This window comes from Carcharodon carcharias, chromosome 29, assembly GCF_017639515.1.
Source record: "Carcharodon carcharias isolate sCarCar2 chromosome 29, sCarCar2.pri, whole genome shotgun sequence".
Taxonomy (NCBI): Eukaryota; Metazoa; Chordata; class Chondrichthyes; order Lamniformes; family Lamnidae; genus Carcharodon; species Carcharodon carcharias.
Window position 1 is genome coordinate 1,023,016 of NC_054495.1, and position 71,169 is coordinate 1,094,184.

The 71,169-nt window shown below is 49.7% G+C and overlaps 1 protein-coding gene across 5 annotated transcripts; it reads right to left on the reverse strand.

Moving 5' to 3' along the window:
• Positions 1 to 284: 284 nt before the first annotated feature.
• On the reverse strand, positions 285 to 44,080 carry ethe1 (ETHE1 persulfide dioxygenase). Of its 5 annotated transcripts, none has more exons than XM_041176780.1 (9): positions 43,957 to 44,080; positions 33,913 to 34,056; positions 17,752 to 17,965; positions 15,130 to 15,274; positions 8,027 to 8,175; positions 6,747 to 6,876; positions 5,249 to 5,338; positions 1,404 to 1,520; positions 285 to 619 (listed from the first exon to the last, which is right to left on the reverse strand). In XM_041176780.1, the coding sequence occupies exons 3-9, from the start codon at positions 17,932 to 17,934 to the stop codon at positions 555 to 557; spliced, it is 879 nt and encodes a 292-aa protein (XP_041032714.1). In that variant the 5' UTR covers positions 17,935 to 17,965; positions 33,913 to 34,056; positions 43,957 to 44,080; the 3' UTR covers positions 285 to 554. The 5 variants fall into 5 exon arrangements, with proteins under 5 accessions (XP_041032714.1, XP_041032711.1, XP_041032716.1 ...); XM_041176777.1 differs by lacking the exon at positions 33,913 to 34,056 and adding an exon at positions 28,638 to 29,006 and having other exon boundaries at positions 17,752 to 18,009; positions 43,957 to 44,058; XM_041176782.1 differs by lacking the exon at positions 43,957 to 44,080 and adding an exon at positions 28,638 to 29,006 and having other exon boundaries at positions 17,752 to 18,009; positions 33,913 to 33,967.
• Positions 44,081 to 71,169: the final 27,089 nt, after the last annotated feature.

Here is a 71,169-nt window from a genome sequence, read left to right on the forward strand (position 1 = left end):
GTCGGAGGGTCAGTACTGAGGGGGTGCTCATTGTCGAATGGTCAGTACTGAGGGAGTGCCACACTGTCGGAGGGTCAGTACTGAGGGAGTGCTGCACTGTCAGTGGGTCAGTACAATGTAGTGGGAGCTTTACTCTGTATCTAACCCCGTGCTGTTCCTGTCCTGGGAGTGTTTGATGGGGACAGTGTAGAGGGTGCTTTACTCTGTGTCTAACCCCGTGCTGTACCTGTCCTGGGAGTGTTTGATGGGGACAGTGTAGAGGGAGCTTTACTCTCTATAAAATCTGTGATCTGAGAGGACTTTATTTTAAAAAGGGAAACAATCATGTCAAATATAATCTGGTGTCACTCTCGGTGATTGAAGTAAATGAATCTGATCTGATCAAGATTCAGCCTGAATTTCAGGGGAGAAACATTTCTCATCAGAATTGCAATAAGCTCTTGAATAATCTGAATTTCCACCTCTTCCGCCATTGTCTTTCCTGGCAGCTCATCCTCATTGGCTGAACGTGATTGGTCACTGAGCTCGTGCAGGTCAGAGACTCATTCAAACTCCTAGGGCCCAGAGGCAACCTGGTCATCCTGGATTCCACATCGGAGATTGGCAGGAACAGCAATATCTGTCCAGACATAAGCAAAGATTAATCTGTGGGACCAGCAAAATCCTCTGCATCTCAGTGTACTTTGGCCAAGTCAGTACTGAGGGAGTGCTGCACTGTCAGAGGGTCAGTACTGAGGGAGTGCTGCACTGTTGGAGGCTCAGTACTGAGGGAGTGCTGCACTGGCAGAGGGTCAGTACTGAGGGAGTGCTGCATTATCAGAGGGTCAGTACTGAGGGAGTGCTGCACTGTCGGAGGGTCAGTACTGAGGGAGTGCTGCACTGTCAGAGGGCTAGTATTGAGGGATCACTGCACTGTCAGAGGGTCAGTACTGAGGGAGTGCTGCACTGTCAGAGGGTCAGTACTGAGGGAGTGCTGCACTGTCAGAGGGTCAGTACATAGGAAGCGGTGAACTGTCTAAATTGGCGTCTTACAGATGAGACATTAAACCGAGGCCCTGTCTTCCCTCCCACGTGGGTGTAAAAGACCCCACAGTGACTATCTGGAAGAAGAGCAGGTGGGGGAGTTCTCCCCGGTGTCCTGGGGCCAACATTTATCCCTCACCCAACATCACTAAAAAACACAGATGCTGTGGGTGATTGTCACAATGTTGTTTGTGGGATCTTGCTGTGCACAAATCTGGCTGCCAAATTTCCTACATTACATTGGTGACCACACTTCAAAGAAAGCGCTTCATTTGGGATGTCCTGAGGTGGTGAAAGGCGCTAGAGAAATGCAAGTTCTCTCTTGCGGCCTTCACACTTGTTTGTCTCGGGAGAGCAGAGGAGGTGGTAGGGCCTCTCACCGATCTGAGCAGGTTTTGGGAGGTTCAGATTGTTCATCAGTTCAATGAAATCCGCCAGCGGTTTGGTAAAACGTGGGTTGAGTCTTCTCTCCTCATCCACAGTCGTCACCGTCCGACCTGTCAGGCAAGCATCACAGTCAAACTACTGCTGAAGTGATAAGTGTCTTTCTTTCAGGAACAGGACGAGGCCCATTCAGCCCCCTCGAGCCTGTCACTCAGGAACAGGAGGAGGCACGTTCAGCCCCCTCGAGCCTGTCACTCAGGAACAGGAGGATGCACATTCAGCCCCCTAGAGCCTGTTACACAGGAACAGGAGGAGGCCCATTCAGCCCCCTCGAGCCTGTTACACAGGAACAGGAGGAGGCCCATTCAGACCCTCTCGAGCCTGTTAAACAGGAACAGGAGGAGGCCCATTCAGACCCTCTCGAGCTTGTTACACAGGAACAGGAGGAGGCCCATTCAGACCCTCTCAAGCCTGTTACACAGGAACAGGAGGAGCCCATTCAGCCTCTCGAGCCTGTTATACAGGAACAGGAGAAGGCCCATTCAGCCCCACTGAGCCTGTTACACAGGAACAGGAGGAGGCCCATTCAGACCCTCTCGAGCCTGTTACACAGGAACAGGAGGATGCACGTTCAGCCCCTTCGAGCCTGTTACACAGGAACAGGAGGATGCACGTTCAGCCCCCTCGAGCCTGCTCCACCATTCTGTCAGATCGCATCTGATCTGTATCTTAACTCCATCTATCTGCCTTAGTTCTGTAACCCTTAAACCCCTTACCGATCAAAAACCTATCAATCTGAGCTTTGAAGTTTTCAATTGACCCCTCCCAGTCTCGACAGCTTTTTCTGGCTGGGGGGGGGCGAGAGTTCTAGATTTCCACACCCCTTTGTGTGAAGAAGTGCTTCCTGACATCACCCCCTGAACGGCCTGGCTCCAATTTTAAGGCTCTGCCCCATCGTTCTGGACTCTTCCCCCCACCCCCAGAGAGGAAACAGTTTCTCTCTCTCGACCCTGTCGAATCCGTTAATCATCTTAAACCCCTCAGATTGGATTGCCCTTTAACCTTCTGCACTCAAGGGGCTAAAGGCCTAGTCTGCGTAACTGCCCTCGGAGTTTACCCCTTTCAGCCCCGGGATCATTCTGGTGAATCTGCTCTGCACCCGCTTCCGGGGACACTCTACCCTTCCTGAGGTGCGGGGCCCAGAGCTGTGTAATTGAGCAAGAGAAAAGGGGAGGTCGTGAGTAGGACCAGTAGTCCAGTGAGAGTCAACACCTTCAGGAGGGGAATGTGTACGGACATGAATTATGGAGAATTCCCCCAAGACAGTCATCTCAGTTCCTGAAACTGTACCGAGAAGCCAATAGGCTTGGGATGAAAAATCCCAAGGCTCGATGCCAATTCCTTATGGATTGGAATTCCCCACTCCACACACACACACAAACACGCACACACACACACTCTCTGAAATCCTTCCGACAGCCCCCATTAACTCCCTCCTGCTCTCGTTTCCAGCGTTAATCTCTTTGCTCAACTGTCTTCTCCCCCAAAAGGGGAGGTGACTGTCGCTGGGGGTGGGCCTTCAAGGTCGCTGCCTGCACCCCCATCCCCACCCCACCCCCTCCCCACCCTGGCAGTATACCCACCTTCCCTCAGCCTCAACAGGAGGTGGTGGCCGAGTGGTGTTGTCACTAGGCCAGTAACCCAGAAACCCAGGGTAATGGTCTGGGCAGTAACTGGGGACCCGGGATTCAAATCCCACCCCGGCAGTCGGGAGATTTATTAAAAATCTGGAATTAGAAAAGGAATCCAACAGCCATTGTCATAAAAACCCAGCCCGTTCACTGATGCCCCTTAGGGAGGGGAAATCTGCCCTCCTTACCTGTTCTGGCCTACACGTGACTCCAAACCCACAGCAATGTGGTTGACACTTAAATGACCCCAGAACAAGGGCAATTAGGGATGGGCAATAAATACTGGCCTAGCCAGCGATGCCCACGTGCCATGAACAAGGGTGGGAGAGTGGGAGTCATTGTCCAGACTGACCACCCAGCACTGGGAAACCATGAATTTCCATTATAAACGTGGACACAGGGATTTAAAACAGGAAAATGATGATGGAAAAGTGTGAGGCCAATGCGCCAACCAGAATTGGGAATATACAGAGGAACTGTGATCAGAAATAAGCGTCTTAATATATTATGAGCCACAGCAGTGGGATGCCCACATCAGGCATGACAGCTTTTAGTGGGTGAGCTGGTATCGGGCACGTTTGGGGGCACCTCCTTTGAGGGTCCTCTATTGGAAGCATCCTGCCCCAAAGTTAACACCACCGCCCCCCCCTTAATCATTCACCATGACCTCTCAAAACCACACCCTATGACCCCCTCAACTCCCCCCCCTCGCTGACCTGTCAGCTAGACCATGCCAATACCCTGGACATACCTGAAGTCCAGCCTCCATTAGCTCCGCTTCTGTGGGGACCGGGTGTAGCCCCAGCAGTGGCCACCGCCCAAACCTGGCACTGCTGGGACGATAGAGCTCTGGACCAATCGGAAGGGCCGACAGTTCTCTAAGGCAGGACTTCCTTCTGAGTGAGGGTTGGGCGACCCATCTCCAGCCACCTCAAGCTTCATGGAACATGACATGGCTGCGGTACAGCCCGGACACGTCAATCAGCCAGGACCCCAAAATATCCTACCCTATGTTTGTAGGGTAACTGAAACTTCAGGTTTCCAGGGAAACTGAAACTGGTTGAAAACAGATAAAAGACCCAGAGCCATCCAAGCTCAGGTGATCTGGAGATGCGATGCTGGCAGGCTGAAGAAAATGAAGGCTAGATCCAAGAGCTGGCAGTGGGCAACTGAAGGGGGTTGACACGGCTGGTTCTGTTCCTTAAAGTGCGTAACTGACCAGATCTGGCCAAACAGTGCACAAGGGTGTCAACTGAAGGCTTGGATAAAGGTAATACTGGTGGGCATCCCAAACCATCAGCACTGCCAGGAGCAGATCCGAGGAGGTGGAAAGTGAAAGTCACCAAAGGACCATGGGCTGCTCTCTCATCAGAGAGAGAGATGACAGGTGATGAGTTTAACCCAGGGGTAACCCAGCCTCTGGCGAGTGGCAAGGTTGAGGAGGCAGGGCCTTCATGGTGACCTCAGCTGGTACAGGAATTGAACCCACGCTGTCGGGGGGTCACTCTGCAACACAAACCAGCCGTCCAGCCAACTGAGCTAGCCGCTGTAATGCACGATAGTGTGAAGATTTGTATCAGGGTTGACTGGGAGCTGCTATTGGAGGAGAGACTAAGTCTCTGAAGGAAAGGAGCTGGAACTCTACCCGAGGAAGATCAGAACTTGAAAGGGCTTTGTGGCTGAAATTGATGCTCGATACGCTGAGTGGTTTGTCCGGGAAATCTGTAAGATCTACCGTTGTTATTTCCGATAGGTAATGTGTAATTTATGAGTTCACTCGTGCTCAGTTAATGTCGATTTTGGTTTCACTGTTGAAGGTTACAATTATTCAAGTGGAATCTTGTGCCTTGGTTTTTTTAGGCAGGGTTGGTCGGTAAATTTGGTTCTCTTGGTTTGTTGGTCTCCATGGCGATCACATCAAACTTAATTCCTGACCCTGCAACCCCCATCTCTCCCCCCACCGCAACCCCCACCCATCCCCCCTCCCCGGTCTTACCCCTCAGGAAGACAATAAAAATAATCTTACTTTTCACACCTTCTCGATGTGGAGAGTGTTAGCCATTAAACTTTACACGAAGAATATGGTATCGTTTCCCCTACACCTTGTCGATGGCTGTTCCGGAAAGGACTGGAAGTTTTCTTTCACTAACCTGTATAATCGTGAGCCGGGTACAGGAGGCAATCTCCGGGCAGGGTGAGGATTTTTCCATGGACAGAGCTGTACAGAGTTTTGGGACAACCTGGAAAGACATTGCACGAGAGAATTGGGAACGAGTTGGAAAAGGGACGAGGGAAACTGCGCTCCTGCGCACAGCAAGAGCCCGCAACGGCAAATGTGATCGTGACACAAATGGTGAGTTTTCTTTTTTTTAGTGAAGTTTTGTTGAGGGGTAAAGGTTGGTCAGAGGGCACCAGGGAAAACTGCACAGTCCCCACCCCGCACGGAGGATAGTGCTCTCACCTTGGAATCAGAAAGCTCTGGGTTCGAGTTGACACTCCAGACACATGAACACAAAAATCAGGATGGACACACCCAGTGTAGTACTGAAGGAGTGCTGCACTGTCGGAGGGTCAGTACTGAGGGAGTGCTGCACTGTCGGAGGGTCAGTACTGAAGGAGTGCTGCACTGTCGGAGGGTCAGTACTGAGGGGGGTGCTGCACTGTCGGAGGGTCAGTACTGAGGGAGTGCTGCACTGTCGGAGGGTCAGTACTGAGGGAGTGCTGCACTGTCGGAGGGTCAGTACTGAGGGAGTGCTGCACTGTCGGAGAGTCAGTACTGAGGGAGTGCTGCACTGTCAGAGGGTCACTACTGAGGGGGGTGCTGCACTGTCAGAGGGTCACTACTGAGGGGGGTGCTGCACTGTCGGAGGGTCAGTACTGAGGGAGTGCTGCACTGTCATAGGGTCAGTACTGAGGGGGGTGCTGCACTGTTGGAGGGTCAGTACTGAGAGAGTGCTGCACTGTCAGACGGTCAGTAGTGAGGGAGTGCTGCACTGACAGAGGGTCAGTACTGAGGGAGTGCTGCACTGTCGGAGGGTCAGCACTGAGGGAGTGCTGCACTGTCGGAGGGTCAGTACTGAGGGAGTGCTGCACTGTCAGAGGGTCAGTACTGAAGATGGGCTGCACTGTCAAAGGGTAAGTATTGAGGGAGTGCTGCACTGTCGGAGGGTCAGTACTGAGGGAGTGCTGCACTGTCAGAGGGTCACTACTGAAGGAGTGCAGCATTGTCGGAGGGTCAGCACTGAGGGAGTGCTGCACTGTCGGAGGGTCAGCACTGAGGGAGTGCTGCACTGTCGGAGGGTCAGCACTGACAGAGTGCTATTAAGCATGCCACACCTTCGATCAGATACTAAACTGAGGCTCCATCTACCCTCTCAGATGGATGTAAAAGATCACACAGCCACTGTTTGGAAGAAGAGCCGGGGGAAGGATCTAATACATGTCTTTAAAATGATGAAAGGGTTTCGATGGGGTAGACGTAGAGAAGATGTTTCCACTTGTTGGGGGGAGATCAGAACTAGGGGCCATCGATATAAGATCATCACTAATAAATCCAATGGGGAATTCAGGAGAAACCTCTTTACCCAGAGAGTGGGGAGAATGTTTACCTCAGAAGGTTGAAACCTGGGATGAGATGGAGGGGTTTACCTTGTTGAAAGTCTGTACGCCCACAGCCTCTGATGAGGAGAGCGTCTCCTGTGAACGCCATGGATCTGTCATTCAGGATGTAGGTTAAGCATCCATCAGTGTGTCCTGGGGTAGAAACAGCCTCCAGAGACTAGACAGGGTAAGGAAAAGCAACAGAAAACCCAAGACATTCATATGACTCACTGCAGGCTAAAGCATTCCCAATCCCATCCTTCAACAATCACAGAATTCCAACTTTCCTGTTTCTCCACACCATGCACAATCCCAAGTCTCCATGTCCAATGGTTAGACCACACTTGAAGCACTGGGCACAGTTCTGGTCTCCATGTCCCTTGGCCAGACCACACTTGGAGCACTGTGCACAGTTCTGGTCTCCATGTCCCTTGGTTAGACCACACTTGGAGCACTGGGCACAGTTCTGGTCTCCATATCCCTTGGTTAGACCACACCTGGAGCACTCTGCACAGTTCTGGTCTTCAAATTTTGTAAAGGATATTGAGGCACTGGAGAACAAAGGTTCACAAGGATGATATCAGATCTGGGCCGTTATAACTATTGGGAAAGACTGAACAGGCTGGGGCTCTTTTCTCTAGAAAAGAGAAGGCTGAGGAGTAACCTGATCGAGGTCTTTAAAATGATGAAAGGGTTTCGATAGGGTAGACGTAGAGATGTTTCCACTTTTTGGGGGAAGACCAGGACTAGGGACCATCGATATAAGATCGTCACTAATAAATCCAATGGGGAATTCAGGAGAAACCTCTTTACCCAGAGAGTGGGGAGAATGTGGGACTCGCTCCCACAGGGAGTGATCGAGGTGAATAGTGTCGATGTATTTAAGGGGGAAGCTGGATAAACACATGAGGGAGAAAGGAATAGAAGGATATGGGGATGGGGTGAGATGGAGAGGGGGTGGGAGGAGGCTCGTGCGGAGCAGAAACCCCAGCACAGAGCAGAAGGGAAAATGGCCCATTTCTGTGCTCAAGTACTCTATACCTTGGTGACCCCTGACTACCCCCATCCCCCCGACTCGCCCCATCCAGACTGGCCCCAAAACCCAACTCTGTCCCATTCCCTGACCAACCCTCTGACTCCCAACCACCCCAACACCCGACTACCCCCACCCTGACCCCTGACTACCTCAAATCCCGACCAGCACCCCCCAACTAGCTCCCGATTCCTGACTACACCACCCCCCAACATCCCAACATCCCAACTCGCCCCCCCCCTGAACCCAGACTAAACCCCAGCACCCAACGACCCCCTTACCACACCCAACTTACAAAGTTGCCAAAGTTGATGGTGTCACCTTCCTGAATGTAAATATCAGCCAGGGCTCCACTGTCCTTCGCTATAACACTCCGGCATCCAGTTATCATCCTCTTCAGGAGGCCTGTGCCAGTCACATGATCTGCGTGGCAGTGTGTATTGGCTGTGTACAGTCCAATAAGATTAAAAGCATGAATCTTTTCCCAATTTCCAGCATTGGATCAGACAAGTGGCGAATGGCATAAAGTTCCTGCATTTCTGTAACCCCTTTCACCACCTCAGATGCCCCGAAGCACTTCAGTAAGGTACGTTTGTTTGAGGTGTGGTCACTCTCAGGAACGCAGCTGCCAATTCATGCACAGCAAGCTCCCACAAACAAGAATTGTGACAATGACCCAGATCATCTGGCTTTAGTGATGTTGGTTGAGGGGTAAATATTGGCCCCGGAACATGGGAGAAAACTCCCCCCTGCTCTTCTTCCAAATAAGGACCGTGGGATCTTTTACACCCACCCCCGAGAGGGCAGTCGGAGGGGGGGTGGTCTCAGTTGAACATATATATCATATGGGGGAGATAAAGGTCCAAGTATATGCTTAACATATGAGGAATGTTTGAGGACTCTGGGTTTATACTCGATGGAGTTTAGAAGGATGAGGGGGAATCTGATTGAAACTCACAGAATACTGAAAGGCCTGGATAGAGTGGACGTGGGAAAGATGTTTCCATTAGTAGGAGAGACTAGGACCCAAGGGCACAGCCTCAGAGTAAAGGGAAGACCTTTTAGAACAGAGATGAGGAGAAACTTCTTTAGCCAGAGAGTGGTGAATCTATGGAATTCATTGCCACATTGTGGAGGCCAGGTCATGAGTGTATTTAAGACCGAGATAGATAGGTTCAGGATTGGTAAGGGGATCAAAGGTGATGGGGAGAAGGCGGGAGAATGAGGTTGAGAAACTTATCAGCCATGATTGAATGGCGGAGCAGACTCGATGGGCTGAATGGCCTAATTTCTGCTCCTATGTCTTATGGTCTTATGGTCAAAAACCAAGCCCTGTGGAACTCCATGATAAAACCTTCCTCCAGTCTGGAAAAACACCCATTAACCTATACTCTCTGTTCACTGTCCCTCAGCCAATTTCGTCTCCATGTCGCTCCTGTCCCTTTTATTCCATGAGCTATAACTTTGTTCGCAAGGCTTTTGTGTGGCACTGTATCAAGTGCCTTTTGGAAGTCCATGTACACCACATCATCATTACCCTCATCGACTTTCTTATTAGCCCCACAAAAAACTCCAAAAAAGTTAGTTAAAATCTTCCCTTAAGAAATCCCACGTTTGTCACATGACTATTAAATTTATCCCAAATTATGGCTTCTAGCATCTTCCCCGCCACCAACGTTAAACTGACTGGCCTGTAGTTGCTGGGCTTATTTTTACGCCCTTGTTCTGAGCCTTGTTTGCGATCCTCCTGTCCTCTGGCACCACCCCTGAGTCTAAGGACGATTGGGAAATTAACATAGAAGCAAAATACCGCAGACGCTGGAAATCTGAAATAAAACAGGAAATGCTGGCAAAACTCAGCAGGTCTGACAGCTTCTGCGGAGAGGAAATCAGGGTTAATGTTTTGAGTCCGTATGACTCTTCTTCAGAGCTAAAGAGAAGTGGAAACGTGATGGATTTTATTCTGTTTAAGAGGTTTCTGGGGCAGGTGGAGCAAAATAGAAGATCAGGGATAGGTGGGAGCTCAGGTGAGATTGACAAAGATGTCACGGACACAAGGCAAAGGGAGTGTTAATGGGAGTGTTAAAGACTAAAGAAAGTGCCGATAGTGGCATAAAGGTAAGATAGCAGGTGTTAATAGCAGAACAAGAATCAGCACTCGGTGAAAGCACAACATAGAAACTAGAGCCAGATGGCCCTTTGGGGGGGGGGGGGGGTGGGGAGAGGGGGAGGGGGGTTGGGGAAAAGGGATAAAATTATCAGGTGGATATTTGTGGGATCTTGCTGTGCACAGAAATACAAGGTTCCCTCGCCCCTCTTCCAGCTCGTTCCCGGTTCCCACTGGGGAATGCCTTTCCAGATTGTCCTAAAACTCTGTACGATTCTGCCCACAATGCCCGGAGGGTGCCAGCTCTACACCAGCTCACGATGGGGATTCGGGTCTGTGAAAGAAACTCTCCGGCCTTTTCAATGGGATGCATCGGTAAAGCGCAGGGAGGGGACTGGCGGAGTTGCGGGGCGGGGTGGTGTAATAGTTGTTCGGGGCAATGAGTAAGGGGCTGAGTCTTTTGTGGAGGGGGCCGAATTTCGGACCCAGTCCACTTGGAGGAGCGTGCGACGTAACCAGCTCTGGGATCCTTCTGTGCAGGGCAGGAGCGTCGGGGGCAATGAAGCCAGGGCGAGTTTAAATATCTCAAAGCCACCTTGACAAAGCCAGGAGAGAAGGGGAGTGTGGAAGGAAAGAGGGTATGATGGTTCGGGGTGGGGGTGAGGGTCGGGGGTGGGTGCTGTGTGGAGGTAGTCGGTGGGGTGGGGGAGGTAGCAGATGACTGGGAAGTAGTCAGGGATCGGGAGTGTTGGGGGGGTAGATGGGGGTTGGGGGTAATCAGGAGGCGAGGTGGGTGTTTGGGAGCCGGGGGCTAATCCTGGGTTGGGGGTGCTAGTCAGAAGGTAAGGGGGTCGTTGGGTGCTGGGGTTTAGTCTGGTTTCAGGGGGGGGCGAGTTGGGATGTTGGGATGTTGGGGGGTGGTGTAGTCAGGAATCGGGAGCTAGTTGGGGGTGCTAGTCGGGATTTGGGGTAGTCAGGGGTCGGGTTGGGGGTAGTCGGGTGTTGGGTGACTAGTCGTGGGGGTGGGGGTGGTTGGGAGTCAGAGGGTTGGTCAGGGAATGGGACAGAGTTGGGTTTTGGGGCCAGTCTGGATGGGGCAAGTCGGGGGGATGGGGTAGTCAGGGGTCAGGAAGTACTCGGAGGTCGGAGGCTAGTCAGGAGGTGAGGGTTAGTTGGGGTCGGGGGGGGCTGCTAGTAGGAAGTTGGGGGTGTGGGGTATAGTCGGGTGGTCAGGTCAGGTCAGGTCGGGTGATCGGCTGTGGGGTAGTCAGGGGTCAAGAGGCATAGTTGGGGGGCTAGTTGAGGAATGGTGGGGGGGTGGTAGCCAGGGTTTGGGGGATGGGGCTATTTCGATAGTCAAGGGGCATGAGGTGGTTGCAGGGGTGGGGGGTGCAGGAATTAGTCATATGGTTGGGGGGGGGCATGGTGGGGGCGTAGTCAGGATGTCCAGTGGGAGGCGGAGTTGAGGGAGGTGGGAGGTAGTTGGGTTGTCAATGTGGGGGCTGGGTGGTCGGGGGGGGGGTGTAGTCAGAGGGTGCAGTGGGAAGTCTGGGGGTGGGGCATTATTGGGTGGTCAGTGCGAGTGATTGGGTTGTCAGGGGCATTAGTCAGGGGGTCAGGGGCATTAGTCAGGGGGTCAGGGGGGTCAGTCAGGTGTTCGGGGGGTCAGTCAGGTGGTCAGGGGGTCAGTCAGGTGGTCAGGGGGATTAGTCAGGGGGTCAGGAGGTTAGTCAGGTGGTCGGGGGAGTCGGACAGGGGGTCAGTCAGGTGGTCGGGGGTATTAGTCAGGGGGTCAGCGGGTTTAATCAGGTGGTCGGGGGGTTTAGTCAGGAGGTCAGGGGGTTAGTCGGGTGGTCAGGGGGGTCAGTCAGGTTGTCGGGGGTCAGTCAGGTTGTCAGGCAGGTTAGTCAGGGGGTCAGTCAGGGGTACAGGGGGGTTAGTCAGGGGGTCAGTCAGGGGATCAGCGGGTTTAGTCAGGTGGTCGGGGGGTTTAGTCAGGGGGTCGGGGGGTTAGTCAGGTGGTCAGGGGGGTCAGTTAGGTTGTTGGGGGTCAGTCAGGTTGTCAGGCGAGTTCGTCAGGGGGTCAGTCAGGGGTTCAGGGGGGTTAGTCAGGTGGTCGGGGGGTTTAGTCAGGGGGTCGGGGACATTAGCTTGGGGTCCAGTGGGCAGTTGGGAGTCAGTACCATAGGTACCGAGGAGCGAGAAGTGGTTTTAATTCTTCCAGCTTTTCCTGGGTGACTATTCTGCCAGGAGAGTCGGAACCATCCGAAGTCTCCGAATTAAATTGGAGTTTCGGAGGGTTCCTGTTGCAGGGTGACTGCCCAACGGGCGGTGAAACGTCCCGGGCAAGTCTCTCGTGTGGAGGTGTCCAAGGGGATCGCCAGTCCGTCTCCCAGAATCCCTCGGGGGGAGGGGGGGTGTGGCCAGCCCGTCTCCCAGAATCCCCTTGGGGGGTGGGGGGGAGGGGGTGTGTGGCCAGCATGTCTCCCAGGATCCCTCAGGGGTGGGGGAGGGGGGTGTGGCCAGCCCGTCTCCCAGGATCCCTCAGGGGTGCGGGAGGGGGTGTGTGGCCAGCCCGTCTCCCAGAATCCCTCGGGGGGGGGGAGGGGATGTGTGGCCAGCCCGTCTCCCAGGATCCCTCGGGGTGGGAGGGTGTGGCCAGCCCATCTCCCAGGATCCCTCAGGGGAGGGGGAGGGGCTGTGTGGCCAGCCCATCTCCCAGAATCCCTCGGAGTGTGAGGGAGGGAGTGTGGCCAGCCCGTCTCCCAGGATCCCTCGGGGGGGGAGGGTGTGTGTGGCCAGCCTGTCTCCCAGGATCCCTCGGGGTGGGGGGTGTGTGTGGCCAGCCCGTCTCCCAGGATCCCTCGGGGGTGGGGGGTGTGTGTCCAGCTGGAGAATGGAGGATCTGGATGAAGCACTGCGTCCAGAGGTGACAGGAAGCCAAAATGAAGATTGAAAGATGAGATTTTTGCATTCGAGGCATACAGGAATTAATAACTTAAAAAAAACCCCTGTTTCTGATCACAGTTCCTCTCTGTAAATCCCAGTTTCCGCTTGTCACAGTTTCCCCACATTCTGCCCTCACTTTTCTTCCTGTTTTAAAGTCCTCTGTCTAAATTAACGATGGCAGATCACTCGTGGTTCCTCAGGGCCAGGTAGACAGTCTCGAAGGTCTTCCCCACCACCCCACCACACCCCACCCCACCCCATCCCACCCCAACCCCCTGAGGTCCATGGCTGTGCACCAGGGAACATGGGTATACTGATAGTGGGGTGCGGGCATGGAGCATGAATCCCTGCCCCCAACTGCAGTCCCTCCCACTTCGAGGGAAGAAAGAGATTAACGCTGGAAACGAGAGCAGGAGGGAGTTAATGGGGGCTGTCGGAAGGATTTCAGAGTGTGTGTGTGTGTGTGTGTGTGTGTGTGTGTGTGTGTGTGTGTGTGTGTGTGTGTGTGTGTGTGTGTGTGTGTGTGTGTGTGTGTGTGTGTGTGTGTGTGTGTGGAGTGGGGAATTCCAATCTATAAGGAATTGGCATCGAGCCTCGGGATGTTTCATCCCAAACCTATTGGCTTCTCGGTACAGTTTCAGGAACTGAGATGACTGTCTTAGGGGAATTCTCCATAATTCATGTCCGTATACATTCCTCTCCTGAAGGTGTTGACTCTCACTGGGCTACTGGTCCTATCCACGACCTCCCCTTTTCTCTTGCTCAATTACACAGCTCTGGGCCCCGCACCTCAGGAAGAGTAGAGTGTCCCCGAAAGTGGGTGCAGAGCAGATTCACCAGAATGATCCTGGGGCTGAAAGGGGTAAACTCCGAGGGCAGTTACGCAGACTAGGCCTTTAGCTCCTCGAGTGCAGAAGGTTAAGAGGCGATCCAGTCTGAGGGGTTTAAGATAATTAAAGGATTCGACAGGGTCGAGAGAGAGAAACTGTTTCCTCTCTGGGGGGTCGGGGGAGGAGTTCAGAACGAGGGGGCAGAGCCTTAAAATTGGAGCCAGGCCGTTCAGGGGGTGATGTCAGGAAGCACTTCTTCACACAAAGGGGGAGAGGAAATCTGGAACTCTCTCCCCCCAGAAAGAGCTGTCGAGGCTGGGAGGGGGTCAACTGAAAATCTCAAAACTCAGATTGAGAGGTTTTTGTTGGGTAAGGGGATGAAGGGTTACGGAACCGAGGTCGGTAGAGGGAGTTAAGATACCAATCGGCCACGATCTGATAGAATGATGGGTCAGTCTCGAGGGGCTGAATGATATCCTCAGGTTACTAATGGGCTATAATGTGGGATCCTTTCTGAAATGTGCTGTGCTGTTTAGTGGAACATGCAGTGACTGCACAGATTCATCAAATACAGTGACTACTAGTGTTTGCAGTCGCCAACCTGGTGAACAATGGAGGGTCAGGATTCGCAGCGATGTTTTTCGGGGAACATTTTATTTGTTAAATTCAACCCAGAGACAGTGTTGAGAATGTGGAACTCGCTCCCACAGGGAGTGGTCGAGGTGAATAGCGTTGAGGTATTTAAGGGGGAAGCTGGATAAACAAATGAGGGAGAGAGGACGAGAAGGATAGGGTGATGGGGTGAGATGAAGAGGGGGTGGGAGGAGGCTCGTGTAGAGCAGAAACACCAGCATGGAGCAGATAGGCCGAATGGCCTGTTTCTCTGCTATTTTATTCTACCCAGGGAGTGTTTGAGGGGGACAGTGTAGAGGGAGATTTACTCTGTATCTAACGCCATGCTGTACCTGTCCTGGGAATGTTTGATGGGGACAGTGTAGAGGGAGCTTTACTCTGTATCTAACCCTGTGCTGTACCTGTCCTGGGAGTGTTTAATGGGGACAGTGTAGAGGGAGATTTACTCTGTATCTAACCCCGTGCTGTACCTGTCCTGGGAGTGTTTAATGGGGACAGTGTAGAGGGAGATTTACTCTGTATCTAACCCCGTGCTGTACCTGTCCTGGGAGTGTTTGATGGGGACAGTGTAGAGGGAGCTTTACTCTGTATCTAACCCCGTGCTGTACTTGTCCTGGGAGTGTTTGACGGGGACAGTGTAGAGGGAGCTTTACTCTGTATCTAACACTGTGCTGTACCTGTCCTGGGACGGTTTGATGGGGACAGTGTAGAAGGAGCTTTACTCTGTATCTAACCCCGTGCTGTACCTGTCCTGGGACGGTTTGATGGGGACAGTGTAGAGGGAGCTTTACTCTGTATCTAACTCTGTGCTGTACCTGTCCTGGGAGTGGTTGGTACAGCTACAGAGAAGCATTTGTTAAATTATTTTAATTTCCTTACCTGCGTAGAGCAGTTTCAGTCCCAGATCCTCAATTAATTTAACATCACGGTTTACTTCATCAATAACAGGGTCAATGATCACCGCCTCCTTACTCTGGGAGTCTGCCAAAAGGTACGTGTAGGTGGAACTGATCTTCTCAAAGAGCTGAAAACGTCAGATTAGTGAAAGAAAAATAGTGAGAGGTCAGATATGTGTGTGTGTGGGTATATGTATATGTGTGTGTGTGTAAGTATATGTGTGTTTGTGTATATGTGTGTGTGTGTATGTGTGCGAGTGTTTCTGTGTGTCCGTGTTTGTGTGTGTGTATATATGTGTGTGACTGTGCGAGTGTGTGTGTGTGGGCGTGTGTGTGTGTAAGCGTGCGAGTGTTTCTATGTGTCTGTGTGTGTGTCTGAGTATATATATCAGTGTGCCTGTGAGTTGTCTGTGCTTCTGCATGTTTGTGTGGCTGTGTATGTGTACCAGCTCGGGATCATGCACAGCAATCACAGATCAACAGATAAAAGGGAATTGGCAGCTCTTCAACTCTGAGTCAGGCAATTGTGAGTTCAGACCTCACCCAGAGGCATGAGCCCATAATCAAAATGACACTCCAACTGTCAGTGAGAGAGTGATGCACTCTCAGAGGGTCAGTACTGAGGGAGTGCAGCAATGTCAGAGGGTCAGTACTGAGGGAGTGCTGCACTGTCGGAGGGTCAGTACTGAGGGAGTGCTGCACTGTCAGAGGGTCAGTACTGAGGGAGTGCTGCACTGTCGGAGGGTCAGTACTGAGGGAATGCTGCACTGTCGAAAGGTCAGTACTGAGGGAGTGCTGCACTCTCAGAGGGTCAGTACTGAGGGAGTGCTGCACTGTCGGAGGGTCAGTACTGAGGGAATGCTGCACTGTTGACAGGTCAGTACTGAGGGAGTGCTGCACTCTCAGAGGGTCAGTACTGAGGGAGTGCTGCACTGTCGGAGGGTCAGTACTGAGGGAATGCTGCACTGTCGAAAGGTCAGTACTGAGGGAGTGCTGCATTCTCAGAGGGTCAGTACTGAGGGAGTGCTGCACTGTCGGAGGGTCAGTACTGAGGGAATGCTGCACTGTCGAAAGGTCAGTACTGAGGGAGGGCTTCACTGTCGGAGGGTCAGTACTGAGGGAGTGCTGAACTGTCGGAGGGTCAGTACTGAGGGAGTGCTGCACTGTCGGAGAGTCAGTACTGAGGGAGTGCTGCACTGTCGGAGGGTCAGTACTGAGGGAGTGCTGCACTGTCGGAGGGTCAGTACTGAGGGAGTGCTGAACTGTCGGAGGGTCAGTACTGAGGGAGTGCTGCACTGTCGGAGAGTCAGTACTGAGGGAGTGCTGCACTGTCGGAGGGTCAGTACTGAGGGAGTGCTGCACTGTCGGAGGGTCAGTACTGAGGGAGTGCTGCACTGTCGGAGGGTCTGTCCTCAGGGAGTGCTGCACTGTTGGAAGGTCAATACTGAGGGAGTGCTGCACTGTTGTAGTGTCAGTACTGAGGGAATGCTGCACTGTTGAAGGTTCAGTAGTGAGGGAACGCTGCACTGTTGGAGGGTCAGTCCTGAAGGAGTGCTGCACTGTTGGAGAGTTTGCACTGAGGGTGTGCTGCACTGTTGAAGGGTCAGTACTGAGGGAATGTTGCACTGTCGGAGGGTCAGTACTGAGGAGTGTTGCTCTGTTTGGAGGGTCAGTAGTGTGGGAGTGCCGTACTGTCAGAGGGTCAGTACTGAGGGAGTGCTGCACTGTCAGAGGGTCAGTACTGAGGGAGTGCTGCACTGTCGGAGGGTCAGTACTGAGGGAGTGCTGCAGTGTCGGGGTGTTAGTAGTGAGGGAGTGCTGCACTGTTGGAGAGTTAGCACTGTGGGAGTGCTGCACTGTTGAAGGGTCAGTAGTGAGGTAGTGCTGCCCTATCGGAGGGTCAGTACTGTGGGAGTGCTGCACTGTCAGAGGGGCAGTGCTGAGGGATCACTGCACTGTCGGAGGGTCAGTACTGAGGGAGCGCTGCACTGTTGGAGGTGTCATCTATGAAATGAGACATTAACCACATCGCCCCCTCATGTCAATGTAAAAGATTCCACAGCCGCTATTTGGCGAGTTATGATTTCTTACCTCTGTTTGGTTCTCTCTCCCTATTGCTTCTCAATCAGCTGGGTTATCCTTGTCTATCTGTCTTTCCCTGCCTGTTTCTTTCTGCCCTCTCTCTTGATCTGTCTCTCTCTCTCTTTGCTTATCTCTCTCTCTCTCTCTGCTTGTCTCTCTCTCTCTCTCTCTGCTTGTCTCTCTCTCTCTCTCTGCTTGTCTCTCTCTCTCTCTCTTTCTCTGCTTATTTCTTTCTTTCTCTCTGCTTCTCTCTCTCTCTCTCTGCTTGTCTCTCTCTGCTTGTCTCTCTCTTTGCTTGTTTCTCTCTCTCTTTCTCTCTGCTTTTCTCTCTCTGCCTTTGTCCCTGCTTCTCTCTCTCTCTCTCTGCTTGTCTCTTTCTCTCTGCTTGTCTCTCTCTCTGCTTGTTTCTCTCTCTCTTTCTCTCTGCTTCTCTCTCTCTCTGCCTTTCTCTCTGCCTGTCTCTCTCTCTCTCTCTCTCTCTGTGTCACCCTCTATTTCTCTATATCAGAATCTAATTTCTTACCTGCCGAAATATTAACCCTTTAGCCTGGGCAGCCTGCTGGTGGTACAGTTTGGTGGATGAGGCAGAGATGAAGGGCTGGTGTGGCAGTACATTCCAGCGGCTGCAGAGCCCAGTCCCAGGCTTGGAACTGATCGCTAGGCCATGGTGGCCGGCAGATTTGAACAGATGCCAGACCTTTAGCATATTGCAGGAGTTACTTCCCGATGTCCGCTCACTAACGATATAACGCAAATGCAGAACAAAATGAACAGTGGCAACCTTTTATAAAACAAGAGATTAAACATTAATCACTTTCTCCTATTGTGCAAGTTTATTGCAGGCGTCCCAATAAAGTGCAGCTCAAGGTAAAGGGACCCTGGACATTCTGAGGAGAGTTATGCAATACTCTCCACTGTGAGGATGAAGGTGGGTCCAACAATAGCTACATGCTGGACAATTTCCAGGACCAACTTGATCAACACCCTATCCACAAACATTCACTCCCTCCACCACCGACGCACAGTAGCAGCAGTGTGTGTACCATCTACAAGATGCACTGCAGGAACTCACCAAGGCTCCTTAGACAGCACCTTCCAAACCCACGACCTCTACCATCTAGAAGGACAAGGGCAGCAGACACATGGGGAACACCACCACCTGCAAGTTCCCCTCCAAGCCACTCACCATCCCGACTTGGAAATATATCAGCAGTTCCTTCACTGTCGCTGAGTCAAAATCCTGGAATTCCCTCCCTAACAGCACGGTGGGTGTACCTCCACCACGTGGACTGCAGCGGTTCAAGGAGGCAGCTCACCACCACCTTCTCTAGGGGCAATTAGGGATGGGAAACAAATGTTGGCCTGGCCAGTGATGGTGGGTGAGTGACAGTGACACAGTTTACATTGGGAGTGGATCCAGGAAGTGGGAAAGGGAAATCAGCAGTAGATGGACAGTTTGGAAGGAGCAGTCACATAAGTAAGGGGGCCAAGCAAGACAGTTCACCAAACCAGGTGATTGAAAACGTTTAGACCCCACCTTACAGGATTGCCCTGAAAATTACAGCTAAATATAACCAGCAGGCAAGACTACCAAACAAAACCAGTCGGAGCAACCAGCGTAAATAGCTAATTGTACCATAATGAGGATCGTGTCCAGTTTCTGGTCTGCACACTTTGGGAAGGAAGTGAGGGTCCATGAGAAGGTGGGGAGGACATTGACCAGAACAGGTCCAGGGATGAGGTATTTGGTTGGGTTGGGTTGGAGGAGCTGGGGTTGTTCTCCTTGGAGCAAAGGAGATTGAGGGGGGTGGGGGACATGATCGAGGTGTACAAGATGATGACGGGTTTAGATAAGGTAGACAAAGAGAAGCTGTTACCATTAGCTGATGGTACAAGGACTGGGGGGACACAGATTGAAGGTTTTGGGCAGGAGGGGGATGTGAGGGGGAACTTTATTTACACAGCAAGTGGTCTTGAGCTGGAACTCGCTGCCTACGAGGATGGTGGAAGCGGAGACGATGGACGATTTCAAAAGGAAATTGGACGGACACTTGAGGGGGAATAAACTCACAGGGATATGGGGATAGAGTGGTGGGGGGAGAATGGGACTGACTGGAATGCTGTACAGAGAGACAGCATGGACTGGATGGGCTGAATGGCCTCCTACATTGTAATGACTCAATGAAAATGACTTCACCTTTGTACTCACACGTGACGATTGAACGATTAGCTGAGGTGAAAGCGCATGGACAATAGAAACCCATCACAAGTCAGTCCCTTCGGAATAGGGGGAAGTGTATCTGTCCGCTTTAAACACCACATTATAGTTTCATTAGCTTTGCTCACAAACTACAAAAGATTACTCCTCCCACATTTTTCATCATCTCAAATGATTTATAAATCACCGGTCGTGTCCCAGCTGGGGTATTGTTTACCATTCTGGTAACCACACACTTCAGGAAGGATGTCGAGGCCTTGGGGAGGGTGTGGAGGAGATTTACTGGAACGGTCCCCAGGGATGAGGGAATTCAGTTCATGTGGAGAGACTGGGAAAGCTGGGATTGTTCTCCTTAGAGCAGAGAAGTTTAAGGGGGAGATTGAATTGAGGCGTTCAAAACCATGAGGGGTTTGGATAGAGTCAATAAGGAGAAACTGTTTCCAGTGACAGGAGGGTCGCTAACCAGAGGGACACAGATTGAAGAGAATCGGGAAAAGAACCAGACTGAGAGATGAGGAGAATTTTTTTTTTGACACAGCGAGTTGTTGTGATCTGGGAGGCGCTGCCTGAAAGGGCGGTGGGAGCAGATTCAACAGGAACTTTCAGAAGGGGAGGAATCGGAGACATATTTGAAAGGGAAGATTTGCAGAGCTGTGGGGGAAAGATTGAGGGTGAGACGTGGGGCTAATTGGATTGCTCTAACCTGAACTTTAACCTGAAATTAAAAACTAATAATAACCCTACCCATAACCCCCAACCCGAACTATAATCCCATTCTAACCCCCAACCTTAATCCTTACCTGAGACCAAACCTGAAATTAAAAACTAATAGTGACCTTAACCCCTACCCCCTTACCTCTAACCCTAATCCCATTCTAACTTACTCACACCCAAATCCTTAACCCACACAAGCCTTAACCCTGAACCTCTCCAACCTTAACCCATATTCTACCCGGGACCCTCATTCTCACCCTAACCCTAAACCTCTCCAACCTTAACCCTTACCCTACCCGGTACCCTCATTCTCACCCTAACCCTAAACCTCTCCAACTCTAACCCTTACTCTACCCCGGACCCTCATTCTCACCCTAACCCTAAACCTCTCCGATCCTAACCCTTACTCTACCCCGGACCCTCATTCTCACCCTAACCCTAAACCTCTCCAACTCTAACCCTTACCCTACCCGGGACCCTCATTCTCACCCTAACCCGTAATATTTTCCCTAACCCTAAACCTCTCCAACCCTAACCCTTACCCTACCCGGGACCCTCATTCTCACCCTAACCCTAAACCTCTCCAACTCTCACCCTTACTCTACCCCGGACCCTCATTCTCACCCTAACCCTAAACCTCTCCAACTCTAACCCTTACTCTACCCCGGACCCTCATTCTCACCCTAACTCTAAACCTCTCCAACTCTAACCCTTACTCTACCCCGGACCCTCATTCTCACCCTAACCCTAAACCTCTCCAACTCTAACCCTTACTCTACCCCGGACCCTCATTCTCACCCTAACCCTTTCACTCTCTCTAACCCTAACCCTAATCCTCTCCAACCCTTACTCTAACCCTAACCCTCGTTTTAACCCTAATCTTGACACTCTCCTTAACCTTAAGCTATTATCTAACCTTAAACCTTACTCTAAACCGACCTCAAATCCCAAAGGTTCTTCCAGTCAGGCCTTGCGCAGCCTGAAGCCTCAGTGTCAACTTCCCGGAGTCCCTCAGTTCGTGGCCTACCTTCAGTTTCCGGGCTAGTCTAAAGCAGCCATTCTGTCTGAGTCGCCCGAGCTCTGATGTCTATATAACACCCCCAGTGACATCATAAATGGGGAAGACAGCCCACAATCAATTGTTTTCATGCATAAAAACCACAGTGCTCAGAACAACCTGTGCCTAAATGTCACTAGCCTAACAGGCTGTGTGAATGTTGTTCCAGAGGATGTCAGTTGTGCATCTGTCTGACCTCCGCCCCTGAGAAGGGGACAGGTTCAAGTCCCATCTCCAGAGATGTTCAGCCTCATGATTCAGGCCAAAGCTCTCCCCGTACCCAAACTGAGGGAGTATCCCAGTGTCGGGGGGTCAGTACTGAGGGAGTGCTGCACTGTCGGGGTGTTAGTACTGAGGGAGCATCCCACTGTCGGAGGGTCAGCACTGAGGGAGTGCTGCACTGTCGGAGGGTCAGTACTGAGGGAGCATCCCACTGTCGGAGGGTCAGCACTGAGGGAGTGCTGCACTGTCGGAGGGTCAGTACTGAGGGAGTGCTGCACTGTCGGGGGGTTAGTACTGAGGGAGCATCCCACTGTCGGAGGGTCAGTACTGAGGGAGTGCTGCACTGTTGGAGGGTCAGCACTGAGGGTGTGCTGCATTGTCGGGGGGTCAGTACTGAGGGAGTGCTGCACAGTCAGAGGGTCAGTACTGAGGGAGCGCTGCACTGTCGGAGGGTTAGTACTGAGGGAGCATCCCACTGTCGGAGGGTCAGTACTGAGGGAGTGCTGCACTGTCGGAGGGTCAGCACTGAAGGTGTGCTGCACTGTTGGAGTGTCAGTACTGAGGGAGTGCTGCACTGTCGGAGTGTCAGTACTGAGGGAGTGCTGCACTGTCAGAGTGTCAGTACTGAGGGAGTGCTGCACTGTCGGAGGGTCAGTACTGAGGGACTGCTGCACTGTCAGAGGGTCAGTGCTGAGGGAGTGCTGCACTCTTAGTGGAACGCCCTCCTTTGAATGAACCATTAAACCGAGGTCCTGTCTGCCTTTCATCGAACTAGGTGTCCAACCATCTCGCCCTTAGATAATTTCTGAAAGATTAAAAAAGGAACGAAAACTATTTTCAGTTCCGTTTCTGTTTTATTGAAAAATTGGTGGTGAATCGTACAGTGGGTTTGTGGATGTAGAATGTACAGGGGACATTGGCTCCCCCTAGAGGGTCAGTGTTATATTAAATGGAACAGGCCAGGCGAGTCCCAGGCTTTGGGCCTATGGATTAGTTTGGCTTTGACAGAATTTGGCTGCAATTGGGCATAGCAGACTGTGAGGGGAGGTAAGGCCGGTGGGATTTCCGTCCACCGCTGATCACTTTCCCGAGTGGATCTCGCATAAATCCGGATCGGACTTGATGTGTTGACTCAACTACATACCCAGGAAGGGAAAGAAAGCGAATAGGAATTGTATCTATCCTTACAGGTTAGATGAGTTAACTAACAATAACAGTCTATAACGCCTTTGACCTATTAAAACACTCCACAGGATCAACCAGATATTTGACACAAAGCCAGGGAGTTTCATGGACCAACAACTCAGTCAAAGAGGTTGGTTTTTAAGGAGCGTTTTAAAGGAGGAGAGAGAGAGAGAGAGAGAGGGGTGAGGAGGTTAAGGGAAGGAATTCCAGCCCTTAGGGCCCCAGGCAGCTGAATGCATGGCCGCCAATGGTGGAGCGATGGGAATTGGAGGATGCAAGAGGTTGGACTTGGAGGAGCGCCAGAGATCTCAGAGGGTATAGAGGCTGGAGGACGTTACAGAGATAGGGAGGGTTGTCGGGGCTGGAGGAGGTTACAGAGATAGGGAGATTTGTAGGGGCTTGTGGGGGTAACAGAGATAGGGAGGGTTTTAGGGGCTGGAGGAGGTTACAGAGATAGGGAGGGTTGTAGGGGCTGGAGGAAGTGACAGTTAGGGAAGGTTGTAGGGGCTGGAGGAGGTTACAGAGATAGGGAGGGTTGTAGGGGCTGGAGGAGGTTACAGAGATAGGGAGGGTTGTAGGGGCTGGAGGAGGTTACAGAGATAGGGAGGGTTGTAGGGGGCTGGAGGAGGTTACAGGGATAGGGAGGGTTGTAGGGGCTGGAGGAGGTTACAGAGATAGGGAGGGTTGTAGGGGCTGGAGGAGGTTACAGGGATAGGGAGGGTTGTAGGGGCTGGAGGAGGTTACAGAGATAGGGAGGGTTGTAGGGGCTGGAGGAGGTTACAGAGATATGGAGGGTTGTAGGGGCTGGAGGAGGTTACAGAGATAGGGAGGGTTGTAGGGGCTGGAGGAGGTTACAGAGATATGGAGGGTTGTAGGGGCTGGAGGAGGTTACAGAGATAGGGAGGGTTGTAGGAGCTGGAGGAGGTTACAGAGATAGGGAGGGTTGTAGGGGCTGGAGGAGGTTACAGAGATAGGGAGGGTTGTAGGGGCTGGAGGAAGTTACAGAGATAGGGAGGTCCTGAGAAGAGGTCTGAAAACAAGGCTGGAATTATAAAATGTAGTCTTTACCGGACTGGGAGCTGATGTGGGTCAGGGGGTGATGGGTGAACAGGACAGGATGGTGGGAGCTGCGTGTACAGGAGCTGCAGAGTTTTGGACGAGGTAAAGTTTACAGAGTGTGGAAGATGGGCGGCCGGCTGGGCTAGCGTGGTGAATAGTGGAATCTTCCGGGAACAAAGGCACTGAGGAGGTTTTCAGCCAAGGATAATTAATGAGTTACCAAATAGAAATTTCCCCCATCCGAAGCGATGAGATCTTGTTGAAAATGGTTAATGTGTTGCTGGGTTAATAAGTCGGCACTTTGCGCTCTGTTTGACATCTGTGATGCCAGGAAGTCAGGTGAATATGGGACAAAATGTGAGACATGCGTTGCGTTAGCTGCATGTGGCAGTGATGGCTGTTGATCTGGGGTACCAGGATTCTCTGAGCTCAATCCGAAATCTTCCTATCAGAATCCAAGCCAATCCCATCAGGGTCGACCATGGTGTCTCGTGCAGGCTCTGCAAACAAAGGGACGGTCAGTGGGATTTGCAGCAGAGAAACAGGCCTCTCCGATTCCCACCCGACCAGCTCCCGCTTCCGTCCCCTATTCCGGATCCCCGCTTCTCCCCGAAATATTCCCCTCGGGTGGGGTCTCCATGGTTACCTGCAGCTGCTGGTAGATCCAGTCCGCTACCTCGGACACGCCAAGGCCTGTTTGGCCTCCTGCAGCCACCGGCCCAGATCACGATGCCCACGAGATGCCAGTTGGTGCCATCGAGACAGACCAAGGGTCCCCCACTGTCACCCCTGCCGACAGAGAGTCGTGTTGGGCACAAGGTTAGCCCACAAGGGCCACAGCACCAACTTGCATTGACATAGCGCCTTTAAAAATCATTTAAAAAAAATTCTCCTAGCTGCTTCACGGGTGCCAATTTTGAACAAAATTCGATCCTGAGCCCCGTTAGGAACAGGGGGACCCAAAGCTCGGTCAAAGAGGTCGGTTCATGAGGACAGTCTGAAAGGAGGAGAGAGAGAGAGATAGCGGGAGAGAGGTGGAGAGGTTTAGGGAAGGAATTCCAGAGCTCAGGGCCCCCAGGCAGCTGCAGGCATGGCCACCAATGGTTTAAACAAGGGATATGGAGACCAGAACTGTGCTCAGTGCTCCAAGTGTGGTCTAACCAAGGTCTATGGAGACTGGAACTTGCACAGTGCTCCAAGTGTGGTCTAACCTGGGGATATGGAGACTGGAACTGTGCACAGTGCTCCAAGTGTGGTCTAACCAAGGTATATGGAGACCAGAACTGTGCACAGTGCTCCAAGTGTGGCCTAACGATGGGATATGGAGACTGGAACTGTGCACAGTGCTCCAAGTGTGGGCTAAGCAAGATTCTGTAACTCATCTGCTGTTCAATTCTTTCCATCTCGAAATTGTTTGCTTTAATTAAACAATGGCCTGCTTAATTTGTGTCACTACCTTCTGTTCAGGCCTTATTTCAGTTCGTTTCCCAGAGGAGATCTACTCCAGCCGTGCGAACAATCTCTTCCGTGCGAAGGGTGCCCAACTTGTCAGAGGAGTGTGGGGGGCTGCGAGTTTGTTTGAGGGGTGTGAACATACATACGGACATACCAAGCGGAAGCAGGGGAGTAGGCCATTCGGCCCCTCGATCCTGCTCTGCCATTCGATACGATCATGGCTGATCTGAGTGTGGGCTCAACTCCACCTCGTTTGTCAAGAATCTCTCTACCTCTGTCTTAAAGATATTCAGTGACCCATCCTCCCCCACCGCCGCTCTCTGGGGAGGAGAGTTCCAAGGATCCAAGACCCTTCTGAGGGAGGCAAAATTCTCCTCATCTCCATCTTGAACGGGAGAGCGTTTATTTTTGAGCTGGGTTCCCTCATTCCCGAGTGAGTGTGGAACTCGGTGCCACACAGGAAGGCTTGGGGTAGGTCGTGCGGATGTGTTTAAGTTGAGGTTTGGCAGGGTTTATGAAGGGGATGTGTGAGCAGTGCGCGAAGAGGTGGGCCCTGAGGTTTGGCATACAGGAGGAAGCAATGAACAGCAGTCAGGATCCAGCGCTGAGAGATAACCGATCCTGCACCTCGTGTGGCGGCCTTCCCTGTATAGGTCCCGAAAGAGGAGGGACCTCCTCCTCCAACAATACGGTCCATCAGGGAGTGCTCTTTACTGCAATCTGGAACATGAACAAGGCAGTGCATTTAGATGGTGCCTGAGACATCCCCAAGAAGCAATCATCACACGCACAGTTTGAAAACACCCGAGGAGACATTAGGAAGCAGGCGGCCAAATCTTGGGTCAAAGATGAAGGATTTCCGGAGCATCTTAAAGTAGGAGAGGGAGAGAGAGAGGAGGGTGGAGAAGGTTAGAGAGGGAATTCCAGAGTTCAGGATCCAGGCAGCTGAAGGCACGGCCGCCAGTGGTGGAGCGATGGGAATCGGGGGATGGTCAAGAGGCCGGAACTGGAGGAGTGCAGAGGTCTCGGAGGGTTGGAGAGGCTGGAGGAGGCTACAGAGATAGGGAGGGTTGTAGGGGCTGGAGAAGGTTACAGAGATAGAGAAGGTTGTAGGGGCTGGAGCAGGTTACAGAGATAGGGAGGGTTATAGGGGTTGGAGGAGGTTACAGAGATAGGGAGGGTTGTAGGGGCTGGAGGAGGTTACAGAGATAGGGAGGGTTGTAGGGGCTGGAGCAGGTTAAAGAGATAGGGAGGGTTGTAGGGGCTGGAGGAGGTTACAGAGATAGGGAGGGTTGTAGGGGCTGGAGGAGGTTACAGAGATAAGGAGGGTTGTAGGGGCTGGAGGAGGCTACAGAGATAGGGAGGTTTGTAGGGGCTGAAGGAGGTTACAGAGATAGGGAGGGTTGTAGGGGCTGAAGGAGGTTAGGATAGGGAGGGTTGTAGGGTCTGGAGGAGGTTACAGAGATAGGGAGGGTTGTAGGGGCTGGAGAAGGTTACAGAGATAAGGAGGGTTGTAGGGGCTGGAGGAGGCTACAGAGATAGGGAGGTTTGTAGGGGCTGAAGGAGGTTACAGAGATAGGGAGGGTTGTAGGGGCTGAAGGAGGTTAGGATAGGGAGGGTTGTAGGGTCTGGAGGAGGTTACAGAGATAGGGAGGGTTGTAGGGGCTGGAGAAGGTTACAGAGATAGAGAAGGTTGTAGGGGCTGGAGAAGGTTACAGAGATAGAGAAGGTTGTAGAGGCTGGAGCAGGTTACAGAGATAGGGAGTGTTATAGGGGTTGGAGGAGGTTACAGAGATAGGGAGGGTTGTAGAGGCTGAAGGAGGTTACAGAGATAGGGAGGGTTGTAGGGGCTGAAGGAGGTTAGGATAGGGAGGGTTGTAGGGGCTGGAGGAGGTTACAGAGATAGGGAGGGTTGTAGGGGCTGGAGGAGGTTACAGAGATAGTGAGGGTTGTAGGGGCTGTAGGAGGCTACAGAGATAGGGAGGTTTGTAGGGGCTGAAGGAGGTTAGGATAGGGAGGGCTGTAGGGGCTGGAGGAGGTTACAGGGATAGGGAGGGTTGGAGGGGCTGGAGGAGGTTACAGAGATAGGGAGGGTTGGAGCGGCTGGAGGAGGTTACAGAGATAGGGAGGATTGTAGGGGCTGAAGGAGGTTAGGATAGGGACGGTTGTATCTATCTCTACAACCTCTTCCAGCCACTACAATCCTCTGTACAACATTCTGTGACCAGCCGCAGGATCAAACTGAAGGGAAGTCCCTGGCAAATTCAATAAGGGAAATAAATTCACTCTCTTTTGTAAGCAAGGAATGGATTGTGTTTGTTCGATACCCAATTCTTGGATTATGAAGCAGTGGGTAATGGGCGGGGAGGAAGAAATTCAGCTGAAGGGAAAATACAACAAAGGGAATGATTGGAAGAGGAGTAAGACCACCTCGCGAGAAGAGCAATATGACACCAACATGTCCCTCCACTTTGTGAAAAATCCCATCTCCTTGTGAAATGACATCTGTAAATCCTCCTAATTTCAGGATATAACTAATTCTCAGGTGGGGTGGAGTCACACAGCACAGGAAGAGGCCATTCAGCCCATTGTGCCTGTGCCGGCTGTTTGAACGATGTGTCCAATTAGCCCCCACTCTCTCCCCCTGCTCTTTCCCTCACAGTCCTGCAAATTTTTCCACTTCAAGTATTTACCCAATTCCCCCTTTAGAAAAGTTCCTATTGAACCTGCTTCCACCGCCCTTTCAGGCAGCGCCTCCCAGATCACAACAACTTGCTGTGTCAAAATAAAATTCTCCTCATCTCCCCATCTGGTTCTTTTCCCGATTCTCTTCAATCTGAGTCCCTCTGGTTACCGACCCTCCTGCCACTGGAAACAGTTTCTCCTTATTGACTCTATCCAAACCCCTCATGATTTTGAACATCTCGATTCAATCTTCCCCTTAACCTCCTCTGCTCTGAGGAGAACAATCCCAGCTTCCCCAGTCCCTCCACATGAACTGAAGTCCCTCATCCCTGGGAACATTCCGGTAAATCTCCTCCGCACCCTTCCCAAGATCTTCACATCCTCCCTAAAGAATGTGGCAGTCAGGATTGGACACAACCCTCCGGTTGGGGTTAACTAGAGTTTTTGTAGGTGTTCCGAGTGACTTTCTTTTTTTTTATTCTATGCCCCCTATTTACAGAAGCCAAATGGAACAAATGCTTTCTTAGCCGTCTATCGCTGCCAAAGTGTTGTGAATTCGCAATCCCATGTCTCTCCGCTTTTCCACCCATCTCCTCTCAGAACACTATTTAGATGATACTGCCTCCTGGTGTTGTTGCCCCCAAAGTGCGTCACTTCACCCTCGTCCTCACTGAACTGCACTTGCCACCTGCTTTCCTACTTCGCCAGCCTGTTCACTATGTTGGCAAGTTCTGTATCCTTTGGTACACAGGGTCCCAATCCCTGTTAGCAAACGGAACATGCTTCAGCCTCCCGCCTTTGTTTTTTGAGTTACCCGGAAGCTTAGGGAGTCTATAGTCTCCCCGTTGCTTTCCCCGTGGCAACGTCTTGGCCAATCAGGTTCGACTTGCCAACCAATCAGCACCCTTTTTCCCGTGCAGTATAAATTGTTGTGATAGTTTGAAATTTGGCACTCTTGTGTTTGTCCCGACGGGTGCAAGACGAAAGCTTCAGCAGCATTGTCTCTCTTTTCAGCAGTATTCAAGTTCTGTGTTGTCCGGGTACCAAATGCTCCACACTCAATTCCCTGCCGCACCAGGATTCCGAAACCTGGCAAACAAGGAAGAGACAAACTCCAACGTTCCTGGTTGTCAACGCACCTGTACCATACAACGAGACAACCTGATTGGCTGGGTAGGATGACCTATAGGTGATGAAGAACATAACCAATTGGTTAGTTGACGACAAACTCCCCTCAGCCACTGAAGACTCGAGACATTCATTTTGAGCTGGAAATTCCCTCCAGATTCCTTGGAGGTTTAACAGAGTTTGGGAGATTTAAGAGCATGATACCAAGTTTCAGAGCTTATAACTATCAGGAAAGACTGGGGCTCTTTTCTCTAGAATAGAGAAGGCTGAGGGGGTGACCTGATCGAGGTCTTTAAAATGATGAAAGGGTTTCGATAGGGTAGAGGTAGGGAAGATGTTTCCAATTGTCGGGGTGAGATCAGAACCAGGGGCCATCGATATACGATCATCACTAATAAACCCAATGGGGAATTCAGGAGAAACCTCTTTACCCATAGAATGGGGAAAATGTGGGACTCGCTCCCACAGGGAGTGGTCGAGGTGAATAGCGTCGATGTATTTAATGGGGAAGCTGGATAAACACACGAGGGAGAGAGGAAGAGAAGGACATGGGGATGGGGTGAGATGAAGAGGGGGTGGGAGGAGGCTCGAGTGGAGCAGAAATACCGGCATGGAGCAGATGGACCAAAGAGAGACTTATATTTCTATAGCGCCTTTCACAATCACTGAACATCTCAAAGAGTTACACAGCCAATGAAAGACTGTTTTTTGAAATGTGGTCACTGTTGTAATGTAGGAAACACGGCAGCCAATATGCGCACAGCAAGATTCCACAAAAAGCAATATGATAATGACCCAGATCATTTTTTTAGTGATGTTGGTTGAGGGATAAATATTGGCCCCAAGACACCAGGCAGAACTCGCCCCCGTCCCAACTGCTCTTCTTCCAAATGCTGGCCGGGGGATCTTTCACACCCACCTGAGAGAGCAGACGGGGACCTCAGTTTAATGTCTCATCTGAAAGACACTCTGACAGTGCAGCACTCCCTCAGTACTGACCCTCCGACAGTGCAGCGCTCCCTCAGTACTGACCCTCCGACAGTGCAGCACTCCCTCAGTACTGACCCTCTGACAGTGCAGCACTCCCTCAGAACTGACCCTCTGACGGTGCAGCACTCCCTCAGTACTGACCATCCGACAGTGCAGCACTCCCTCAGTACTGACCCTCCGACAGTGCAGCACTCCCTCAGTACTGACCCTCCGACAGTGCAGACTCCCTCAGTACTGACCCTCCGACAGTGCAGCACTCCCTCAGTACTGACCCTCTCACAGTGCAGCACTCCCTCAGTACTGACCATCCAACAGTGCAGCACTCCCTCAGTACTGACCCTCCGACAGTGCAGCACTCCCTCAGTACTGACCCTCCGACAGTGCAGCACTCCCTCAGTACTGACCCTCTGACAGTGCAGCACTCCCTCAGTTGGGTAGAGCTCCCGTCGTGGCAATCAGGAAATTGCAACGCAATGGCGCTGGCAATTCTACTGTTTGGTCAGGTCAAAGTTCAGGGTTCTGCCAAAGTTCCCTTGTTTAATCATGAACGTGAAGTCATCCATGAGTGAGCTGATGTAGCCAAACCAAATATTAACCCGGGAGGTGAAGCCCAGGCCAAGACACAGAGCTTTTATTACTGGGAGACCTTCTTGACTCGTTGAGTCTCACAGCTCTCCTCCCACTCAACCTAGTGTCCCAGCTCTCACCCAGTTATACTCTCTTTTTAACAAAAGGGGTTTCACTGAGCTTTCAGTGTGGGTGCTCGCAAAGCGTTGCCTGGTGGCCTTGGAAAATGCTAGAACCCAACCCCGTGCTGTCATGTTCTGTGACCAACTGAGGCAGGGTCTCTGCCGTCACAGTCTGCCATGAAGGGTGAGAAAGATGAGCCAATGCACTGAGTGGGGTACAAATTGGAAGGCACGAGTCATTCACATGACAGAGCTGGGGTAGGAAGAGCAAACACAGACCGAGTCAAGGATATTCTCTTGAATGTTGCGACTCACTCAGGCTTGACAACAACAGATGGACACTCGAGAATCACCTATTTATACGTGCTCAAAGACAATTAATACCCTTCACCTTTTTACTTAACCTTAATAATACAATGACATTAACAAACTTAAACAATGTAATTAACAAGACATTGACACCAAATTGTTTCTTCACTTCCTGTTCGTAGATGATATACATCTGGGTGGTTAAAGTTTTGTAGAAAAAAAAACCTTCCAAATGCTTTATTGGTGAAGATAATTATTTATTAGTCAGGGTGGCCTGTTCTTCAGCTGTGAGAAACTTGGTTTAGAATCAGTGACAATGAAGCAAAGTTTATCCGTCACCGGTTCAGAGAATGGTTCAGCACAGAGGAGGCCATTCGGCCCATCATGCCTGTGCCGGCTCTTTGAAAGATCTATCCAATTAGTCCCCACACTCTCTCCCCCCGGCTCTTTTCCCCACATCCCTGCAAATTTTCCCCCTTCAAGTGTTTATCCAATTCCCCCTTTTGAAAGTTCCTATTGAATCTGCTTCCACCGCCCTTTCAGGCAGCGCCTTCCAGATCACAACAACTCGCTGTGTCAAAATAAAATTATCCTCATCTCACCCTTTGGGTCTTTTCCCGATTCTCTTCAATCTGTGTCCCTCTGGTTACCGACCCTCCTGCCGCTGGAAACAATTTCTCCTTATTGACTCTATCCAAACCCCCTCATGATTTTGAATGCCTTGATTTAATCTCCCCCTTAACCTTCTCTGCTTTAAGGAATCCCAGCTTCCCCAGTCTCTCCACATGAACTGGAGTCCCTTAACCCTGGGAACATTGGAGTGAATCTCCTCCGCACCCTCCCCAAGGCCCTGACATTCTTTGTAAAATGTGGTTCCCAGAATGAGGCACAATAACTCATAGTTTACTCCAGTGTCACAGGCCTTCATTTCGACATCTTGTTCACTCCCTCATTTTAAGACCTCCCCTGTCAGACTGTACCTGTTAAAACCCGGTGTTCTGGAGGTGAATTGTGCATGGGTAGCATTCCAGCCCTGGTTACGTTGGGCCAGGTAGCTCCCAGGTGATGAGCTGTGAGGCTGCCAACCAGGAGCGCGGGTTCTTGTACACTGACATTTCACAAAAGAAAATTCTTTATAGTCACATCCAACCCTATGCTCCCTCAATCCTAGAATCATACTTCACCTGATTCACTGCACTTAATCCCCACTCTCCCTCCCTCCCCCAATCCCTCTCCATCCATCTCACTCTCCCTCCCTCCCACTCTCCCTCCCTCCCCCAACCCCAATCTGTCCATCCCACTCTCCCTCCATCCCACTCTCCCTCCCTCCCACTCTCCCTCCATCCCACTCTCCCTCCATCCCACTCTCCCTCCCTTCCGCAACCCCCTCCGTCCATCCGTCTCCTTCCATCCCACTCTCCCTCCCTCCCACTCTCCCTCCATCCCACTCTCCCTCCATCCCACTCTCCGTCCATCCCACTCTCCCTCCATCCCACTCTCCCTCCCTCCCACTCTCCCTCCATCCCACTCTCCTACGTCCCACTCTCCGTCCCTCCCACTCTCCCTCCCTCCCCCAACCCCCCTCCTTCCATCCCACTCTCCGTCCCTCCCACTGTCCGTCCCTCCCACTCTCCCTCCCTCCCTCCCGCAAACACTCTCCTTCCATCCCACTCTCCCTCCCTACCTCAACCCCCCTCCTTCCATCCCACTCTCCCTCCATCCCACTCTCCCTCCATCCCACTCTCCCTCCATTCCACTTTCCCTCCATTCCCCCAACCCCTGTCCTTCCATCCCGCACTCCCTCTATCCCACTCTCCCTCTATCCCCATACCCCTCTCCCTCCATCACGTGTTCCCTCTATCCCACTCTCCCTCTCCCCCAATCCCTCTCCCTCCATCACACTCGCCCTCCATCCCACTCTCCTCTCTCCAATGCCTCTCCCTCCATCCCACTCTCCCCAGCCCCTCTCCCTCCATCCCTCTCCCCAACCCCTTTCCCTCCATCACCCAGCCCCTACAACCCTCCCTTTCTCTGAAACCTCCTCCAGCCCCTACAACCCTCCCTATCACTGTAACCTCCTCCAGCCCCTACAACCCTCCCTATCTCTGTAACCTCCTCCAGCCCCTACAACCCTCTCTATCACTGTAACCTCCTCCAGCCCCTACAACCCTGTCTATCTCTGTAACCTCCTCCAGCACCTACAACCCTCCCTATCTCTGTAACCTCCTCCGGCACCTACAACACTGCCTATTTCGTAACCTCCTACAGCCCCGACAACCCTCCATATCTTTGTAACCTCCTCCAGCCCCGACAACCCTCCCTATCTCTGTAACCTCCACCAGCCCCTACAACCCTCCCTATCTCTGTAACCTCCTCCAGCCCCTACAACCCTCCCTATCTCTGTAACCTCCTCCAGCCCCGACAACCCTCCCTATCTCTGTAACCTCCTCCAGCCCCTACAACCCTCCCTATCTCTGTAACCTCCTCCAGCCCCTACAACCTTCTCTATCTCTGTAACCTCCTCCAGCCCCTACAACCCTCCCTATCTCTGTAACCTCCTCCAGCCCCTACAACCCTCCCTATCTCTGTAACCTCCTCCAGCCCCTACAACCCTCCGCGATCTCTGCACTCTTCCGATACCGGCCTCTTGGCCATCCCCGATTCCCATCGCTCCACCATTGGCGGCCGTGCCTTCAGCTGTCTGTGGACGTAAGCTCTGGAATTCCCTCCCTAAACCTCTCCGCCTCTCTCTCTCCTTCTTTAAGACACTCTTTAAAAACCTTCCTCTTTGACTCAGCTTTAGGTCTCCTGTCCCTAATAGCCCCTTATGTGGCTGGGGGTCAAAACTACGCCCCTCTGAAGTCCCTGGGGATGCTTTGCTATAATAAAGGCGCTATATAAATGCATTCTGTAGCTCGGGGACCACAGACCCTAACTTTGGCCAGAGCCAAGATGCGGACTGGACTTCCCTACCGAGTGTGGAGTTGGAGCTGCCGTTTGGGGAATGTTTGGCGTTGCAGGGTGTCCAGTTTAGTGAGAGGGGGCAGTGTGCTGTCTGGTTGAGAGGAGGCGTCTCACAGTCTACGTTAGGCTTCGCAGGGAGACGCACGTACTTATCTGTGAAAGAGAAAGACACAAAATTTCACACCCGAGATAATCCCCCACGATTGACTATGTGTCTAGTTACATATTATGTAAAAGTGAAATACTGCGGGTGTTGGAAATCCAGAATAAGGACAGGAAATGATGGCAAAGCCCAACAGGTCAGACAGCATCGGTGGAGAGAGAAACAGAGTTAATATTTCGAGTGTGTAGGTCAGACAGACGAGAGACGTTAACTCTGTTTCTCTCTCCATAGACGCTGTCAGGCCTGCTGAGTTTTTCGATCTTTTTCTGTTTTTATTACTTTTGAGGTAAGTGGGGAGAGACTGCAGAATTCTGAGGTGCAGAGGGATCTGGGTGTCCTGGTACATGAAACACACAAAGTTAGTCTGCAGGCGCAGTGAGTAATTAGGAAGCCACATGCTCTTTATTGCAAGGGGGATGGAGTATAAAAGTAGGGAAGTCTTGCCACAGCTGTACAGGGCATTGGTGAGACCATACCTGGAGCACTGGGCACAGTTTTGGTCTCCTTACTTAAGGAGGGATAAACTTGCATTGGAAACATTTCAGAGAAGGTTCACTCGGCTGATTCCTGGGATGCAGGGGTTTGTGTTAGGAGGAGAGGTTGAGCAGGTTGGGCCTGTATCCATTGGAGCCTAGAAGAATGAGAGGCGATCTTATTGAAACATAAGTTCCTGAGGGGACTTGACAGGGTGGATGCCCGAAAGGATGTTTCACCTTGTGGAAGAGATGAGAACTGGGGGACACAGGTTAAAAATAAGGAGTCTCCCATTGAAGACAGAGATGAGGAGGAATTTCTTCTCTCAGAGGGTGGTTAGTCTATGGAATTCTCCTCCCCAGAGAGCAGTGGGGGCTGGGTCACTGAATATATTCAAGGCTGAGTTAGACAGATTTTTGATTGACAAGGGTGGTAGCCAAAGGGTATCGGGGGCAGACAAGCAAGTGGAGTTAAGGCCCCAATCAGATCAGCCATGTTCTTATTGAATGATGCATCAGGCCTTAGGGGCCTAATGGCCTACTCCTGCTCCTAATTCGCACGTTCGTACGTTGCTAGGTGTCCGCCCTTTAAATGCCTATCATTTTGTGTAGCGTATTGAAAATTGCGCTGTGCATTTTGTCCACTTGAGCCCTCCATACTCACATGTACTAGCAGAGGGAGCCTGCTAAGAAGGGGTAGTAGTCGGGTCTGGTGCGTAAAGGGTTAATGTGGGACTCAGCACAGTACTGCCCACACAATGATGTAAGAAGATACATGACCCAGAGCCAGGGTCAGTCTGGAGGTGGACAGCATTGGGTGAAAACCTAGATTGGTGTCTGCTCCATACTGGTCCCCTCTACTGTCTATATGTATATAGTCATGAGTTGTTAATAAAGACTTGCTGTCAACATATTCTAGACTATGAAGCCTACTTCTTGATGTCCAAAGCAGGATTTGTCAGAAGAGATAAGAACTAATAAAGGATCCTTGTTTTAACAGCTCATACAGTCCAAATTTGAAATGTCTTTGGCTGACTATGTAACTGTTTCTGTCCAAGAATTCACAATTTGTATCTGGAACATGTGTGGGAGAGAGTTACAGGAAGTAATTGTGATGCCTGTAGGAAGTAGATGTACAACTTCCTGTAAGTGTTGACATGTATGTCCTGTCACATGCCCCTTGTCACGCTTTCATCGCCTCATGTTCTAAAGCAAGTTATCTGTGAACAATGCCACAGGAGGACCTGTAGTCTCAAAACACAGTTGCGCTGCTTGGTCACAATTTGGACATTTTAAAGTGTCCGAGCAATTTCAAGCAAACATAGAAAGCCGTTTGTTTCGTGCTGGTTTCCCCTGCCGCTGCGCCAGGAATTTACAAGCATCCGCCAACCCGCATAATTCCCTCCGTAAACAAGCAATTAGCCTCTGATAGTCCTCGCTGGTTCAGAGGAATGGCGGTGCTCCCTCAGCAGCAGAATAATACACCCAGCCCCACAATGAAATGAGATGCGGAGCATTTTGTAGCAACCTACTCCATCCCTCTCCCCAGAAAGAGTCTGAGATTGTTTGCGACATTTGACCCTGAGATGAGTTCCTGATCCCATAGTCCCTCCATCATTCAGACTGCCAACTTCCATCTCCACAACAATGCTCGACATTACTCCTGTCTGAACTTATCTGTTGCTGAAACGCCCATTCGTGACATTGTTGATGACTTGATGACTCCCACACACTCCTGGCTGCACATCCACAACGTACCCTGCAAAATTGGATCTTATTAAAACTCTGCTGCCTGCGTCTTCACTCGCAGTCAGTCCCGTTCTTTGATCATCCCCTGAGCTCCCTGACCTACCCTCATCCTTGTTTTCCAATCCCTCCGTTGCCTGACCCCCTCCCTATCTCTGTAACCTCCTCCAGCCCCTACACCCCTCACTATATCTGTAACCTCCTCCAGCCCCTACAACCCTCCCTATCTCTTTAACCTCCTCCAGCCACTACAACCCTCCCTATCTCTTTAACCTCCTCCAGCCACTACAACCCTCCCTATCTCTGTAACCTCCTCCAGCCCCTACAACCCTCCCTATCTCTGTAACCTCCCACAGCCCCTACAACCCTCCCTATCTCTGTAACCTCCTCCAGCCTCTACAACCCTCCCTATCTCTGTAACCTCCTCCAGTCCCTACAACCCTGCCTATCTCAGTAACCACCTCCACCCCTACAACCCTCCCTATCTCTGTAACCTCCTCCAGCCCCTACAACCCTCCCTATCTCTGTAACCGCCTCCAGCCCCTACAACCCTCCCTTTCTCTGCAACCTCCTCCAGCCCCTACAACACTCCCTATCACTGTAACCTCCTCCAGCCCCTACGACCCTCCTTATCTCTGTAACTTCCTTGGGCCCCTACACCCCTCCCTAACTCTGTTACCTCCTCCAGCCCCTACAACCCTCCGAGATCTCTGTGCTCCTCCAATTCCGTCGTCTTGACCATCCCCCGATTCCCATCGCTCCACCATTGGCGGCCGTGCCTTCAGCTGCCTGGGGGGCCCTGAGCTCTGGAATTCTGTCCCTAAACCTCTCCACCTCTCTCTCTCTCTCTCTCTGTTTCCACCTTTAAGACGGTCCTTAAAAACCTCCCTCTGTGACTGAGCATTTGGTCGCCTGGCCCTAAAATCTCCTTTTGTGGCTCGGGGTCAAATTTAATTTGATAATCATTCCTGTGAAGCACCCTGGGATGTTTTACTATATTAAAAGTGCTATATACAAACAAGTTGTTGTGTTTGTGATATTCCAGCAGGAGGCAGTGTGTGGCCATAAAATGTTTTGCAAAGGGACTGATAGGACTCATGGATCAAGCAGCCAGCAAGAGCCATCCCTGACAACCATTAACTGGATTTGCTGGGGAATTTCTCTCTCTGTTCTCAGCGATATTTTCTGGAGTAAAAAATAAACAGATTAGGAGGGGCTCTGTGAACTGACTTCATCCAACAGGCCAGCATGGAGTGCACAAAATCACATTCCTCCCCTCAACCAGAACCTCATCAACTCAGTCCCTCCTACTCTCCCTCTTGCACTCAGTACTGAGGGAGTGCTGCACTGTCAGGGGCTCAGTACTGAGGGAGTGCTGCACTGTCAGGGGGTCAGTACTGAGGGAGTGCTGCACTGTCAGGGGGTCAGTACTGAGTGAGTGTTGCACGGTCGGAGGGTCAGAACTAAGGGAGTGCTGCACTCTCAGAGGGTCAGGACTGAGGGAGTGCTGCACTGTCTGAGGGTCAGTACTGAGGGAGTGCTGCACTGTCAGGGGGTCAGTACTGAGGGAGTGCTGCACTGTCAGGGGGTCAGTACTGAGGGAGTGTTGCACGGTCGGAGGATCAGAACTAAGGGAGTGCTGCACTCTCAGAGGGTCAGGACTGAGGGAGTGCTGCACTGTCGGAGGGTCAGTACTGAGGGAGTGCTGCACTGTCAGTGGGTCAGTACTGAGGGAGCGCTGCACTGTCGGAGTCAGTACTGAGGGAGAGCTGCACTGTCAGAGAGTCAGTACTGAGGGAGAGCTACACTGTCAAAAGGTCAGTACTGAGGGAGTGCTGCACTGTCAGAGAGTCAGTACTGAGGGAGAGCTGCACTGTCAAAAGGTCAGTACTGAGGGAGTGCTGCACTGTCGGAGGGTCAGTACTGAGGGAGTGCTGCACTGTCAGAGGTTCAGTACTGAGGGAGCGCTGCACTGTTAGAGGTGACATCTTTCAGATGAGACATTAAACCGAGGCCCTGTCTGTCCTCTCAGGTGGGTGTAAAAGATCCCACAGCCACTATTTTGAAGAAGAGCAGGAGGGAGGTCTCCCCGATGTCCTGGGGCCAATATTCATCCCTCGACTAACATCAGTAAAAACACAGATGATCCGGGTTATTATCACATTGCTGTTTGTGGGATCTTGCAGTGCATCAATCGGCTGCTGCATTTCCTGCATTACAAAATTTCAAAAGCGTTTCATTGTCTGCAAAGCGTCAGGGGATGTCCTCTGGCTATGAAAGGCGATATCTAAATGCAATTCGTGATTGTTTCTGAGGAGTCTGACGGTGCTCTTGTAATATCGAATGACGCTCACCAGATTGTGCTGCTGTACCATTTCCACATGGAGCAGCACTGCCTCCCAGTGGCGGCAATATTGTTCTACAGGAGATTTTTCTAGTGTTTCTGAATGAACACTTGTTGAATAAAATCACTGTTGGCGTCAATTAATATATATATACATTTTTTATAGATCACTGTGGGAGATCCTGATGTTGTGAAAGACACTGTATAAAATGTGAGCCCCATCTTTAAATCCAATTTGGTGGATAATTTCTGTGAAAATTACACCAGAACCACTTTGCTGGTCTGGGTTTGATGGGGTTTCATTGCGAGGTGACTCTCTCTCACCTGCTGTAATGATGGCCTTGCTGCAGGAAATTACATGGGTCGATTCAGTGGAAAGTGCAGCATTCATCATCACCAGATCAGGCTCCTCTGGACTGTGGCATTAACTGGAGAATTGGGGATAGTAACGTGATGCTACACAGAGATAGAGAGGGAGAACGAGAGAGAAAGAGGGATAGAGGGAAAGGGAAATAAACAGGGAGCGAGAGAGAGAGGGGGGAAAGGGAGAGGGAGATGGATGGATAGAGAGAGAGACAGAGAGAGAGAGGGAGGGAGAGAGAAGAGGGATAGAGACAGAGAAAGACAGACAGAGGAAGACAGAAAGAGAGAGGGAGGGAGAGAAAGACAGAGAGATGGAGGGAGAGAGAGACAGACAGAGAAATGGAGGGAGAGAGAGACAGAAAGAGAGAGAGGGAGAGAGAGAGAGATGGGGAGGGACAGAGAAGGAGAGAGACAGAGAAACAGAGACAGAGAGGGAGAGAGAGAGGGTGAGGGTGTCAGAGAAGGAGAGAGAGAGTGACAGAGATGGAGATAGGGAGAGAGTGATGGAGCGAGAAAGAGATGAAAGAGAGAGGCAGAGAGAGAGATGAGAGAGAGACAGAGAGAGATGAGAGAGAAAGAGGGACAGAGAAAGAGAGGGAGAGAGGAGGAGAACGCAAGAGTAGGTGGTGGGGGGGAGAGAGAGAGTAAAAGACAGCAGGGGAGAACAGGAGGGATTGTTTTAGTAAACTGTGATTTTTTATTCGATATTGGCAGACTATCAGACCTCCCATGGCAATGCTGAGATCTTGATCATTTATAAAAGTGAAGTTGATATTAACAAGCTATGAGAACGAGAATCAAACAGGAATGCAGGGTGACAGCTACAGGAAATAAAGTGTTTACATTCAGCTGTCAGGGGCTGTGGATTCATATCAAACCTGCAGTAGCCCGTGTCTGAGTGTTTGATGGGGACAGTGTAGAGTGAGCTTTACTCTGTATCTAACCCCATGCTGTACCTGTCCTGGGAGTGTTTGATGCGAACAGTGTAGAGGGAGCTTTACTCTGTATCTAACCCCATGCTGTACCTGCCCTGGGAGTGTTTGATGGGGACAGTGTAGAGGGAGCTTTACTCTGTATCTGACCCCGTGCTGTACCTGTCCTGGGAGTGTTTGATGGGGACAGTGTAGAGGGAGCTTTACTCTGTATCTGACCCCATGCTGTACCTGTCCTGGGAGTGTTTGATGGGGACAGTGTAGTGGGAGCTTTACTCTGTATCTAACCCCGTGTTTTATCTGTCCTGGGAGTGTTTGATGGGGATAGTGTTGAGGGAGCTTTATTCTGTATCTAACACCGTGCTGTACCTGCCCTGGGAGTGTTTGATTGGGACAATATAGAGGGAGTTTTACTCTGAATCTAACCCCATGCTGTACCTGCCCTGGGAGTGTTTGATGGGGTCAGTGTAGAGGGAGCTTTACTCTGTATCTAACCCCGAGCTGTACCTATCAATAGAAAACTTAACCACTCGTTAATTAAGGACAAAATATTGACCCCCCGGTCACACCTCCCCTTAGCAGCCTGATAAAGACAGGTACACTTACCTCATCCATTGCAGCTCATGGTTAAGAACATCTATAGGCTTGTTCTTTGCTGGGTGCCGTCTTAGTGCCTGATACAGGGATGGAAGGATCAGTGATTTGTGAGTTTGTTGGAGGGGGACACTGAGAGGTCAATGTGGGTGGGTGGGGAACGAGCGAGAGACGGTGACAGAAGGGTATTAGGTGTCAGCAACCAGCGGGCAGCTACACAGTAAACACAGGCACCCAGCAATGGCCCGTTGTAGACAGGTATCCGGACACAGTGGTGTCAAGTTCACCTCTCTCCTGTCAGGAACATTCGCAGTACAGCTCATTAATCTGGTAACCAGAGTCTGTTTTGTTAACCTTTCGCCTAATGATTATAATTATAGCACAGAATCAGGCCTCGATGCCTCGGCTGCAGATGTGTGTGCAGACATCACATTAGCAGCAATAAATGTGATGTTAGTTGAGGAATAAATATTGGACCCAGGGACACCAGGGAGACATCCACCCCAACTCTTCTTCCAAGTAGTGGCCGTGGGATCTTTTACACCCACCTGAGAGGGCAGACAGGGGCCTCGGTTTAATGTCTCATCTGAAAACAGAACCTCTTCACAGTGCAGCACTCCCTCAGTACTGACCCTCTGACAGTGCAGCACTCCCTCAGTACTGACCCTCCGACAGTGCTGCACTCCCTCAGTACTGACCCTCTGACAGTGCAGAACTCCCTCAGTACTGACCCTCTGACAGTACAGCACTCCCTCAGTACTGACCCTCTGACAGTGCAGCACTCCCTCAGCACTGACCCTCCGACAGTGCAGCACCCGCTCAGTACTGACCCACCGACAGTGCAGCACTCCCTCAGTACTGACCCTCCGACAGTGCAGCACTCCCTCAGTACTGACCCACCGACAGTGCAGCACTCCCTCAGTACTGACCCTCTGACAGTGCAGAACTCCCTCAGTACTGACCCTCTGACAGTGCAGCACTCCCTCAGTACTGATCCTCTGACAGTGCAGCACTCCCTCAGTACTGACCCTCTGACAGTGCAGCACTCCCTCAGCACTGACCCTCCGACAGTGCAGCACCCGCTCAGTACTGACCCTCTGACAGTGCAGCACTCCCTCAACACTGACCCTCTGACAGTGCAGCACCCCCTCAGTACTGACCCTCTGACAGTGCAGCACTCTCTCAGCACTGACCCTCTGACAGTGCGGCACTCCCTCAGTACTGACCCACCGACAGTGCAGCACTCCCTCAATTCTGAACCTCCAACAGTGCAGCCGTCCCTCAATACTGACCCTCTGACAGTGCAGCGCGCCCTCAATACTGACCCTCCGACAGTGCAGCACTCCCTCAGTACCGACCCTCTGACAGTGCAGCGCTCCCTCAGTACTGACCCTCCGAAAGTGCAGCGCTCCCTCAGTACTGACCCTCCGACAGTGCAGCGCTCCCTCAGTACTGACCCTCCGACAGTGCAGCACTCCCTCAGTACTGACCCTCCATCATTGCAGTGCTCCCTCAGTACTGACCCTCTGACAGTGCAATGGTCCCTCAGTACTGACCCTCTGACAGTGCAGCGCGCCCTCAGTACTGATCCTCTGACAGTACAGCGCTCCCTCAGTACTGACCCTCCGACAGTGCAGCATTCCCTCAGTACTGACCCTCCGACAGTGCAGCATTCCCTCAGTACTGACCCTATGACAGTGCAGTGAATCCCTCAGTACTGACCCTCTGACAGTGCCGCACTCCCTCAGTACTGACCCTCTGACAGTGCCGCACTCCCTCAGAACTGACCCTCGGACAGTGCAGCGCTCCCTCAGTACTGACCCTCTTACAGTGTAACACTCCCTCGGTACTGACTCTCGGACCGTGTAGTAATTCTGCAGCATTGACTGTAATCGTCACTCTATCACCCCAGCCTCCCAGGCGTACTATCTCCCAAGAGGCCCTGCAATTTGACCTCAGTGCCATTAGATCGAGGTGCGGTTGTGGTTAAATGATGATGGATCACTGGTGAACAGGGGGTGGGGGCGTTGGTGCAAGTTATGGGGGTGATTCCCTTCAAGTTGAACAGCCAGCACCAAAGCAGTGTTTGGCAACCCATGTGGATTTGGCTAGTGTATGGGACCGTTCTCAGCTCTCTCTCCCTCCCCCCCAACCCCCATTCAGGAGAGAATCTGGTTGTGTGGAGGGTTGGTTTTGGAATGAATACATTAATCGCCATTCGCCTCGGTGGGGCATCACCCTTTCGTGTGGGAGATAGATTGGTGGCAGCAGGAAGAAGGGTATTGTTTGGGACTGTAGCAGTGTTAGCTTGCCAGGGTCGCATTCCATGATACTGGATACCAGCCTCCTGTACAATGCAACGCCTCAATGTGTCAGAGCTTATCTTGTGCTCGAAGTCGCGTTCCACACAGTCTAAACCCCTTCGGAAAACTGCGTGCAGCCTCCTTTAGTCTAATATCCCCCTCCTGGAGATTTACAGTGTCACCCCACACCTCTTACTGCAACACTCTGACATACGAACATCTGAATTAGGAGCAGGAGTAGGCCATTCAGCCCCTCGAGCCTGCTCCCCCATTCAATAAGATCATGGCTGATCTAACTGTAACCTCAACCCCACATTCCTGCTGACCCCCGATGAACTTTCACCTTCCCCACTTGTTAATCAAGAATCTATCCAGCTTTGCCTTAGAAATATTCAAACTCTGCTCCCATCGCCTCTTGAGGAAGAGAGTTCCAAAGACACACATCCCTCTGAGAGAAAAGATTTCGCCTCATCTCCGTCTTAAATGAGCGACACCCTTATTTTTAAACAGTGACTCCCCCTCGTTCTAGATTCTCCCACAAGAGAAAACGTCCTCTCCATATCCACACTGTCGAGACCCCCTCAGGATCTTAAAGGTTTCGATCCAGTCGCCTCTTTCTCTTCTAAACTCCAGCGGATACAGGCCTAACCTGCCCAACCTTTCCTCATAAAACAACCCACCCAATTCCTGGTATTAGTCCAGGAAACATTCTCCGAACTGCTTCCAATGCATTTACATCCTTCCTTAAATAAGGAGACCAACACTGTACACAATACTCCAGATGTGGTCTCACCAGTGCCCTGTACAACTGAAGCTTAACCTCCCTATTTTTAGAATCAATTCCCCTCACAATAAACAGTAACATTCTATTAGCTTTCCGAATTACTGGCTGTATCTGCACACTGACCTTTTGTGATTCATGCACTGGGACACCCAGATCCCTCTGAGTCTCAGAGCTCTGCAATCTCTCACCTTTTAGATAATAAGTTTATTTTTTATACTTCCTGCCAACATAGAGAATTTCACATTTTCCCACATTATACTCTATTTGCCAGATCTTTGCCCACTCACCTAACCTCTCTATATCACTTTGTAGCCTCCTCACACCCTCTTCACAACTGGCTTTCCCACTTACCTTTGTGTTGTCAGCAAGTGTAGCCACCATTCCATCTGTCCCGTCATCCAAGTCATTTATATAAATTGTAAAAAGTTGAGGTCCCAGCACTGATCCCTGTGGCACACCCACTTGTCACATCCTGCCAACAAGAGAAAGACCCATTTATGTCTACTCTCTGTTTCCTGTTAGCCAGCCAATCTTCTATCCATGCCAATATGTCTACACCCATGAGCTTTTATTTGCCACAATAACCTTTCATGTGGCACCTTATCAAACGCCTTCTGAAAATCTAAGTACAGCACATCCACCGGCTCTCCTTTATCCACAGCACAAGTGACTCCTTCAAAGAATTCCAATAAATTTGTTAAACATGATTTTCCTTTCACAAATCCATGTTGACTTTGCCTGATGACCTTGAATGTATCTAAGTGCCCTGTTATAATGTCTTTAATAATAGCTTCTAATATCTTCCACATGACAGATGTTAAGCTAACTGGTCTATAGTATCCTGTTTTCTGTCTCTCTCCCTTTTTGAATAAATGTTTACGGGGTAGTTTCCTAGAACAGCATGTTCCGGAGCCAACCAGAGAGTAGGCTATACTAGACCTGGTATCGAACAACGAGGTAGGATTAATTGATAACCTCATAGTAAAGACATTCCTAGGTAACAGTGATCATAATATGGTTGAATTTTACATTCAGTTTGAGGGAGAGATTTTTTTGCTATTTTCCAATCTAGTGGAGTCTTCCCTGAATCTAGTGAATTTTGGAAAACTAAAACCAATAGCAGAGTGTTACAGTGAGGGTGTGTGGGGTATATCAGAGTGTTACAGTGAGGGGTGTGGGATATATCAGAGTGTTACAGTGAGGAGTGTGGGATATATCAGAGTGTTACAGTGAGGGGTGTGGGGTATATCAGAGTGTTACAGTGAGGGGTATGGGGTATATCAGAGTGTTACAGTGAGGGATGTGGGGTATATCAGAGCGTTACAGTGAGGGGTATGGGGTATATCAGAGTGTTGCAGTGAGGGATGTGGGGTATATCAGAGTGTTACAGTGAGGGGTATGGGGTATATCAGAGTGTTACAGTGAGGGGTGTGGGGTCTATCAGAGTGTTACAGTGAGGGGTGTGGGAGATATCAGAGAGTTACAATGAGTGGTGTGTGGGGTATTTCGGAGTGTTACGGTGAGAGGTGTGGGATATATTACAATGTTACAGTGAGGGGTGTGGGATATATCAGAGTGTTACAGTGAGTGGTGTGGGGTATATCAGAGTGTTACAGTGAGGGGTGTGTGGTATATCAGAGTGTTACAGTGAGTGGCGTGGGATATATCAGAATGTTACAGTGAGGGGTGTGGGATATATAAGGGAGTTACAGTGAGAGGTGAGGGGTGTGGGGTATATCACAGAGTTACAGTGAGGGGTGTGGGATATATCAGCTTGATGCAGTGAGGGCTGTAGGGTATATCAGAGTGTTACAGTGAGGGGTGTGGGATATATAAGGGAGTTACAGTGAGAGGTGAGGGGTGTGGGGTATATCAGAGAGTTACAGTGAGGGGTGTGGGATATATCAGCTTGATACAGTGAGGGCTGTAGGGTATATCAGAGTGTTACAGTGAGGAGGTGTGGGGTATATCAGAGTGTTACAGTGAGGGGTGTGGGATATATAAGGGATTTACAGTGAGGGGGTGTGGGGTATATCAAGGTGTTATAGTGAGGGGTGTGTGATATATCAGGGTGTTACAGTGAGGAGTGTGGGATATATCAGGGTGTTACAGTGAGGGGTGTGCGATATGTCAGAGTGTTACACTGAGCGGTGTGGGATATATCAGAGCGTTACAGTGAGGCATGTAGGTTATATCAGAGTGTTAGAGTGAGGGGGTGTGGGGTATATCAGAGTGTTACACTGAGGGTGTGGGGTATATCAGGGTGTTACAGTGAGGGGTGTGGGGTATATCAGAGTGTTACACTGAGGGGTGTGGGATATATCAGAGCGTTACAGTGAGGAATGTAGGATATATCAGAGTGTTACAGTGAGGGGTGTGGGGGATATCAGAGCATTACATTGAGGGGTGTGGGATATATCAGAGTGTTACAGTGAGGGGTGTGTGATTTATCAGAGTGTTACAGTGAGGGGTGTGGGATATATCAGAGTGTTACACTGAGGGGTGTGTGATATATCAGAGTGTTACACTGAGGGGTGTGGGATATATCAGAGCGTTACAGTGAGGCATGTAGGATATATCAGAGTGCTATACTGAGGGGTGTGGAGTATAACAGAGTGTTACAGTGAGGGGGTGTGGGGTATATCAGGGTGTTACAGTCAGGGGTGTGGGGTATATCAGAGTGTTACAGTGACGGGTATGGGATATATCAGGGTGTTACAGTGAGGGGTGTTGGGTATATCAGAGTGTTACAGTGAGGGATGTGCGGTATATCAGAGTGTTACAGTGAGGGGTGTGGGGTATATCAGAGTGTTACAGTGAGGGCTGTTGGATATATCAGAGTGTTACAGTGAGGTGTGTGAGGTATATCAGAGTGTTACAGTGAGGGGTATGGGGTATTTCAGAGCGTTACAGTGAGGGGTATGGGGTATATCAGAGTGTTGCAGTGAGGGATGTGGGGTATATCAGAGTGTTACAGTGAGGGGTTTGGTGTATATCAGAGTGTTACAGTGAGGGGTGTGAGGTATATCAGAGTGTTACAGTGAGGGATGTGGGGTATATCAGAGTGTTACAGTGAGGGGTGTGGGAGATACCAGAGTGTTAGAATGTGGGATGTGGGGTATATCAGAGTGTTACAGTGAGGGATGTGGGCTATATCAGAGTGTTACAGTGAGGGGTGTGGGGTAAATCAGAGTGTTACAGTGAGGGGTGTGGGAGATATCAGAGAGTTACAATGAGTGGTGTGTGGGGTATTTCGGAGTGTTACGGTGAGAGGTGTGGGATATATTACAATGTTACAGTGAGGGGTGTGGGATATATCAGAGTGTTACAGTGAGTGGCGTGGGATATATCAGAATGTTACAGTGAGGGGTGTGGGAGATATAAGGGAGTTACAGTGAGAGGTGAGGGGTGTGGGGTATATCACAGAGTTACAGTGAGGGGTGTGGGATATATCAGCTTGATGCAGTGAGGGCTGTAGGGTATATCAGAGTGTTACAGTGAGGGGTGTGGGATATATAAGGGAGTTACAGTGAGAGGTGAGGGGTGTGGGGTATATCAGAGAGTTACAGTGAGGGATGTGGGATATATCAGCTTGATACAGTGAGGGCTGTAGGGTATATCAGAGTGTTACAGTGAGGAGGTGTGGTGTATATCAGAGTGTTACAGTGAGGGGTGTGGGATATATAAGGGATTTACAGTGAGGGGGTGTGGGGTATATCAAGGTGTTATAGTGAGGGGTTTGTGATATATCAGGGTGTTACAGTGAGGAGTGTGGGATATATCAGGGTGTTACAGTGAGGGGTGTGCGATATGTCAGAGTGTTACACTGAGCGGTGTGGGATATATCAGAGTGTTACAGTGAGGCATGTAGGTTATATCAGAGTGTTAGAGTGAGGGGGTGTGGGGTATATCAGAGTGTTACACTGAGGGGTGTGGGATATATCAGGGTGTTACAGTGAGGGGTGTGGGGTATATCAGAGTGTTACACTGAGGGGTGTGGCATATATCAGAGCGTTACAGTGAGGCATGTAGGATATATCAGAGTGTTACAGTGAGGGGTGTGGGGGATATCAGAGCATTACATTGAGGAGTGTGGAATATATCAGAGTGTTACAGTGAGGGGTGTGTGATTTATCAGAGTGTTACAGTGAGGGGTGTGGGATATATCAGAGTGTTACACTGAGGGGTGTGTGATATATCAGAGTGTTACACTGAGGGGTGTGGGATATATCAGAGCGTTACAGTGAGGCATGTAGGATATATCAGAGTGTTATAGTGAGGGGTGTGGGGTATATCAGAGTGTTACAGTGAGGGGGTGTGGGGTATATCAGGGTGTTACAGTGAGGGGTGTGGGATATATCAGAGTGTTACAGTGAGGGGTGTGGGGTATATCAGGGTGTTACAGTGAGGGGTGTGGGATATATGAGAGTGTTACAGTGAGGGATGTGCGGTATATCAGAGTGTTACAGTGAGGGGTGTGGGGTATATCAGGGTGTTACAGTGAGGGGTGTTGGGTATATCAGAGTGTTACAGTGAGGTGTGTGAGGTATATCAGAGTGTTACCCTGAGGGGTGTGGGATATATCAGAGTGTTACAGTGAGGGGTGTGGGATATGTCAGAGTGTTACAGTGAGGGGTGTTGGATATATCAGAGTGTTACAGTGAGGGATGTGGGATATATCAGAGTGTTACAGTGAGGGGTATGGGATATATCAGAGTGTTACAGTGAGGGGTGTGGGGTATATCAGAGCGTTACACTGAGGGGTGTGGGATATATCAGTGTGTTACACTGAGAGGTGTGGGGTATATCAGAGTGTTACAGTGAGGCATGTAGGATATATCAGAGTGTTAAAGTGAGGGGTGTGGGGTATATCAGAGTGTAACAGTGAGGGGTGTGGAATATATCAGCGTGTTACAGTGAGGGATGTGCGGTATATCAGAGTGTTACAGTGAGGGGTGTGGGGTTGTATCAGAGTGTTACACTGAGGGGTGTGGGATATATCAGAGTGTTACAGTGAGGGGGTGTGGGGTATATCAGAGTGTTACACTGAGGGATGTGGGATATATCAGAGTGTTACAGTGAGGGGGTGTGGGGTATATCAGAGTGTTACAGTGAGGGGTGTGTGGTATATCAGGGTGTTACAGTGAGGGGTGTGGGATATATCAGAGTGTTACAGTGACGGGTGTGGGATATATCAGAATGTTACACTGAGGGGTGTGGGATATATCAGAGTGTTACAGTGAGGGGGTGTGGGGTATATCAGAGTGTTACAGTGAGGCATGTAGGATATATCAGAGTGTTACAGTGAGGGGTGTGGGGTCTATCAGAGTTACAGTGAGGGGTGTGGGATATATCAGAGTGTTACACTGAGGGGTGTGGGATATAGCAGAGTGTTACAGTGAGGGGTGTGTGGGGTATATCAGAGTGTTACAGTGAGGGGTGTTGGATATATGAGAGTGTTACAGTGAGGGATGTGCGGTATATCAGAGTGTTACAGTGAGGGGTGTGGGGTATATCAGGGTGTTACAGTGAGGGGTGTTGGGTATATCAGAGTGTTACAGTGAGGTGTGTGAGGTATATCAGAGTGTTACAGTGAGGGGTATGGGGTATATCAGAGTGTTACAGTGAGGGATGTGGGGTATATCAGAGCGTTACAGTGAGGGGTATGGGGTATATCAGAGTGTTGCAGTGAGGGATGTGGGGTATATCAGAGTGTTACAGTGAGGGGTATGGGGTATATCAGAGTGTTACAGTGAGGGGTGTGGGGTCTATCAGAGTGTTACAGTGAGGGGTGTGGGAGATATCAGAGAGTTACAATGAGTGGTGTTTGGGGTATTTCGGAGTGTTACGGTGAGAGGTGTGGGATATATTACAATGTTACAGTGAGGGGTGTGGGATATATCAGAGTGTTACAGTGAGTGGTGTGGTGTATATCAGAGTGTTACAGTGAGGGGTGTGTGGTATATCAGAGTGTTACAGTGAGTGGCGTGGGATATATCAGAATGTTACAGTGAGGGGTGTGGGATATATAAGGGAGTTACAGTGAGAGGTGAGGGGTGTGGGATATATCAGCTTGATGCAGTGAGTGCTGTAGCGTATATCAGAGTGTTACAGTGAGGGGTTGTGGGGTATATCAGGGTGTTACAGTGAGGGGTGTGGGGTATATCAGGGTGTTACAGTGAGGGGTGTGGGATATATCAGAGTGTTACAGTGAGGTGTGTGAGGTATATCAGAGTGTTACAGTGAGGGGTGTGGGATATATCAGAGTGTTACAGTGAGGGGTGTGGGATATGTCAGAGTGTTACAGTGAGGAGTGTGGTATATATCAGAGTGTTACAGTGAGGGATGTGGGATATATCAGAGTGTTACAGTGAGGGGTATGGGATATATCAGAGTGTTACAGTGAGGGGTGTGGGGTATATCAGAGCGTTACAGTGAGGGGGTGTGCAATATATCAGTGTGTTACAGTGAGAGGTGTGGGGTATATCAGAGTGTTACAGTGAGGCAAGTAGGATATATCAGAGTGTTAAAGTGAGGGGTGTGGGTTATTGAAGAGTGTAACATTGAGGGGTGTGGGATATATCAGAGTGTTACAGTGAGGGATGTGCGGTATATCAGAGTGTTACAGTGAGGGGTGTGGCGTTGTATCAGAGTGTTACACTGAGGGGTGTGGGATATATCAGAGTGTTACAGTGAGGGGGTGTGGGGTATATCAGAGTGTTACACTGAGGGATGTGGGATATATCAGAGTGTTACAGTGAGGGGTGTGGGATATATCAGAGTGTTACAGTGAGGGGTGTGGGATATATCAGGGTATTACAGTCAGGGGTGTGGGGTATATCAGAGTGTTACAGTGAGGGGTATGGGATATATCAGGGTGTTACACTGAGGGGTGTTGGGTATATCAGAGTGTTACAGTGAGGGGTGTGGGGTATATCAGAGTGTTACAGTGAGGGGTGTGGGGTATGTCAAGGTGTTACAGTGAGGGGTGTGGGGTCTATCAGAGTTACAGTGAGGGGTGTGGGATATATCAGAGTGTTACACTGAGGGGTGTGGGATATAGCAGAGTGTTACAGTGAGGGGTGTGTGGGGTATATCAGAGTGTTACAGTGAGGGGTGTTGGATATATGAGAGTGTTACAGTGAGGGATGTGCGGTATATCAGAGTGTTACAGTGAGGGGTGTGGGGTATATCAGGGTGTTACAGTGAGGGGTGTTGGGTATATCAGAGTGTTACAGTGAGGGGTGTGAGGTATATCAGAGTGTTACAGTGAGGGGTGTGTGGTATATCAGAGTGTTACAGTGAGGGGTGTGGGGTATATCAGAGCGTTACAGTGAGGGGTATGGGGTATATCAGAGTGTTACAGTGAGGGATGTGGGGTATATCAGAGTGTTACAGTGAGGGGGTATGGGGTATATCAGGGTGTTACAGTGAGGGGTGTGGGGTATATCAGAGTGTTACAGTGAGGGTGTGGGATATATCAGCGTGTTACAGTGAGGGGTGTGGGGATATATCAGGAGTGTTACTGTGAGGGTGTGGGATATATCAGGTTGTAACAGTGAGGGGTGTGGGATATATCAGAGTGTTACAGTGAGGGGTGTTGGGTATATCAGAGTGTTACAGTGAGGGGTGTGGAGTATATCAGAGTGTTACAGTGAGGCATGTAGGATATATCAGAGTGTTACAGTGAGGCATGTAGGATATATCAGAGTGTTACAGTGAGGCATGTGGGATATATCAGAGTGTTACAGTGAGGGGTGTGGGGTATATCAGAGTGTTACAGTGAGGGGTGTTGGGTATATCAGAGTTTTACAGTGAGGGATGTGGGGTATATCAGAGTGTTACAGTGAGGAGTGTAGGATATATCAGAGTGTTACAGTGAGGGGTGTGGGATATATCAGAGTGTTTACAGTGAGGGGTGTGGGATATATCAGAGTGTTACAGTGAGGGGTGTGGGATATATCAGAGTGTTACAGTGAGGGGTGTGGGGTATATCAGAGTGTTACAGTGAGGGATGTGGGATATATCAGAGTGTTACAGTGAGGAGTGTAGGATATATCAGAGTGTTACAGTGAGGGGTGTGGGATATATCAGAGTGTTACAGTGAGGGGTGTGGGGTATATCAGAGTGTTACAGTGAGGCATGTAGGTTATATCAGAGTGTTACAGTGAGGTGTGTGGGATATATCAGAGTGTTACACTGAGGGGTGTGGGGTATATCAGGGTGTTACAGTGAGGGGTGTGGGGTATATCAGAGTGTTACACTGAGGGGTGTGGCATATATCAGAGCGTTACAGTGAGGCATGTAGGATATATCAGAGTGTTACAGTGAGGGGTGTGGGGATATCAGAGCATTACATTGAGGGGTGTGGAATATATCAGAGTGTTACAGTGAGGGGTGTGTGATTTATCAGAGTGTTACAGTGAGGGGTGTGGGATATATCAGAGTGTTACACTGAGGGGTGTGTGATATATCAGAGTGTTACACTGAGGGGTGTGGGATATATCAGAGCGTTACAGTGAGGCATGTAGGATATATCAGAGTGTTATAGTGAGGGGTGTGGGGTATATCAGAGTGATACAGTGAGGGGTTGTGGGGTATATCAGGGTGTTACAGTGAGGGGTGTGGGATATATCAGAGTGTTACAGTGAGGTGTGTGAGGTATATCAGAGTGTTACCCTGAGGGGTGTGGGATATATCAGAGTGTTACAATGAGGGGTGTGGGATATGTCAGAGTGTTACAGTGAGGGGTGTGGAATATATCAGAGTGTTACAGTGAGGGATGTGGGATATATCAGAGTGTTACAGTGAGGGGTATGGGATATATCAGAGTGTTACAGTGAGGGGTGTGGGGTATATCAGAGCGTTACAGTGAGGGGGTGTGCAATATATCAGTGTGTTACAGTGAGAGGTGTGGGGTATATCAGAGTGTTAGAGTGAGGCATGTAGGATATATCAGAGTGTTAAAGTGAGGGGTGTGGGGTATATCAGAGTGTAACAGTGAGGGGTGTGGAATATATCAGAGTGTTACAGTGAGGGATGTGCGGTATATCAGAGTGTTACAGTGAGGGGTGTGCGGTTGTATCAGAGTGTTACACTGAGGGGTGTGGGATATATCAGAGTGTTACAGTGAGGGGTGTGGGGTATATCAGAGTGTTACAGTGCGGGATGTGGGATATATCAGAGTGTTACAGTGAGGGGTGTGGGATATATCAGAGTGTTACAGTGAGGGGTGTGGGATATATCAGGGTGTTACAGTGAGGGGTGTGGGGTATATCAGAGTGTTACAGTGAGGGGTATGGGATATATCAGAGTGTTACACTGAGGGGTGTGGGATATATCAGAGTGTTACAGTGAGGGGTGTGGGGTATATCAGAGTGTTACAGTGAGGGGTGTGGGGTATATCAGAGTGTTACAGTGAGGGGTGTGGGGTCTATCAGAGTGTTACAGTGAGGGGTGTGGGATATATCAGAGTGTTACACTGAGGGGTGTGGGATATATCAGAGTGTTACAGTGAGGGGTGTGTGGGGTATATCAGAGTGTTACAGTGAGGGGTGTTGGATATATCAGAGTGTTACAGTGAGGGGTGTGGGGTATATCAGAGTGTTACAGTGAGGGGTGTGGGGTATATCAGGGTGTTACAGTGAGGGGTGTTGGGTATATCAGAGTGTTACAGTGAGGTGTGTGAGGTATATCAGAGTGTTACAGTGAGGGGTATGGGGTATATCAGAGTGTTACAGTGAGGGATGTGGGGTATATCAGAGCGTTACAGTGAGGGGTATGGGGTATATCAGAGTGTTGCAGTGAGGGATGTGGGGTATATCAGAGTGTTACAGTGAGGGGTATGGGGTATATCAGAGTGTTACAGTGAGGGGTGTGGGGTCTATCAGAGTGTTACAGTGAGGGGTGTGGGAGATATCAGCGAGTTACAATGAGTGGTGTTTGGGGTATTTCGGAGTGTTACGGTGAGAGGTGTGGGATATATTACAATGTTACAGTGAGGGGTGTGGGATATATCAGAGTGTTACAGTGAGTGGTGTGGGGTATATCAGAGTGTTACAGTGAGGGGTGTGTGGTATATCAGAGTGTTACAGTGAGTGGCGTGGGATATATCAGAGTGTTACAGTGAGGGGTGTGGGATATATAAGGGAGTTACAGTGAGGGGTGCTGGGTATATCACAGTGTTACAGTGAGGGATGTGGGATATATCAGAGTGTTACAGTGAGGGGTGTGGGATATATCACGGTGTTACACTAAGGGGTGTTGGGTATATCAGAGTGTTACAGTGAGGGGTGTGAGCTATATCAGAGTGTTACAGTGAGGGCTGTGGAGTATATCAGAGTGTTACAGTGAGGCATGTAGGATATATCAGAGTGTTACAGTGAGGCATGTAGGATATATCAGAGTGTTACAGTGAGGGGTGTGGGATATATCAGAGTGTTTACAGTGAGGGGTGTGGGGTATATCAGTGTTACAGTGAGGGGTGTTGGGTATATCAGAGTGTTACAGTGGGGGATGTGGGGTATATCAGAGTGTTACAGTGAGGGGTGTGGGATATATCAGGGTGTTACAGTGAGGCATGTAGGATGTATCAGAGTGTTAGAGTGAGGGGGTGTGGGGTATATCAGAGTGTTACACTGAGGGGTGTGGGATATATCAGGGTGTTACAGTGAGGGGTGTGGGGTATATCAGAGTGTTACACTGAGGGGTGTGGGATATATCAGAGCGTTACAGTGAGGCATGTAGGATATATCAGAGTGTTACAGTGAGGGGTGTGGGGTATATCAGAGCATTACATTGAGGGGTGTGGATATATCAGAGTGTTACAGTGAGGGGTGTGTGATTTATCAGAGTGTTACAGTGAGGGGTGTGGGATATATCAGAGTGTTACACTGAGGGGTGTGTGATATATCAGAGTGTTACACTGAGGGGTGTGGGATATATCAGAGCGTTACAGTGAGGCATGTAGGATATATCAGAGTGTTATAGTGAGGGGTGTGGGGTATATCAGAGTGTTACAGTGAGGGGGTGTGGGGTATATCAGGGTGTTACAGTGAGGGGTGTGGGATATATCAGAGTGTTACAGTGAGGGGTGTGGGGTATATCAGGGTGTTACTGTGATGGGTGTGGGATATATGAGAGTGTTACAGTGAGGGATGTGCGCTATATCAGAGTGTTACAGTGACGGGTGTGGAGTATATCAGATGTGTTACAGTGAGGGCTGTAGGATATATCAGGGTGTTACAGTGAGGCTGTGTTGGGTATATCAGAGTGTTACAGTGAGGGGTGTGAGGTATATCAGAGTGTTACAGTGAGGGGTGTGGGATATGTCAGAGTGTTACAGTGAGGGGTGTGGGATATATCAGAGTGTTACAGTGAGGGATGTGGGATATATCAGAGTGTTACAGTGAGGGGTATGGGATATATCAGAGTGTTACAGTGAGGGGTGTGGGATATATCAGAGCGTTACACTGAGGGGTGTGGGATATATCAGAGTATACAGTGAGGGTGTGGGGTATATCAGAGTGTTACAGTGAGGAGGTATGCTATATATCAGAGTGTAACAGTGAGGGGTGTGGGTGTATCAGAGTGTTACACTGAGGGTTGTGGGATATATCAGAGTGTCACACTGAGGGGTGTGGGAAATATCAGAGTGTTACAGTGAGGGGTGTGGGGTTGTATCAGAGTGTTACACTGAGGGGTGTGGGATATATCAGAGTGTTACAGTGAGGGGGTGTGGGGTATATCAGAGTGTTACACTGAGGGATGTGGGATATATCAGAGTGTTACCGTGAGGGGGTGTGGGGTATATCAGAGTGTTACAGTGAGGGGTGTGTGGTATATCAGGGTGTTACAGTGAGGGGTGTGGGATATATCAGAGTGTTACAGTGACGGGTTTGGGATATATCAGAATGTTACACTGAGGGGTGTGGGATATATCAGAGTGTTACAGTGAGGGGGTGTGGGGTATATCAGAGTGTTTCAGTGAGGCATGTAGGATATATCAGAGTGTTACAGTGAGGGGTGTGGGGTCTATCAGAGTTACAGTGAGGGGTGTGGGATATATCAGAGTGTTACACTGAGGGGTGTGGTATATAGCAGAGTGTTACAGTGAGGGGTGTGTGGGGTATATCAGAGTGTTACAGTGAGGGGTGTTGGATATATGTGAGTGTTACAGTGAGGGATGTGCGGTATATCAGAGTGTTACAGTGAGGGGTGTGGGGTATATCAGGGTGTTACAGTGAGGGTGTTGGGTATATCAGAGTGTTACAGTGAGGTGTGTGAGGTATATCAGAGTGTTACAGTGAGGGGTATGGGGTATATCAGAGTGTTACAGTGAGGGATGTGGGGTATATCAGAGCGTTACAGTGAGGGGTATGGGGTATATCAGAGTGTTGCAGTGAGGGATGTGGGGTATATCAGAGTGTTACAGTGAGGGGTATGCGGTATATCAGAGTGTTACAGTGAGGGCTTTGGGGTCTATCAGAGTGTTACAGTGAGGGGTGTGGGGTATATCAGGGTGTTACAGTGAGGAGTGTAGGATATATCAGAGAGTTACAGTGAGGGGTGTAGGGTATTTCAGGGTGTTACAGTGAGGGCTTTGGGGTCTATCAGAGTGTTACAGTGAGGAGTGTGGGATATATCAGGGTGTTACAGTGAGGGGTGTGCGATATGTCAGAGTGTTACACTGAGCGGTGTGGGATATATCAGAGCGTTACAGTGAGGCATGTAGGTTATATCAGAGTGTTAGAGTGAGGGGGTGTGGGGTATATCAGAGTGTTACACTGAGGGGTGTGGGATATATCAGGGTGTTACAGTGAGGGGTGTGGGGTATATCAGAGTGTTACACTGAGGGGTGTGGGATATATCAGAGCGTTACAGTGAGGCATGTAGGATATATCAGAGTGTTACAGTGAGGGGTGTGGGGGATATCAGAGCATTACATTGAGGGGTGTGGGATATATCAGAGTGTTACAGTGAGGGGTGTGTGATTTATCAGAGTGTTACAGTGAGGGGTGTGGGATATATCAGAGTGTTACAGTGACGGGTGTGGGATATATCAGAATGTTACACTGAGGGGTGTGGGATATATCAGAGTGTTACAGTGAGGGGGTGTGGGGTATATCAGAGTGTTACAGTGAGGCATGTAGGATATATCAGAGTGTTACAGTGAGGGGTGTGGGGTCTATCAGAGTTACAGTGAGGGGTGTGGGATATATCAGAGTGTTACACTGAGGGGTGTGGGATATAGCAGAGTGTTACAGTGAGGGGTGTGTGGGGTATATCAGAGTGTTACAGTGAGGGGTGTTGGGTATATCAGAGTGTTACAGTGAGGTGTGTGAGGTATATCAGAGTGTTACAGTGAGGGGTATGGGGTATATCAGAGTGTTACAGTGAGGGATGTGGGGTATATCAGAGCGTTACAGTGAGGGGTATGGGGTATATCAGAGTGTTGCAGTGAGGGGATGTGGGTATATCAGAGTGTTACAGTGAGGGGTATGGGGTATATCAGAGTGTTACAGTGAGGGGTGTGAGGATATATCAGCGTGTTACAATGAGTGGGTGTGGGGTATTTCGGAGTGTTACGGTGAGAGGTGTGGGATATATTACAAGTGTTACAGTGAGGGGTGTGGGATATATCAGAGTGTTACAGTGAGTGGTGTGGGGTATATCAGAGTGTTACAGTGAGGGGTGTGTGGTATATCAGAGTGTTACAGTGAGTGGCGTGGGATATATCAGAATGTTACAGTGAGGGGTGTGGGATATATAAGGGAGTTACAGTGAGAGGTGAGGGGTGTGGGGTATATCACAGAGTTACAGTGAGGGGTGTGGGATATATCAGCTTGATGCAGTGAGGGCTGTAGGGTATATCAGAGTTTTACAGTGAGGGGTGTGGGATATATAAGGGAGTTACAGTGAGAGGTGAGGGGTGTGGGGTATATCAGAGAGTTACAGTGAGGGGTGTGGGATATATCAGCTTGATATAGTGAGGGCTGTAGGGTATATCAGAGTGTTACAGTGAGGAGGTGTGGGGTATATCAGAGTGTTACAGTGAGGGGTTTGGGATATATAAGGGATTTACAGTGAGGGGGTGTGGGGTATATCAAGGTGTTATAGTGAGGGGTGTGTGATATATCAGGGTGTTACAGTGAGGAGTGTGGGATATATCAGGGTGTTACAGTGAGGGGTGTGCGATATGTCAGAGTGTTACACTGAGCGGTGTGGGATATATCAGAGCGTTACAGTGAGGCATGTAGGTTATATCAGAGTGTTAGAGTGAGGGGGTGTGGGGTATATCAGAGTGTTACACTGAGGGGTGTGGGATATATCAGGGTGTTACAGTGAGGGGTGTGGGGTATATCAGAGTGTTACACTGAGGGGTGTGGCATATATCAGAGCGTTACAGTGAGGCATGTAGGATATATCAGAGTGTTACAGTGAGGGGTGTGGGGGATATCAGAGCATTACATTGAGGGGTGTGGGATATATCAGAGTGTTACAGTGAGGGGTGTGTGATTTATCAGAGTGTTACAGTGAGGGGTGTGGGATATATCAGAGTGTTACAGTGACGGGTGTGGGATATATCAGAATGTTACACTGAGGGGTGTGGGATATATCAGAGTGTTACAGTGAGGGGGTGTGGGGTATATCAGAGTGTTACAGTGAGGCATGTAGGATATATCAGAGTGTTACAGTGAGGGGTGTGGGGTATATCAGGAGTTACAGTGAGGGGTGTGGGATATATCAGAGTGTTACAGTGAGGGGTGTGGGATATATCAGAGTGTTACAGTGAGGGGTGTGTGGTGTATATCAGAGTGTTACAGTGAAGGGTGTGGGGTATATTTGAGTGTTACAGTGAGGGGGTGTGTGGTATATCAGAGTGTTACAGTGAGGGGTGTGGGGTATATCAGGGTGTTACAGTGAGGGGTGTTGGGTATATCAGAGTGTTACAGTGAGGTGTGTGGGGTATATCAGAGTGTTACAGTGAGGGATGTGTGGTATATCAGAGTGTTACAGTGAGGGGTGTGGGGTATATCAGAGTGTTACAGTGAAGGGTGTGGGGTATATCAGAGTGTTACAGTGAGGATGTGGGGTATATCAGAGTGTTTCCGTGAGGGGTGTAGGGTATATCACAGTGTTACAGTGATGGGTGTGGGGTACCTCAGAGTGTTACAGTGAGGGGGTGAGATATATCAGAGTGTTACAGTGAGGGGTGTGGGATATATCAGGGTTTTACAGTGAGGAGTGTGGGTTATATCACACTGTTACAGAGAGGGGTGTGGGATATATCACAGTGTTACAGTGAGGGATGTGGGCTAAATCAGGTTGTTGCAGTGAGGGGTGTGGCTTATATCAGGGTGTTACAATGAGGGGTGTGCATTATATCAGGGTGTTACAGTGAGGGTGTGGGATATATCAGGGTGTTACAGTGAGGGGGTGTGGGGTATATCAGAGTGTTACAGCTGAGGGGTGTGGGATATATCAGAGTCGTTACAGTGAGGCATGTAGGGATATATCAGAGTGTTACAGTGAGGGTGTGGGGTATATCAGAGTGTTACAGTGAGGAGTGTGGGGTATATCAGAGTGTTACTGTGACGGGAGTGGGGTATAACAGAGTGCTACAGTGAGGGCTGTGTGATATATCAGAGAGTGTTACAGTGAGGGGTGTGGTGTTTATCAGGGATTTACAGTGAGGGGGTGTGGGGTATATCAAGGTGTTATAGTGAGGGGTGTGTGATATATCAGGGTGTTACAGTGAGGAGTGTGGGATATATCAGGGTGTTACAGTGAGGGGTGTGCGATATGTCAGAGTGTTACACTGAGCGGTGTGGGATATATCAGAGCGTTACAGTGAGGCATGTAGGTTATATCAGAGTGTTAGAGTGAGGGGGTGTGGGGTATATCAGAGTGTTACACTGAGGGGTGTGGGATATATCAGAGTGTTACAGTGAGGGATGTGGGATATATCAGAGTGTTACAGTGAGGGGTATGGGATATATCAGAGTGTTACAGTGAGGGGTGTGGGGTATATCAGAGCGTTACAGTGAGGGGGTGTGCAATATATCAGTGTGTTACAGTGAGAGGTGTGGGGTATATCAGAGTGTTACAGTGAGGCACGTAGGATATATCAGAGTGTTAAAGTGAGGGGTGTGGGGTATATCAGAGTGTAACAGTGAGGGGTGTGGAATATATCAGAGTATTACAGTGAGGGATGTGCGGTATATCAGAGTGTTACAGTGAGGGGTGTGGGGTTGTATCAGAGTGTTACACTGAGGGGTGTGGGATATATCAGAGTGTTACAGTGAGGGGGTGTGGGGTATATCAGAGTGTTACACTGAGGGATGTGGGATATATCAGAGTGTTACAGTGAGGCATGTAGGATATATCAGAGTGTTACAGTGAGGGGTGTGGGGGATATCAGAGCATTACATTGAGGGGTGTGGGATATATCAGAGTGTTACAGTGAGGGGTGTGTGATTTATCAGAGTGTTACAGTGAGGGGTGTTGGGTATATCAGAGTGTTACACTGAGGGGTGTGTGATATATCAGAGTGTTACACTGAGGGGTGTGGGATATATCAGAGCGTTACAGTGAGGCATGTAGGATATATCAGAGTGTTATAGTGAGGGGTGTGGGGTATATCAGAGTGTTACAGTGAGGCGGTGTGGGGTATATCAGGGTGTTACAGTGAGGGGTGTGGGATATATCAGAGTGTTACAGTGAGGGGTGTGTGGTATATCAGGGTGTTACAGTGAGGGGTGTGGGATATATGAGAGTGTTACAGTGAGGGATGTGCGGTATATCAGAGTGTTACAGTGAGGGGTGTGGGGTATATCAGGGTGTTACAGTGAGGGGTGTTGGGTATATCAGAGTGTTACAGTGAGGTGTGTGAGGTATATCAGAGTGTTACCCTGAGGGGTGTGGGATATATCAGAGTGTTACAGTGAGGGGTGTGGGATATATCAGAGTGTTACAGTGAGGGATGTGGGATATATCAGAGTGTTACAGTGAGGGGTATGGGGTATATCAGAGTGTTACACTGAGGGGTGTGGGATATATCAGAGTGTTACACTGAGGGGGTGTGCGATATATCAGTGTGTTACAGTGAGAGGTGTGGGGTATATCAGAGTGTTACAGTGAGGCATGTAGGATATATCAGAGTGTTAAAGTGAGGGGTGTGGGGTATATCAGAGTGTAACAGTGAGGGGTGTGGAATATATCAGAGTGTTACAGTGAGGGATGTGCGGTATATCAGAGTGTTACAGTGAGGGGTGTGGGATATATCAGAGTGTTACACTGAGGGGTGTGGGATATATCAGAGTGTTACAGGTGAGGGGGTGTGGGGTATATCAGAGTGTTACAGTGAGGGGTGTGGGATATATCAGAGTGTTACAGTGAGGGGTGTGGGGTGTATCAGAGTGTTACAGTGAGGGTGTGGGGTATATCAGGGTGTTACAGTGAGGGGCGTGGGATATATCAGAGTGTTACAGTGACGGGTGTGGGATATATCAGAATGTTACACTGAGGGTGTGGGATATATCAGAGTGTTACAGTGAGGCATGTAGGGTATATCAGAGTGTTACAGTGAGGGGTGTGGGGTCTATCAGAGTGTTACAATGAGGGGTGTTTGATATATCAGAGTGTTACAGTGAGGGGTGTGTGATATATATGAGAGAGTTACAGTGAGGAGTGTGTTGTATTTCAGAATTTTACAGTGAGGTGTGTTTGATATATGAGAGTGTTACAGTGAGGGATGTGCGGTATATCAGAGTGTTACAGTGAGGGGTGTGGGGTATATCAGGGTGTTACATTGAGGGGTGTTGGGTATATCAGAGTGTTACAGTGAGGTGTGTGAGGTATATCAGAGTGTTACAGTGAGGGGTGTGGGATATATCAGAGTGTTACAGTGAGGGATGTGGGATATATCAGAGTGTTACAGTGAGGGGTATGGGATATATCAGAGTGTTACAGTGAGGGGTGTGGGGTATATCAGAGCGTTACAGTGAGGGGGTGTGCAATATATCAGTGTGTTACAGTGAGAGGTGTGGGGTATATCAGAGTGTTACAGTGAGGGCACGTAGGATATATCAGAGTGTTACAGTGAGGGGTGTGGGGTATATCAGAGTGTACAGTGAGGGGTGTGGAATATATCAGAGTATTACAGTGAGGGATGTGCGGTATATCAGAGTGTTACAGTGAGGGGTGTGGGGTTGTATCAGAGTGTTACACTGAGGGGTGTGGGATATATCAGAGTGTTACAGTGAGGGGGTGTGGGGTATATCAGAGTGTTACACTGAGGGATGTGGGATATATCAGAGTGTTACAGTGAGGCATGTAGGATATATCAGAGTGTTACAGTGAGGGGTGTGGGGGATATCAGAGCATTACATTGAGGGGTGTGGGATATATCAGAGTGTTACAGTGAGGGGTGTGGGATATATCAGAGTGTTACAGTGAGGGGTGTGGGATATAAAAGTATTTTACAGTGAAAGCTGAGTGATATATCCGAGTGTTATACTGAGGGGTGTGGGATATATCAGAGGGTTACAGTGAGGCATGTAGGATATATCAGAGTGTTATAGTGAGGGGTGTGGGGTATATCAGAGTGTTACAGTGAGGCGGTGTGGGGTATATCAGGGTGTTACAGTGAGGGGTGTGGGATATATCAGAGTGTTACAGTGAGGGGTGTGTGGTATATCAGTGTGTTACAGTGAGGGGTGTGGGATATATGAGAGTGTTACAGTGAGGGATGTGCGGTATATCAGAGTGTTACAGTGAGGGGTGTGGGGTATATCAGGGTGTTACAGTGAGGGGTGTTGGGTATATCAGAGTGTTACAGTGAGGTGTGTGAGGTATATCAGAGTGTTACCCTGAGGGGTGTGGGATATATCAGAGTGTTACAGTGAGGGGTGTGGGATATATCAGAGTGTTACAGTGAGGGATGTGGGATATATCAGAGTGTTACAGTGAGGGGTATGGGATATATCAGAGTGTTACAGTGAGGGGTGTGGGGTATATCAGAGCGTTACAGTGAGGGGGTGTGCAATATATCAGTGTGTTACAGTGAGAGGTGTGGGGTATATCAGAGTGTTACAGTGAGGCACGTAGGATATATCAGAGTGTTAAAGTGAGGGGTGTGGGGTATATCAGAGTGTAACAGTTAGGGGTGTGGAATATATCAGAGTATTACAGTGAGGGATGTGCGGTATATCAGAGTGTTACAGTGAGGCGTGTGGGGTTGTATCAGAGTGTTACACTGAGGGGTGTGGGATATATCAGAGTGTTACAGTGAGGGGGTGTGGGGTATATCAGAGTGTTACACTGAGGGATGTGGGATATATCAGAGTGTTACAGTGAGGGGTGTGGGGTATATCAGAGTGTTACAGTGAGGGGTGTGTGGTATATCAGGGTGTTACAGTGAGGGGCGTGGGATATATCAGAGTGTTACAGTGACGGGTGTGGGATATATCAGAATGTTACACTGAGGGGTGTGGGATATATCAGAGTGTTACAGTGAGGCATGTAGGATATATCAGAGTGTTACAGTGAGGGGTGTGGGGTCTATCAGAGTTACAGTGAGGGGTGTGGGATATATCAGAGTGTTACACTGAGGGGTGTGGGATATAGCAGAGTGTTACAGTGAGGGGTGTGTGGGGTATATCAGAGTGTTACAGTGAGGGGTGTTGGATATATGAGAGTGTTACAGTGAGGGATGTGCGGTATATCAGAGTGTTACAGTGAGGGGTGTGGGGTATATCAGGGTGTTACATTGAGGGGTGTTGGGTATATCAGAGTGTTACAGTGAGGTGTGTGAGGTATATCAGAGTGTTACAGTGAGGGGTATGGGGTATATCAGAGTGTTACAGTGAGGGATGTGGGGTATATCAGAGCGTTACAGTGAGGGGTATGGGGTATATCAGAGTGTTGCAGTGAGGGATGTGGGGTATATCAGAGTGTTACAGTGAGGGGTATGGGGTTTATCAGAGTGTTACAGTGAGGGCTTTGGGGTCTATCAGAGTGTTACAGTGAGGGGTGTGGGAGATATCAGAGAGTTACAATGAGTGGTGTGTGGGGTATTTCGGAGTGTTACGGTGAGAGGTGTGGGATATATTACAATGTTACAGTGAGGGGTGTGGGATATATCAGAGTGTTACAGTGAGTGGTGTGGGGTATATCAGAGTGTTACAGTGAGGGGTGTGTGGTATATCAGTGTTACAGTTAGTGGCGTGGGATATATCAGAATGTTACAGTGAGGAGTGTGGGATATATCAGCGTGTTACAGTGAGGGTGAGGGGTGGGATATATCAGTTGTTACAGTGAGGAGTGTGGGGTAGATCAGAATGTTACAATGAGGGGTGTGGGATATATCAGAGTGTTACAGTGAGGGGGGTGTGGGGTATATCAGAGTGTTACAGTGAGGGGTGTGGGATATATCAGTGTTACAGAGAGGTGTGTGGTGTATATCAGAGTGTTACAGTGAGGGGTGTGGTGTATATGAGTGTAACAGTGAGGAGTGTGGGATATATCAGACTGTTACAGCGAGGGGTGTGGGTATATCAAGTGTTACAGTGAGGGGTGTGGGATATATCAGGTGTTACAGTGAGGGTGTGGGATATATCAGAGTGTTACAGTGAGGGGTGTGGGTATATCAGAGTGTTACAGTGAGTGGTGTGGGATATATCAGAGTGTTACAGTGAGGGGTGTGGGATATATCAGGTTGTTACAGTGAGGGGTGTGGGGTATATCAGAGTGTTACACTGAGGGGTGTGGGATATATCAGAGTGTTACAGTGAGGGGTATTGGATATATCAGTGTGTTACAGTGAGGGGTATGGGATATTTCAGAGTGGTACAGTGAGGGGTGTGGGATATATCAGAGTGTTACAGTGAGGGGGTGTGCATATATCAGTGTGTTACAGTGAGAGGATGTGGGGTATATCAGAGTGGAACAGTGAGGGCATGTAGGATATATCAGAGTGTTAAAGTGAGGGGTGTGGGGTATATCAGAGTGTAACAGTGAGGGGTGTGGAATATATCAGAGTGTTTCAGTGAGGGATGTGCGGTATATCAGAGTGTTACAGTGAGGGGTGTGGGGTTGTATCAGAGTGTTACACTGAGGGGTGTGGGATATATCAGAGTGTTACAGTGAGGGGGGTGGGGTATATCAGAGTGTTACAGTGAGGGGTGTGGGATATATCAGAGTGTTACAGTGAGGCATGTAGGATATATCAGAGTGTTACAGTGAGGGATGTGGGGTATATCAGAGTGTTATAGTGAGGGGTGTGGGATATATCAGAGTGTTACAGTGAGGGGTGTGTGATTTATCAGAGTGTTACAGTGAGGGGTGTGGGGTATATCAGAGTGTTACACTGAGGGGTGTGTGATATATCAGAGTGTTACACTGAGGGGTGTGGGATATATCAGAGTGTTACAGTGAGAGGTGTAGGATATATCAGAGTGTTATAGTGAGGGGTGTGGGGTATATCAGAGTGTTACAGTGAGGGGTGTGGGGTATATCAGAGTGTTACAGTGAGGAGAGAGGGATATATCAGAGTGTTACAGTGAGGGGTGTGTGGTATATCAGGTGTTACAGTGAGGGTGTGGGATATATGACAGTGTTGCAGCGAGGGTTGTGCGGTATATCAGTGTGTTAGAGTGAGGGGTGGGTGATATTTCAGGGTGTTACAGTGAGGGGTGTTGGGTATATCAGAGTGTTACAGTGAGGTGTGTGAGGTATATCAGAGTGTTACCCTGAGGGGTGTGGGATATATCAGAGTGTTACAGTGAGGGGTGTGGGATATATCAGAGTGTTACAGTGAGGGATGTGGGATATATCAGAGTGTTACAGTGAGGGGTATGGGATATATCAGAGTGTTACAGTGAGGGGTGTGGGGTATATCAGAGCGTTACAGTGAGGGGGTGTGCAATATATCAGTGTGTTACAGTGAGAGGTGTGGGGTATATCAGAGTGTTACAGTGAGGCACGTAGGATATATCAGAGTGTTAAAGTGAGGGGTGTGGGGTATATCAGAGTGTAACAGTGAGGGGTGTGGAATATATCAGAGTATTACAGTGAGGGATGTGCGGTATATCAGAGTGTTACAGTGAGGGGTGTGGGGTTGTATCAGAGTGTTACACTGAGGGGTGTGGGATATATCAGAGTGTTACAGTGAGGGGGTGTGGGGTATATCAGAGTGTTACACTGAGGGATGTGGGATATATCAGAGTGTTACAGTGAGGGGGTGTGGGGTGTATCAGAGTGTTACAGTGAGGGGTGTGTGGTATATCAGGGTGTTACAGTGAGGGGCGTGGGATATATCAGAGTGTTACAGTGACGGGTGTGGGATATATCAGATTGTTACACTGAGGGGTGTGGGATATATCAGAGTGTTACAGTGAGGGGTGTGGGATATATCAGAGTGTTACAGTGAGGGGTGTGGGGTCTATCAGTGTTACAGTGAGGGGTGTGGGATATATCAGAGTGTTACACTGAGGGGTGTGGGATATAGCAGAGTGTTACAGTGAGGGGTGTGTGGGGTATATCAGAGTGTTACAGTGAGGGGTGTTGGATATATCAGAGTGTTACAGTGAGGAGTGTGGGGTATATCAGAGTGTTACAGTGAGGGGTATGGGGTATATCAGGGTGTTACAGTGAGGGGTGTTGGGTATATCAGAGTGTTACAGTGAGGCGAGTGCGGTATATCAGATTGTTACAGTGAGGGTTTTGGGATATATCAGAGTGTTACAGTGAGGGAAGTGGGATATATCAGAGTGTTACAGGTGAGGGGTAATGGGATATATCAGAGTGTTACAGTGAGGGGTGTGGGGTATATCAGAGCGTTACAGTGAGGGGTGTGCAATATATCAGTGAGTTACAGTGAGAGGTGTTGGGTATATCAGAGTGTTACAGTGAGGCCACGTAGGATATATCAGAGTGTTAAAGTGAGGGGTGTGGGTATATCAGAGTGTAACAGTGAGGGGTGTGGAATATATCAGAGTATTACAGTGAGGGATGTGCGGTATATCAGAGTGTTACAGTGAGGCGTGTGGGGGTTTATATCAGAGTGTTACAGTGAGGGGGTGTGTGGTATATCAGAGTGTTACAGTGAGTGGTGTGGGGTATATAAGGGTGTTACAATGAGGCATGTGGGATATATCAGAGTGTTACAGTGAGGCATGTAGGATATATCAGAGTGTTACAGTGAGGGGTGTGGGATATATCAGAGTGTTACAGTGAGGGGTGTGGGGTATATCAGAGTGTTACAGTGAGGGGTGTGTGATTTATAGAGTGTTACAGTGAGGGGTGTGGGATATATCAGAGTGTTAACACTGAGGGGTGTGTGATATATCAGAGTGTTACACTGAGGGGTGTGGATATATCAGAGTGTTACAGTGAGGTGTGGGATATATCAGAGTGTTACAGTGAGGGGTGTGGGGTATATCAGAGTGTTACAGTGAGGGGTGTGGGGTATATCAGAGTGTTACAGTGAGGGGTGTGGGATATATCAGAGTGTTACAGTGAGGGGTGTGGTATATCAGAGTGTTACAGTAAGGGGTGTGGATATATCAGAGTGTTACAGTGAGGGGTGTGGGTATATCAGAGTGTTACAGTGAGGGGTGTGGGTATATCAGAGTGTTACAGTGAGGGGTGTGGGTATATCAGAGTGTTACAGTGAGGGGTGTGGGTATATCAGAGTGTTACAGTGAGGGGTGTGGGATATATCAGAGTGTTACAGTGAGGGGTGTGGGATATATCAGAGTGTTACAGTGAGGGGTGTGGATATATCAGAGTGTTACAGTGAGGGGTGTGGGATATATCAGAGTGTTACAGTGAGGGGTGTGGGGTATATCAGAGTGTTACAGTGAGGGGTGTGGGATATATCAGAGTGTTACAGTGAGGGGTGTGGGGTATATCAGAGTGTTACAGTGAGGGGTGTGGGATATATCAGAGTGTTACAGTGAGGGGTGTGGGGTATATCAGAGTGTTACAGTGAGGGTGTGGAGGATATCAGAGGGTTACAGTGAGGGTTGTGGGATATATCAGAGTGTTACAGTGAGGGTGTGGGGTATATCAGAGTGTTACAGTGAGGGTGTGGGATATCAGAGTGTTACAGTGAGGGGTGTGGGGTATATCAGAGTGTTACAGTGAGGGTGTGGGATATATCAGAGTGTTACAGTGAGGGGTGTGGGGTATATCAGAGTGTTACAGTGAGGGTGTGTTGGTATATCAGAGTGTTACAGTGAGGGGTGTGGGATATATCAGAGTGTTACAGTGAGGGTGTGGATATATCAGAGTGTTACAGTGAGGGGTGTGGGATATATCAGAGTGTTACAGTGAGGGGTGTGGATATATCAGAGTGTTACAGTGAGGGTGTGGGTATATCAGTGTGTTACACTGAGGGGTGTGGGGAATATCAGTGTGTTACACTGAGGGGTGTGTGGGATATATCAGAGTGTTACAGTGAGGGGTGTGTGGGATATATCAGAGTGTTAGAGTGAGGGGTGTGTGGGATATATCAGAGTGTTACAGTGAGGGGTGTGCGGTATATCAGAGTGTTACAGTGAGGGGTGTGGGGTATATCAGGGTGTTACATGGAGGGGTATCGGGTATATCAGAGTGTTACAGTGAGGGGGTGTGGGATATACAGAGTGTTGCAGTGAGGGGTGTGGGGTAAATGAGAGTGTTACAGTGAGGGTGTGGCGTATATCAGAGGGTTACAGTGAGTGGTTTGGGTATATCAGAGTGTTACAGTGAGGGGTGTGGGGTATATCAGAGTGTTACAGTGAGGGGTGTGGGATATATCAGAGTGTTACAGTGAGGGTTGTTGGGTATATCAGAGTGTTACAGTGAGGAGTGTGGGATATATCAGTGTTACAGTGAGGGGTGTGGGGTATATCAGAGTGTTACAGTGAGGGTGGGATATATCAGTGTGTTACAGTGAGGGGTGTGGATATATCAGAGTGTTACAGTGAGGGGTGCGTGTGTATCAGAGTGTTACAGTGAGGGTGTGTGGTATATCAGAGTGTTACAGTGAGGGTGTGGGATATATCAGAGTGTTACAGTGAGGGGTGTGGGTATATCAGAGTGTTACAGTGAGAGGTGGGGTGTGGGATATATCAGAGTGTTACAGTGAGGGGTGTGGGTATATCAGAGTGTTACAGTGAGGGTGTGGGTATATCAGAGTGTTACAGTGAGGGGTGTGGGTATATCAGAGTGTTACAGTGAGGGGTGGGATATATCAGAGTGTTACAGTGAGGGGTGTGGGGTATATCAGAGTGTTAAAGTGAGGGTTTGTGGGATATATCAGCGTGTTACAGTGAGGGGTGTGGGATATATCAGAGTGTTACAGTGAGGGGTGTGGGTTATATCAGAGTGTTACAGTGAGGGGTGTGGGATATATCAGAGTGTTACAGTGAGGGGTGTGGTGTATATCAGAGTGTTACAGTGAGGGATGTGGGGTATATCAGAGTGTTACAGTGAGGGGTGTGGGATATATCAGAGTGTTACAGTGAGGGGTGTGGGGTATATCAGAGTGTTACAGTGAGGGGTGTGGGATATATCAGAGTGTTACAGTGAGGGGTTGGGGTATATCAGAGTGTTACAGTGAGGGGTTGGGGATATCAGAGTGTTACAGTGAGGGGTGGTGGATATATCAGTGTTACAGTGAGGGGTGTGGGATATATCAGAGTGTTACAGTGAGGGGTGTGGGATATATCAGTGTTACAGTGAGGGGTGTGGGATATATCAGAGTGTTACAGTGAGGGTGTGGGATATATCAGAGTGTTACAGTGAGGGGTGTGGGTATATCAGAGTGTTACAGTGAGGGGTGTGGATATATCAGAGTGTTACAGTGAGGGTGTGCGGTATATCAGAGTTACAGTGAGGGGTGTGGGATATATCAGAGTGTTACAGTGAGGGGTGTGGGATATATCAGAGTGTTACAGTGAGGGGTGTGGGGTATATCAGAGTGTTACAGTGAGGGGTGTGTGGTATATCAGAGTGTTACAGTGAGGGGTGTGGGTATATGAGTGTTACAGTGTGAGGTGTGGGATATATCAGTGTGTTACAGTGAGGGGTGTGGGGTATATCAGAGTGTTACAGTGAGGGGTGTGGTGTATATCAGAGTGTTACAGTGAGGGTTGTGGGATATATCAGAGTGTTACAGTGAGGGGTGTGGGGTATATCAGAGTGTTACAGTGAGGGGTGTGGGTATATCAGAGTGTTACAGTGAGGGGTGTGGGTATATCAGTGTTACAGTGAGGGTGTGGGGTATATCAGAGTGTTACAGTGAGGGTGTGGGATATATCAGAGTGTTACAGTGAGGGGTGTGGGGTATATCAGAGTGTTACAGTGAGGGGTGTGGGTATATCAGAGTGTTACAGTGAGGGTGTGGGATATATCAGAGTGTTACAGTGAGGGGTGTGGGTATATCAGAGTGTTACAGTGAGGGTGTTGGGTATATCAGAGTGTTACAGTGAGGGGTGTGAGGTATATCAGAGTGTTACAGTGAGGGGTGTGGGATATATCAGAGTGTTACAGTGAGGGGTGTGGGATATATCAGAGTGTTACAGTGAGGGATGTGGGATATATCAGAGTGTTACAGTGAGGGGTGTGGGATATATCAGAGTGTTACAGTGAGTGGTATGGATATATCAGAGTGTTACAGTGAGCGGTATGGGATATATCAGTGTGTTACAGTGAGGGGAGAGGGATATATCAGAGTGTTACAGTGAGGGGTGTGGGATATATCAGAGTGTTACAGTGAGGGGTGTGGGTATATCAGAGTGTTACAGTGAGGGGTGTGGGTATATCAGAGTGTTACAGTGAGGGGTGTGGGTATATCAGAGTGTTACAGTGAGGGGTGTGGGTATATCAGTGTTACAGTGAGGGTTGTGGGATATATCAGAGTGTTACAGTGAGGGGTGTGTGATATATCAGTGTTACAGTGAGGGGTGTGGGGTATATCAGAGTGTTAAAGTGAGGGGTGTGGGATATATCAGAGTGTTTAAGTGGGGGTTTGGGGTATATCAGAGTGTTACAGTGAGGGGAATGGGCTATATCAGAGTGTCTTACAGTGAGGTGTGTGGTGTATATCAGCTTGTTACAGTGAGGCGTGTGGGGTATATCAGCTTGTTACAGTGAGGAGTGAGGGGTATATCAGAGTGTTACAGTGAGGGGTGTGGGATATATCAGAGTGTTACAGTGAGGGTGTGGGGTATATCAGAGTGTTACAGTGAGGGTGTGGGATATATCAGAGTGTTACAGTGAGGGGTGTGGGATATATCAGAGTGTTACAGTGAGGGGTGTGGGATATATCAGAGTGTTACAGTGAGGGTGTGGGATATATCAGAGTGTTACAGTGAGGGGTGTGGGTATATCAGAGTGTTACAGTGAGGGGTGTGGGATATATCAGAGTGTTACAGTGAGGGGTGTGGGATATATCAGAGTGTTACAGTGAGGGGTGTGGGTATATCAGAGTTACAGTGAGGGTGTGGGTATATCAGAGTGTTACAGTGAGGGGTGTGGATATATCAGAGTGTTACAGTGAGGGGTGTGGGGTAT

What these genes read in the sequence shown, in the direction of transcription:
- ethe1 (XM_041176777.1), bottom strand. Translation starts at nt 43,986, where the DNA reads ATGGTGGCTACACTTGCTGACAACACAAAG. An exon ending in ACTGAAACTGCTCTACGCAG is followed by an intron (nt 8,176 to 15,129) that starts GTAAGGAAATTA and finishes GACTGTACACAG; the next exon opens with CCAATACACACTGCCACGCA. An exon ending in CCCGGCTCACGATTATACAG is followed by an intron (nt 1,521 to 5,248) that starts GTTAGTGAAAGA and finishes CTTGCCTGACAG; the next exon opens with GTCGGACGGTGACGACTGTG.